The sequence below is a fragment of the Opisthorchis viverrini genome (assembly GCF_000715545.1).
Source record: "Opisthorchis viverrini unplaced genomic scaffold opera_v5_142, whole genome shotgun sequence".
Taxonomy (NCBI): Eukaryota; Metazoa; Platyhelminthes; class Trematoda; order Opisthorchiida; family Opisthorchiidae; genus Opisthorchis; species Opisthorchis viverrini.
The window spans coordinates 1019141-1091229 of NW_008751797.1; the positions used below are offsets into that span (position 1 = coordinate 1019141).

Consider the following 72089-nt stretch of genomic DNA (forward strand, 5'->3'; position numbering starts at 1 on the left):
GACCAAATTAAAAAGTCGACTAACAAGTTAAAAAGAACTATCAGGGGAACGGGCCATGAATCCACCGCCATTTTCTACAGAATACTAATTGCGAATACGGGTTTAATAGCTTGCACCACTTGCAAATTTTGGCACCTCTCTTAATGCCTTCAACCAGTAGGATGTCGACTGAACCAGAGATTCTCTACTATTGAGCTCAAGACTGCGAGAGTGAAAGTGTGGGAGGATAACTACAAGAGATACCGGTAGGATAACAACATTGCATCTGAAACACATCAAAACATCCGCTGAGTCCGTAGGATCCCTAACCTGTATTTCTTATTGGAAATTTATCCTCAACACAGAATAAAACTAATTTTGTGTACCGAATAAATCAACAGGCTGGGTATGTTGGAAATTCTGCGATCTCGGGCGGTTGGGATAAACGACTGGCACACAGAAAGAGCCTTGAAGTACGGTTAGTGTGGCTAAGACACACGCACTGAATCCAATAATCCAGTGCCTCAAAATAGCTACAAACGTTGATGAAAAAACGATGATGAAAAATTCGTCTGTTTGACCGTTGAAACTTAAGGCCTCAGGTTCAGCACTAACTGTACTGGTGGTGAGTCATTTTGTGCCTCTAAATGACCATTCTCTGAAATTTCAAGAAGCTCTCCGGTAAATAAAACATGACTAATTCACCATTTGAGAGCGCAGCTCATTCGAACAGGAAATTTATCTCTATCAGTGTTTGAAATGTACACAGAAATAGATTTTCGACATTGTGTAGGACTGCAGTTCTTGGTAGAAGTTGAAACGATGGTTTATGGAAGCAATGCCATTTTGAAGGGATGATCATACGGAACATCGAAAATGCTTTCACTTTTCGGAATTTGGATTTAATTTCGAATAGTATGATAAGGCTTCTAGAACAAAGCGTTGTTTTGTTGTTTTGGTTAGGAGGGCCTAGCTGCTAGAGGTGAAAATATAGGAGGATAAGGAGAAGACCCTACCTATTCTACAGAGCAAACCGGGCACGAAAACGGAAAAATCTGAAAGCTGTGTTAATTAAACTTAGCGGCAAAAGCTTACTTTAAAAATAATTGAAACAACTCAAGCAGTCAGACATAAATATAAAGGATCCCAGCATATTTCAAGTACCCTAAAAACTTGCTCAGTCATAGCGAATTTGGCAGCCTCCGAAAAACCTGCAGGGAGCAAACCAGGTTTAGCTGAAGAGAAACTCTACTGGGACAACTGGAAAGGAATAGTAATGATGGCTAATAATCAATGAGTGTAATTCTTCACATCCTGCTTCCTTGAGCCAATTATTTCATTTCATTCATTGGGACCCTAGGGGGTTCTGAGATTTTGGTTTTGAGATTAGTCTTCGCTGGTGCCCAAATTGAAAATACGGACCGTTTGGATGGCTAATTCATATATCATTTGGAGTTACAAGTAACCAGTATCATTTATTTGTTCACTCATCGCTATTTATTCACTTATTCATAACCCTATTCACAGTCTCATGTTCTGGCTGTTCTCAACTATGTCTGAAGATAGAACAGGTGGGTGTGACTAAGCAAATATAAATGGTGCCGGTGGTCGCTCCTCCTACTTCATTTTCGTGGCGGACATCAATGCATGTTCGTTTGATGAGAGCACTAAGACGCCAAGACTGTATTTGGCTGTTGCTCAGTAGTCATTCTATACAGGTGTGAACATGTAGTAGGCTTGACCGCATAGACAACGAATTGCTTTAGCACAAGCAGGCTCGAACTAACCATTGCAAACGTATTATACCAGCGAATTACGATCCATTTAAACTGGCTTGTTAAAATGCCGACCACTCTGGTCAATTGAGTACACTAAACAACGGGTGCGGTTGAATTTTTGACTGTTGTCGAAGTGACTGAAGGCTGGTGAGTGATACTTTAGAAAAGTAAGTAGCGAAAAATAGATGCAAAGAGATATCAATTGGGCTATAATTGGTTGTTTTAAAAAGGCTTCTAAAAGAGGATATATCCGCAGTTTGTTAGTGAAGCAGTCAACATGCTGAGCAGAATCTATTTATTAAGTTTAGATGTTGGACAATGAAATGACTATTGAATATCCTACTGCAGCCATTAAATTAATATTCAGAAAGCATTGTTGATATTCCCAAGGACACTTACAAGTAAAATTCATTAGGGAGGCGATAATACAATTATTTCCGCCTAGCACGTGATTAAGTTTGACTAGAATTTCCTGAGGTAATAGAGCAGTCTTGTATGTCACTCTGTGTGCATGTCATAGGTGATTTTTCCGCCAATGTACGTCACATCGTCAAACGGTAGACAACTCGGCTACAAATAATCTAGTGGTAGGCTGTACACTCACATATCCGTTTCATCACCTGCTGAAATATTTTGTTGTGTTACTTTTAGGAATGGAATTCATTACATTCAGTTTCAAGCGCCTTACTAAGCACCACAGCTTCAAGAAGTGTGTCTTAGCAACGACTGACCGATAAAATTTACAAACCTGCTTTTACAAGGTGCAGCTACGGTAACACCAGCGACTGAATCAGCTGATAAATTATCAAGGATCCTGCAGCTCACCCCTGTAAAGTGATAGTTTTTCGCTGAAAGGCGATGATGGGAGAAAATAGCAATACTGTAGTTTCAAGATTTGGTAAGTTGTCATATGGAACACGTCGAACAGCTGTAAGTATTCAAAGCAAAATATGTGTGGGCATTCTTATTGAAAATTTCAGATAAATTAATCACTCGAAATGAACGGTCTTTGGACGCGGTCATCACGACACAGTTGAAAGACCGGGTCGGCTAAAGCGTTCTGTATCCCCAAATTAGTCCTGAAGGCGCGTACTCAGATTGTGGGTGTTGTGCAAAATGAATATGTTCGAACCAGCGTATGTTTATTCAGCTCCTCCAATCATTTTACGTTTACCTCGTTGTTTACTATCCTCGAAGTATCAAGTAAGCCAAGACAGTGACGACAACCATGTTCTAGCACAATCTATCGCATTGCGGAGGGAAAGAATGTGAAGTACCGTTTAGAACACCCACCTTTTTTGCATCAGCTGCCTTGAGATGTGAAATTTTGATTTATTGGTCTAACTGGAATTACAGGCGCTGTTGGCAGAGTCGGTGATACTGCAACTTCATGCGCATTTCGGTCGAATTACTGGATACATTGCGGAAAATAACGTCTTACTTTATTTGAAACAGCCGTCTCATTTGTAGCTAATGGTACTGAAATCTATAAACGAAAATCTTGGGCTATTTGCACCGTCGGTGTATATATTTGAGCTCGTAATTCCTACATATTATTCGAGCATAACAATGGAAACAGAATACGCATCTTTTGTTCGCTACTTTCTTTATACTACTGAGAGACCATATATGTATGAAGGCCTCATTATATTGTTTTGAGTTCTCACCATATGCATATTCTTTCGAAAGTTCTGCCGGCTACTACTGGCCAGATGAAACTCTACTCAAGTAGTTGATAGAGCTAGTTCTTAGTAGCTGAACGTTGTCAAGACGGGACATATTCTAGTGCAGACGAAGCAGCAGAATTATCTTTTCTGGATGTAAATCCCCAATTTAAACAGAGGTCACTGCATACCTAACCTTATAAGGATTAACATATTGTCTTGAAAGTGTGCACTAGGTAGGCGACTAAAATCGATGTCTTCGTCATTTTCGGAGGCAAGAAAACTAGCGTTGTTAGAATGCAAAACCTCTGTCATGCCTAACGGTTACCGACAATACTGACAGCTAAGATAAATGGTCGTTCAGTGTGTGCCTAGTGGTCAGCGCGTTCAGTTTTGCAGAGGCGTGTAACACGTATTAGGTAAAGGTCATAATTTTATTTGTTACCGTACTATATAGTAATTTTGCCTTCCAGTTTCGACTGGCTAGTGGTCAATTATGGAGAACAGTAGAACCAAAATCGCTGGGAGGGCCTGAGCACATGTGTTTGATATCGCTACATTGTCTCCAAAAATAAGATTCGATAAGGTGCTTTTCATCACCTCTAATAAAGTTCCACAAACATTTCTTTAATATCTGTTGGTCGGACTGAAGGCATCTCAAGCTGTCATATGCCTACCACGCAACAAGGAAAACGGTTAAATAAATGGATTTTAACTGACAATGCAGTTACCAACCAGTATTTTATCAGAAACTCACTTGCTCTCAAATCAACCTCATGCTAACCAGTGGGTTGCTGGGCGTTGGTAAGGTTGGGTTTCTAGATGATAAAAAACTTCACGCAGAGAATTCGGTACCTAGTAGTTAAGTACATATTTTAATGTTTTATGTTTTTCCCGTAAGTTTACAGTTGTGCATGACAGAGACAAGGTACATGACCGAGCAAGACAGGGTTGAAAGAAACCTGTCTTTAACTTGAAGCTATATACATGGTGGGTGTGTTTGAACTTGTTCGCAGAATATCGAAATTTGAGTTGTTCCGTTTGATGAATCAGCCAGTTGACGGGATTGTCAAGGTTTTTCGCAAGGTTAGTTGCCAGTACACAAATCCAGAAAATCCATTACTGTACGGCGTGCTTCATTGACCATTTGACGTTGGATCCAATCGGTCCGCAGACGGCATGGTGCAGATTCAAAAGCATCGAGGTAAAACATTCGGCATAATTCCGTTTACTTAGAATCAGTGACCAGGAAACAAGTCAAACGAACCATCAAGACACCATTTATCGAGTGAATTGCATCATAATTTTTTATTTTTCACTGTAGTATTATACCATATATTATTTACAATATATATCGTGACGGAAAATTACTTTGCCATATTACTGACCTAGCTGTGATAAACGACACTGGCCTAATCCAGTTCCTTATATTTAACACCAAACGGAGGCAATGGTAACAGCAATCAAACCTTACTGGCCGTTACAGCCGTCATTCCCTGGATTTGAAGTAATTATACTCTATGCATATTGTGCTGTTTATGATCTTCGGAACTATATGAAGGCTTTATCTGATGCATATTCGATTGGCCGCTGCTGCTTTTATTGTTACGGATCTTTTAACACTGACACTCCAGTTGATCTCGTCAGTGATTCCGAACTGCTATGCAACGTGTTCCATAGAGTAGGCTGAAGCTACTGGGGCAATTTCCACTCGGGCAGGTCACAAAACATAGGGTGTCACGAGAACTCGCCAAGTAACATTTGAAAACTTCACACAAACTTGAGCCAAACGACAAATATTGGTGCGGTTTGATGCCAATATAAATATGCAATATTTGCGGGATTTGCTACGAGGAAGAAAAAAAGGTCATTTCGGGATGCATCTGTGTTGGAATCGAGTTTCCTATCAACGTTTACCATGCACAAAAAGTTTGTTAGCTGCGCTTCATTCAAAGCTATCGTTCATCGTTCAGATTGTTACAGAAGTGACAGTCAGACATATGTCATGAAGGTGGACTGTTTAATTTCTTTCTGTGCAAACATTAAAAACAACATGCATGCACTTGATTATTCTGAAGGGGGCGTTGTCACTAGTCTTGCAAGAGTCGTTTTGGATAATACTCTGCTACACTTTCTGAGCGATTCTGTCTCGTTGCACCGAAGAATTTTCTAGAAATACTTCAAGATGAGTGATAAATGACATGGTTCAGGTCAGCTAAAGGAACGTGGGGTGTACCAGCATTGGGTTTAGTCAACTGGGCGCAATCATTCATAATAGGTTTGCTGACGTATGAACGACAAACATTTGGACATAGATTTTGGCGGACATTGTTAATATGTCGAAACACAAGAAGATTAATTTAAAACAAACAGTCAACTTATTGATTAGAGAGCACTATCGTGGCACCGTCCAACCGATTAGAACAGATTAAACACACGTGGTGAGTCAGCCCCATGAAGAACATAATCACTAATTTAACTGAGTTCGAGATTAGATGTCTTCATACGATTACTTTATTGGATTGTGTGGTTCCAATGGCTCCAGCTTGATTGATGGCCTTTAACTTTGTCAGTGTTCTTATGCTGTGGTAGTTATTTCGTCATATACATATACACAAAAGAAAATTCATTCGGTAGAAAAAGTTCACCTTCGAGTTGCATCAGGACGTCAAACTTTGCCATGAAATGAACAAACTAATTTTCGCTGAACTTGACAGGACAGATAATTTGGAACGTGTTTCACAGGGAGTACTGAAATGACTCAACCTAGTAGGTAAGGACTGGGCTTGTGTTAGGCAGAATATGAATTTGGACCCCTCCCACGCACAAATTTGCGTCAGTCGAAGGCTTATCAATAAAGAATTTTCTCTAGTCAGACAAGGTTGGTATGCCGGGTCGGTATGCCAGAACAAGTTTCATTAAGTCTTTATATTCCTATAAAGCAAGGTTCTGCCAATCTCAGAATCGTATTGACTAGAGCCAACATTAACAATTAGAAATTTATGCCCCTGTTAAATATATACAATCCAATACCGTGTCTATGAACAGGCTAGCTGGGTCATAATTCGATAATTATACGCTTTGCATCTTAATCCAAATCTATTGTAACTAACTGTTATGTCGGGAAACTGTCGTAATATCAAAACCCGTATCGATCAGCAATCGAATTGTGCTTGTGTTTGATTTGATTGCGATATAATTGCGACGAGCATTGACCCGGTAATTATGGTGGCAAGTATTCCGTTAAACCGGCGTTCTGACCAACTCCGTATGTCTAATGACCCAGGTTTGACTGAGTATTCGACTAGCTTCCGGTGTCCGGCATGGGCTTTTCTTTTGTCGATGTCGAACACACACTAACAGTTCTTAAGGACACAAGTGAACAAAATCTCATTCGCCGCATGATCAGTATGTCGATGGGGTCTTCGCTCCGTTCGAATTCGCCCTTATGAGAGGTTGCCTCGAAGTCGTCTTGGCAATACTTAAAGCAGGACTGGGTGATTGTTGCTCTGAAATGGCCATGCTCTGCTTGAGCGTCAAGAAGCGCTGGTACCCATCAGTAATGAACTGCAGCGTTGTTTCTGGAGATGTTTCGGTTTTGTTCCACATCAACTGACTGGAGGCCACATATGACAATGAAACACTCGATCTGGTCCCCCCTCGTAGATAACTTGAATTGTTCGCATTCATGATTGACTCTTAAGGCATAAGTGATGCAGTCTTTGGATCCCTTTTTTTGCCACTTTCATATAGTGATAGCGATTTGTAAACAAAAACGACCGCCCATCGAAAAGTGTCATCAAAAGGGCGTTCATTGCAGGCGAGGGGTGGTTGGTACTCTCTACTCAAGAAAGTCTTCCAAAATCGCCAATACTGTCAATTCGTTGAAATTAATATTATTATTAGTATTATCGAAGCATTGCACTCATTTTGTGCGTAACATGCTGTTTTTCTTACTGCTCAGAATGGGGTAACCCTCTTCCTATATTTCTTTTCAATGAAAACGAAATTTTGATGGGTTCCCGCTGATTAAGCATATTTTGGTAGTGTTAAAATAGGCAGACCATGTGCTCCTGATTTGAGATTTCAAGCTTGAATACCAGAAAACAGTTGAGAAACTGACGGGTTATATCCCTGAGTTTGGCTCGAGCTGCTATCCATAGGGATTGGAAATTATGCTTTTCGGCTGGGTATTTCTCACGCTATGTGGAGCAGCTGTACTCAAGTTTGGTAGAAACGGTAATATATTTAGGAAAGTATTTTTGCACCAGCGACAATTCTCACGGAATAAGTACTTACTCCGGTAGAGCCAGGTATAAACACATAAAGACTTGAGGCCTTGAATACGTCACATTAGGGATGATGAAAAAGTCGTTTGCATGTGATATGCTTCTATTTAGGTGCAACCATTAGGCCGTCAGGATAGAAGATAACAATGGAGTAACCACCTTTATTGTGTTCCTTAAATCCTATAGAGGTTCCCCATGTACGACGAGCGAATTAGTGTGCAAGTGGTTATTTGGGAAAAAAGTCTACAACTGGTGTTCTCAGTGACCATTTAGGGCCATCGACGGTAGCTCTGGCAGTATATCGAAATAATGGTGCTTTTACTGTTGGTTTATCAGATGATAGCTGAGTTGTACGCCAACCAGCTTGAAAAAGTTGTCTCCAGTCGAGGAGACAACATCGGTGCGTATTACCAGCTGAGCAGAAACTGAGAAAGAAACATTTCCAAGCCGACTGTGTGTCACCCAATGCAATGCACAAGTGTGTCAGTACTAAAGTTACCGCGGTCAACACGAGTGTTGTGGGCCTGGAGGGCTTAGTAGCTCCGCCTGTACAAGGTAAGTCAACTAGCTTTTCTGGAGCGAACGTAGTTGGCGAGTGTGCAAAGTGTGCGTGGGAGCCATGACTCGATAAAGGCTCTTGAACCACGTCGGTTGCAAGCAGCCGATCCATTATGCGTTGAACATACGAGAGAGGATTCTGTTTAGGCCAACCCCTTTGTATGCTTCCTAATTTTTGGAAATATATTTCGTCGCACATACTGAAACAAAATCGTCCTGAAAATTCACGTGGTTATTATATCTGCTCGGTTGTTGCGCGAGTTTTTGAATGGTTCTATGCGCCAACTAATCAATCACTCTTATCGCAATTCAGACAGTCTACATTGTTGATTTTCGAAGTACTTTACGAGTAAATTTCGTAAAGATACTTGAAAAATGTAATAACACTTGATGTTGGCTCCCGAAGGTTAAGAAAAAGCCTGGCACATTTTACAGCAGTTGAGGTAAACGCAGGTGTTAGATTAAATGGTTAAAACGTGTAAACTACGCTATTCTGTCTCCTTTTTCACTTCTGGTTCACATTTGGACTTCATACAGAACTGAGAGAATATATAATTGCACTATTGACATCCAGTTTTCAAACCATAAACTCGAATGAATTTAATTACAGAAGAATATAAGTGAACAACTTATTGCGTCGCTGATCTTATTTAACTTGTATGCAGTCGTCACTAGGTGAGCAAAATTGGACGAATGTGTCGCCATCGTACATACATCTTGGACTAAACAACTGACACATGGTTTCAACGATGGAGGAATTTTGAACTTGCTTTGAAAAACCAGAGGGGAGAAAATACCAAATTGCTTGTTAGAGTATCGTTTTTAGCAATCTTCGAATAGCTGTATCTGAACTCATCGGCTCGCTGTAAGTTCATATTTAGGTTCGCCGAGCTTTCTTGAATTTTTTTCTGACCAGCGTTCACATCAGTCTTATACTTGGTCACTTAGCTCGACTGTGTGGCACGAAGTTAAACGCTTTCAGTACCCGGTGGGGGTGGAATGCCTGTAAAAACATCTTGTTACTTCAGGTTGGCCTAAAGGACTGCACGGGTTCCAACACAAGGAAGCATGTCAGAGACTCACAAATCTCTACAGCACCAAAAGTTCAAGAATGGTGAAATATACTCAATTACATACCAGTTTGGTTTTGACGGGAGGCCCACATTGAATCCAGGTGAATTTCCCACTTATGATAGGAGAATAATTTTTAGGGATTCTGATTAAGCCGTTTCCGAAAGTCACTGACGATCTAGAACACCGTCTGATTAACGTGAAACAAAATGTATGTAATAAAATGATGCGTCATGTAGGAAACAGTAACCATGGTTTTTATACGGCTTTGACGTATTCAGGACAAATTCGTAAGAACCCATATTGTGTCATCCAGAAACCCCGAACACATACGTGGCCCCATTGTTAGACAGTGTATCTAACCTAACACTATTTACCACTTACGTTTTCACGCATTTCTTTATCTGAGCATCTTCCGTCCACCAGTTATCATCGTCTTCAAGACTTCATTTCTGACACATAGATTTACTACATCTCTATAGTTTGGTTTCCTGCAATTAAATCTTCCACTCTATACGCACTTTGCTATCCTATTTCATACTTATATTTAAGGCAACAGGCGCCGTAATCTTCATCTGCTTTGGTATCCAGTGTCAAACAACACTGTACCTGATGCACCGAAGTAGCCGTAGTATTTAGGAGGTCTGGACTGTGTACTGCGAAATCACCACCCAATATAACTGAATATTTATCCGAAATTTGGTTCGGCGGCGTCGCACTAAAATAACACCACGCATTCTTAATGTGTATTGATAGCCACAAATATCACAATCAGCCATGTTGACAAAGCATCAAGAGGTAATTGTTAGAACACGGGCATTTGGAGCACGTATATTCAGAATAATATGTCTGCAGTCATATACATTCAGTTCAGTGATAAATCGGGTGCTGATTTCCACCGACCCGGTTGACCTTGATTCCGAATAAGTTCGTCGCAGTAGGGATTGTTCTGTGGATCACAAGGTTGCCCTGTTGCATGCTTTGACAGCTCCAGTAGACTTTTCCTGGTAGTCGTACTCTTGCGAACTGGAATCGCCACTGATACTTCGACGGTGACAAGCAGAACCAAGAGCAGATGAGATGATAACATTGTTACGAATGGCAATCGAAAACGGCCTGCACCTTCGCCGAGGTTCGTTTATAAGTGCTCTGATGCGCTGAATGATGATTGGATTAGATTTAGGCCAAGTTGGTATCGAAACATGGATCCAATATACGTAGTGCTGATTGGCCATTATACTGTCCACCAATAAGCGCAGGGTCAGCAGACTTGCTGTGTACCGCCTCACATTTCCGTAGGAACAGTCACATCGTTATCATATTTCATTTTACCATCTGGATAGTACCTTATTTTGCATCGCCGCATCAAGGCAGAGTTATGGCAAAAAAACGTTAGCCAGCGGGTTGTGCAACTACGAGTAAACCTCTTACGTCGTCTCCAAGATAACCCCAGTAACCATTCTGTGCAAATGAATCTGAAATAAACTGAACATACATCAGTTATAAGCAGAATATTCGGAGAGAAATAGGACTTGAATATAATAAACTCAGGAGTGACCATTCAAACTACCAGACGCAATTCCGAAAAAGGCCGGAAGTGGTTCGACAAACTTCGAAGTAGATGAAAATTGGAGTTAATGAAAACTTAAATAGTAAAAGAGATGCATTCAGTTATCATAAAAGTGACGGCTTGATGTTCAAAGTAATACTTTAATCTTTTGCATGGTTTGGTTTAATAGGCATGGCCTAATCCTCACTGCGCAAGCAGAAGGTGTGCTTTCCCGCGAAAATATTGATTTTTTCGATTTTTTTCAAACTACCATCTAGTATGCTTGTTTGCTGTCAGAAAAAATGCCTAGTTTTGCATTTCTGCCAGCAATTCATATACTTGTTTGGATTGGTGACAGCCTATCTGTCACCAAAAGACAACATAATCTACAGCAAGGTAGACGGGCAAATTAAATGGTGCTCGAATCAAGTGAAAACTGTTTGTATGCCCGAAATACAGGAAAGTGTAAACTGTACAGTCAAGCAGTTTGAAGAAACTTACGGAGAACCACAAAGCAAAGTTCGTTACTTTGGTCGAACGTTTGACACGCAGAAACTGGAAGCTGGCCTTTACCATATTTCATGTGTTGATGTCACCAATGTAGTGGAACAAATGAAACTGATTTTGCATGACCTTCAGTTTTATCTCGACTGTGCGTCAGCACCTCGAGCTCTTACCCGGTTCGAACGGAAGCAAGCAGTGAAATTTTGTGTCAAACACATTCCGCTTCGCGCCTCTTGGATAAGGTATGTACCGCAGCTCAGAACGCTAGGATTCTTGCACACCAAATGCGGTGATACATCCGGTTTGCTTCCCTTCCTAAACGGTACATTGTTGCCAACACAAACATGGGATTTGATCTCGGTAACTTTCACTGTTCTTTGTGAGGACAAAACATTCAATTCAACTGTACATTTTTCTGGTAAGTTTGCTTGTTGTTCCCACAGAAGCAGATGATTGATGACCTTTTATGTTTTTCGGCGGGAAAACAATCATTATCATCATCATTGTCAGCTGTAATAACCGCGTACTTGTCCTACAGTGGTTGCAGCTGCCGTAGTTTCGTTCACCGATGATTTTGGGGGGGGGGTAGGTAGCTGCACATTGGGGGCGGGAGCTGATAAATTGGTACATAAATCCAGCACTGTCAGTGGGCCGTCAAGTGGGCGGGGGTTTGGAAAAGGAGCTATGCATTGAAGGCAATAGCTTGGATGCACGAGCGCCATTGAGGGCGCGACTGGACCGTACCTGACAATGTATCTAGCCACTGATGTGGCCCGTCCCGGGGTCCCCAACAAGGAAGACGGCAGTGACCAGCACAGCTGAGTTTGCTGGTAATGGTTTTCATACTTCGCTGCCAAGTGATTGTTTGATCGCCTCTGGCTCTCTGCAACCCTTCACGTGGTTGTGCGAAGAGATCCCTTCGAGGAAGTCGGTCGACTGGCATACGCAGCACGTGGCCAAACCAACCCAACCTGTGCAGTGTGATCAGTTCATCTATCGAGGGTGAGTTATTTCTCCCGAATACCCTTCGACGTACTTCTGCATTGCTGAAGTACCTATTTACCTTATGTATTCGATCCAAGAGAGGCATAACAAACGGTGAGGATAAAGTAAGTATGCACGTCTTGGAACAAGAATTAAACCCTATGGGTTCTGGATTTGGCCAGATGTTTCCGAAATAATCCTGAATATCCTCGTTATTGGATACTCTTATTGGATACTGCTGTACACCATCTTTAGTTGCGTTCTGCATCCTAGTTGACACCAAGAGTCAACCGATAGTATAAGGCTCAAGAAATATGTCGAGTTTCAAAAGCGACAGAAGTGGCTCATGTAAAACCAGAGGTTGGAAAAATGCACGTTCAGTACGAATTCTTTTGTGACCTCTGAATGAGAAAATGTTTTCCAGGATGGTCCGTTATATGTATTTTGTAAATCCTCATTTCACGCTGTGCAATCAATCCACTGGGCGGGAGGTATGAACTACCGAAGTGAAAAAAGTGCCTGGTCCACCAGTGTTGATAAGCACATCTTATATTCTCAGAAAACTGTTTCAAGGCAGTGACAAAATCACACACACTGCACTTAGTATGACTCAGTATGACCTGTCTGATGATCTAAGGGTAGAAACCCTAGTATATAACAAACCGTTTCACGTGGTGCTGCATAATCTTCATCAGCTAGAGGAAACACATGAGCAGCTACATAAGCAGCGTACTTCACTTATCATTATTCTCATTCTACAATTCGTCGTCCGGTACATTTATGACATGCTCATGAGCATAATCAAACCATCACATTATCAATACATTGAGCTTTTCACAACAGCCCAGTCGTCAGACATCTACACCTAAGTACCGGTCATAATCATCATTGACACTATTATGCCAGTAATACATGACGGCACCTAGCTGCCTGAAGGAAGAAAGTCCTAGTACAGATTGTGAATAAAAGGGAAGGGTGGAGACTTATTACCGGAAAATAAAGAATGTAAGGTGGCAGCTTCCACTCAACATTAACAGGAATAATATCACTAAAATACCCAGCTCATTCGATGAGTGTACCGATGACTTGTACCGACAGCTGACCTGGAGATTAGAGTGAACTCAAGACTTCAGAGGATAGGCATAAGCTACGCTGCGTCGCGTTTCCCAGTGAAGTCACCAGAAGAAGCAGATAAATCAATAAATGGTTTGCTATAGTTTGACCTCACAAAAATTTCTCGAAAGAATTCGGCCGTCTGCTTCATGCTTCAAATTCATGACAAGGAACTGTCTTGTGTGTTTTCTGCATTTAACTTATGAATGACACGAATTTTCACCGGCGCACTGATTCTGATAGGTTCAATTCAAACCACGATGTTGGTATATAACTGCATCCGCTTTCCTACGTTTTAACTGTACACTGATTAATTCCTCCTCTCTGTGCTTGGATGTCTAAGTATTGGCTCGTCCCAGAAGCTGTGAAACCACAGCTCGTCGTAAATAAAAGAAATTTATTCTCACATGTTTGTGTGGTCTTTCTCCCATTGGAAACTAAACAGTAAATCTACACAAAAATTAGGGTGCACCCTGACATGACAAAATTCACACGCGCTTAATTTAAGCTGGCCATGAACTCTAGGTGATTATCTCTCTAATCCGTCCGTTATCCTAAGTTAGGTGTGGTTGCTGAGCCTATGGGAGGCCAAATTGTGCAAACAAATTTTGTCTGTCGTGTGTCCACAGAAACATACCGCCCATAAGATCTTCAGTTGCTAGCTGACAGGATAGGGTGTAGTCGCCAAATTTTTTAGATAAATTATAGTGATTTCCGGGACTCGATGGGCTGACGGTTAGCGTTGCGTATTTATTCATGATTAGCTCTCGAACTACAAACTGTCTCTAGAACTGCGCATTGCCCCCCAGACAGTGGTGTCCTTGATGCATGGTTCTATCTTGGGCTTGTGACAGTTTATACCTCTTTCTACCATTCCATTTTAACAAGAAGACTCATTTTCAGCCAACTTGAAATCATTTTACTTCATTAGAGCATGGGGTTGATTAAAACAGCGTCACTTATTTTTTCGTTGTTCTGTGCAGCTAGGTTCGGTCGATAGATTTAAGAACTGCCGCGTGGACGTAACTGACTACAAAGTATCTAGGCAGGACGTAAATACGCAAAACAAAATCTCACCCCATAAATAACACATTTATTGTGAACCTAAATGGAAAATTTTACTAGTTGAAATCCACTAATCTGAGTTTTACAGGTCACCGTACACGCTGTAAAAGTGATAAAACGTGAACTACAACACGTTTGTCCTCGCCGATCGTAAACGCTACCCTGTGATTCATCAGCCAGACAGTGCAGCAGTCGGGTAAGGAGGAAGGCGCTTCTTCTATGAACCGAAAAAATTCTACCTGACGTCGGATTAACCATAATTTGAGAAGAAACTGGGTAAATGAGAAAGGGAGCTTCAAATAAGGACCACAAATTTGTATAGCAATGGTCCTTAGCCAGTCATATTAATTAACTTTACGCTTTTTGAGGTGGTTTTCCTGTGGTAAATTCTTATCTTGGAATGGATTTTTGGAGGAGTAGATAGTTCTTTTTTTGCTCCTGAGCCCTGCAGATGGATAAACTGATTCACGGACTACGCGTAATGATGCTGTTTCCGCCAGTCGATAAGTAAGAATAAAAATCCATCCCCACGTCTAGCGTTCGACCACCACTAGCGTTCACCACTGTCTGGTTTAAGGGTAGACAACGGAGTACTTAAATGTCACCCTTGGCGACAGCATCGTCTGTAACTGGAATCTAGGTTGAGATTTTTCTCCAGAAATTTGTCAGTCACTGCAATCATTGTATTTGGGCGGTCAGTTTAGTTCAGACAATACAATGTAATTAAATATCTAGTTGGCGTACCTTGTTTTAGATGTGAGTTACAGGTGGTATCGCTTAAATGTGTTCAGTTTCTACACATCTGTGCATTACATTGATCGGGTCTCGCATTCAAAAAGTAACACAGAATAAACAGTGTCTATATTGATCCAGATTGTAGTTGTGAGGGTAACTCCCAACCCACACCATAAGTCTTCATTTATTTATCATAGGCTATTTTAGGTTTACATCGGATTATTAAGTATTCTATAGTTCAGTTTACGAATGGGAATGCAAACTAAGATTACTGAGAACGACCACAAACTTTTCTCACGGCGAAGTCAAACGAAATCACATATTTGTATACAGAAAACATTCATTTGATGCCAGACTGACATTTCGTTCTTCAAGTAGGAGCATGGCGCATTTAACTTTCGCATGTTCTATATGAGTCATTTGGATTACAAACCACGCGCTGATTTTTGCACAAGTTAAACCGTTTATCAGTTTAATAAAGTTGTGCAGTCGACTCACCAGTATTTTAAATAAAAGTTTTCCACAGGCATCCAGTCATGTTTCAGTTCACACTAATTAGTCTGTACACTCTTCCATGAATGGGAGAACAGAACCGTTACTACCAGTTGTGAAATGATCTGAACGTGAATTTAAAGTTATTTCTTTCGTGTAATGCTGAATGTTATTTACCGGAAAGCGTAACGAATGCCCTGGTCTGGAAATAAAATGTAAAAAAAACTTTCAGTTGTTGCAATCCTCTGGTGGCTAGCTGCCATGCCACCCGAAAGAAGCACGAGGGCTGGGATACTGCCAGGCTGCCCAAGTCTAGACAGGGAAGGTCGAGAGTCGCGTTCAAACCACAATCCTTTTTAATAGTAAATTAGCGCTCGAACCACTTGAGCCATCTCGCCCAGTGTTGAGAAATAGGCCTTTTTTCATTCCATTCAATTGGAAGGACAAAATAAAGTGACGTTAGTGACATATACCCAACAGCACTGCAAATATTTTTGCAGGCGTGCTGAAACGATCGCCAATTGTCAGTACATTCAAACGAAAAAACGTGAATCTTTAATACAAGTAAATGAAGAAGAACAAAAATGATTAGAAAATACCGTGTTAAATGCAATTAGGGAATACACCGGGAACTGGATTTGATTCTATTCATACGATGCTCATGGGATACGAAGGCGGACACTTTAAAATTCGAAATGAATCAATAGCAGGGTAATCATTCTAGGTGAACTCACTTTTTGAAATTAATTAAATGCTACAGGTCTAGGTACTTATTTTTTCATTCATCTTTGTTAACCATTTCCCTCAGCAACACAATAAAGTACGTGGAAACTCCAAATACCCACTGCTGAAAGTTCTTTATGTGTAAAAATTCCCACCTGGTAGTTTTTAAATTATTGTGATTCCAGCTGGTCTTTGATACAGTTGCCTTTTTCACTCATTCATTGAACAGGAAGCCTCTATTAATGGTTAGAAAATTGCTTCACCAATTTAGTAACCCTCCATCATGATGTCATAATTTGGCAATGATATGAATATTTTCCGACGCACCCTGCATCTGTTTTGAGGAGCTCCGTTCGCTGATGTCATTCGTAACGGTTCATGTGGGGATCTTTTACATTTTAACATTTCAATCAGTGTTAGCACTTGAGAACCAAAAACCCAGATGCTCGACAAATCTACATAATGTCTGCTAAGCCGCATCTCATGGTTCACTGTCTGTTCTGGGTTGCACGTTTCCAGTAGCCAGAAGCCCATGGAAGCATTTGAGGTTATTTAAGGGTGTGAATATAAGCTGAAAATAAATAATTATATTGGACTGTTTGGCATCATTTGATGTCTTCATTTCATTTGATGCAAATGGTTTGAACTGTCCTGGGGCTTAATTTTCGATGCAGCTGGGTCAGCTCAAGATGATAGCGCTGGTGACATAAGTCACCTCTTTAGGACCGTCCAAGTATAAATCCATGCAGATAAATAGGGTGGTCGTCGTTACATAGTTAAACCACGCGCTTGAGTACGGGAATGTGTTTTGTTTGATTCCAAGTGGTACGTCTCCGTAAGATGGGTTGAACTATGGATCTACCCTTGCTGAAGAAAACTTCTAGTACAGAGGAGCTTTCTTCGGTAAGTCTCATTTTGTAGCAGTTGTTTCACCGCACAATGCACTTTGGAGTCAAGTTGTCTTATGGTCTGTGCCACTGCTTCGGACTATATTCTCGGAATTAACGTTCACCTATGATCGACCGCTGCTTATTATTTTTAGAAGTGGGCACTAAATGAAATTTCTTCTTTTCGTTTACAAAATAGAGCCGGTCGTTTCCAGAATCTCACAAGAAATAAGTAATCCTACCGCAGTGAATGATCGAATGGGATTAGACCTATTTTTCTCCGGGCCACGAACACTGAGCTACCTGCTAGATACGCAAATCCCTAGTGTTGAGTGTTCCTGGAACGATCTACAGGATAATCAAAGTACGACGGAGCTAAATTGGATGCAACTGAATGGGGAAATTGGTTATGAAGTTAGCAAACATGATTCAGGCAGCAGCTTGCTAACGGTACACAACTTTTCTGAGGCCATTTCGACAAACACTTTTCGCTGCACCTCGTGGGCGGAAGAACGATGTTTCTCGAAACTGTGGATATTCAGTCAAGTGCGTAAGTGTCGTTAACATCTATTTATACAGGTGCTGCAATTTGCATTTTATCTACTACCTCGTTGGTGACCAACATGGAAACGATTAATCACAGATGCTGTGGTATAAGAATTTCGACCAGATTTTACCGCGAGCGTATTGTGAATCCCCGGCCTGATAAGAAGGTAAAAATCCACCGAGAAAACGCAGATTAAACAGTTATTTCTATTTAGAGGTTTGGATAACATAGTACGAAAAAGGATGCTGGTAGATATCAGCATTGCATATTGGCTCGTCGGTTACAGACAGACGGGATTCATCGCGAATTAAAATGGTTGACCACACGACCATAGATTGTATTAGCTGGTGAAGTAGGAAAGACGGTGCTCTTTTGCATCATCAAGTATGAGTCATCCTGAGGAAATTAAAAAAGCTGCTACCCTTCCCGCAGAGGACGTCTTGTTGGATCTACTCCAACAACCTTAGCGAGCCTTAAGGTAGCTGATCCTCGAAGGCTTAGACGAAATTCATTTGACGGCCTGTGACAAGTCTGCTAAAGCATAACCTGTAGGTGGTGAAAACGCCGGGCACAAATGAATTTGGGTCTCTCAAAGTAGATTGGATTTACTCACACAAACAGTTGGAACAAAGCTAATATCCCATGAGTTTGTGCAAAACACGCTTATAGAAGCGAGCTTAGCAGGCATGAAATTTTTTTCTGATAGAGCGTTCAACGGATATTGACGCAACAATCAGCCTACACACCAGAGCAGACATTAAGTGCGTTCCAATTAAGCGCCCTCAACTCAACTCAACTCAACTTAACTCAACTCAACTCAACTCAACTCAGGGGTGACTGTTTCTTTCAGTCAAGGAGGATTATCTCTGCAGCCGAGCCATTTTGTGCATATTGGTTCAAGGGTAACCGTGCTGAAAGTTACGTTGGCTGTAATTGTAGGTTCTTCGCCAGCGGGATAGTGGGTACACTTGATGTTTTTAGGATATTGCGTATAATAGAGGGAAAAAATACTGCAGTTTTCTTCAAGCAGGTTTCTCTTTGTCACAAGTAGTCGAACTGATCTCACATCGACATCTACTGGCATTCTTTGGTACCAAAGTAAGGTAGTTTTTCAAGAAACGGCTTTAGTCGGTTCATATAAACCAAATTAACATCGCATTTTTGCGTCCCGTCTAGAGGCAGTTCCTTCATGCTGCATGCTGCGAAATGCACTGTAATAGTGACTTCAACATTGGGGAGGTAATGTAGATTTGTGGGTGAGTAAAGTACCAAGCTTTATGTGGTTTTATGTTCAACCCGTTGTTTTCAAACTGGCGACCATAGGTCTTTGTGCTGCTGGCCATCACAAGCAAGCGGACGCTATGCTCAAGGGTGATTTTAAGGGATGATATTCCCAGTGTTCGTCACAAACACAGGATGCGTTTGTTTCTACTTTACTAGGGTTTATTAATCCCGAAACGATTTCTACTTGAGCACATCACAGATCCATTTTCACTACAATGCAAGTCACTCATTCATTAAGCTAAGCACAGAGAGGTGGCTTGTCTACGAACAATGCTAATGATTCCGGTCAGGTTGAAACGAATGTCTGGTGCAATTCTTGTTATTGCTGGATAGGTTTCTCGAAGAAAGCCTCCATAGTTTGCTCATGCAAGCGCTGGACGAAAACCGACAGGAAGGCTGATTGGAGCATTTATCTCTCCTAGAATTGGTCGGCCTCTTCTGCTCTGTTGATGCTATGATTTGATTCTTTTGGTTTGTCTCTTTCACATCCACGTAGGACCCGGAAGGGGTGGATATACTTGGAACCCGGTGACAATGTTCATCATATCTTTAACTGGTGGAACGACGTATCCATCAATTTTTATATAGAATATGTGGATTACGAAACTCGTGTTTCGCTCTGTCGCTCCGTCGTAGTAGTATTACTAGGCTTGTTGTTATTTTTATGGGTCGATAATTCGCAACCCGCCTTTTTATATCCCACATGGCGCATGTTTCGTACATATTCATACACCAATGGTCCTACAAGAAAACGGGATTGGCTTCGTTAATCTCTATGAAATGAACTATTCTAGAGTGCCATATGCTTCTAAATGACAGTTTATCGGTCAGTTTCAATCAGAATTGTCTCGAGCAAAAAGCCTTACTTTTGCCTATGTCTGCGTGTTCGAGTGAAATAGTGTCCATCGTTCATGGTTTGTGGTCAGAAGAAGAACATAGAACAGCCAACTTGCACCGCACCACTTATTGCAGACGATAACGAGTGTAACGGCGTTATCTGCACCGGAGAATCATGATCGATAACGGGGAGAGTAATTATAGAAGCCATCCTACATAATTGTGTGATGACATCCAGACAGTAATTAGCCCCCATTAGATCGGAGACGATTTACTACTGAAACTCTGACAGATAGTGCAAGACTAAATTGAGTGTCACCACTCACTGGTGTTCTGTAATGTTAATACAGATAATAAGTTAACCACAAAGTTTAGAGTGACTGAACAGAGCTCGAATACTTCAGATCAATCGTTTTTGACTTGTCAGACTTAAAGTAATTCTGTTCGACACTTGCTTCCTCGGAGCTTAGTGGTTGCGCTGCAGTTACGTAGGCAGTAGTTTGATGCGCTAATTGAATGTGTGCCATGAAACAAACACCATAACTTTGCGTGGTTCTTATGTAAATTTCATTCGCTTCTCATATGAAGTATATAAGTGTGTGTACAGACTTTGTCTGATGGTCAGGCCTGTGTGTTGGGATGAACTTTGGGGGCTACTATAACTGTTCCTTCATGTTCACCTCGTCAAAGCTGCCAATGGCGAGTAAAATGACAAACGGCAGTAAGCACTGCTGGTGACGGGGGAAGCATGCGAGTAGCACGTTTTCTCGTAAATCTGCATTGCGTCTCTTGAAAAGTGAGATCTATTACGGATTTTGTGGAGTCGCTTTGTAGCAACTGCTTGGATTTGAGCAACAGTCAATGAATATCCAAAAAAGTTCAGGAAGACGCGTTCAAATAGAGGATGGATATTCCGTTTTTGTAGATAAGATGCACGTGGGAGTTTTGTTTCCCTGTCCAATAGTCTGTAACTGTTTAGTTGGCATTTCCTAATAAATAACTCCGCAGCGAAGGCCTTCTTCCTCTCACTGGTATGAGTAGTAATTTGTGTGACTTTATTCGGTCACTTGCGACACCAATAAGGATTGGCGAAGGTGGGTAGCCCTGCTGTTAGCCAGCGTTTACACCAGACGCCTCAGTCTCTTCCCACATTCTTATATTCGGACTTTTGTGCCTGAGTGGTAGGCTCCAATCGGATTCGGCAGCTTGTATGGGACACCATCAGTGTTTCATACTAGACCAGGTGCATACCATTTTGACTAAGCCGACAACGGCTCAGAAGTCAATGAAACAATGAGTGACTGGTCCTAGAATGGCAGTATTGTCTCGAAAAGCAGTTTAGGGTTGATATATGGCAAATACACTCTTTTGCACGAAAATCTCTGACGCGGTTTTTGTGGTCCACCAGTTTCTCTAAGGTGGCACAATCTTAAAATGGTAAAGATTATGACTACGAAATCCATCTACCGGCAAATGTTACAAACCGTTCTGCCACCAATTGTAGTATCGTGTCAAGTATTAGGCAAGATGCTTTTGAAAGGGTTCTAAGACTCCGGTTATACAGGCCTGGCAGAATTCTGCTGGGATACCATCTTCTCTTAAAGACGCTTTGTTCTTCAGCAATTCAATTATCTTAGCAGTGGTTAAAAATATATTCTTAGCTGGATCGGTATTTCAGTATTTATTTGACGTGCTAGGTCCATCTTCCCAAGTTTTTTCCACAGTCAGTCGAAGAGTATTTTTATTACGTTGCCGCTGGCCTGAATCGTGGTGGATTAGCCCTCAGTACATCGTTCAAGCGTTCAGACATGAAAATAAAGATGAGTTCAACGTGTGCCGATGGAACAGTGGTAACGCGCTTGACTCACATGTCAGAAATTCACTGATGATAAGCTTTAATTAGGGTGAAGCTCGAGTCCAGTGCCTCCACTCCTTTAGTGTTAACTCACCAGAATAATTACGCCAGAGCAGAAGGACAACTGTCCAAACGAGGGTTCCGTTAACATAAACAATACGTATCTTGCATCCTCCACATGAAAATCGTTACTGAGTGTTGGGTGGCTCATTTGGAGATCCAGTCCTTGTGGCAGTGAGATGTAACTCCAAGATCTGATTCAGTGGTTTACTGTATGAACCCGTCTAGAAGGAACCAGACTCGCCAACAAAGATGGTTTGAACTTGGAAAGTGGCGGTTTTGGGTCAAACTGGCTGGTGGCTGCATCCAGGATAAGGGAATTTCGAGGTCGTTCATCTTGATCCACTTTGTAAATCTTGGTATATTTTAATGGTGAGTGAGGGTCAAACCCTACATCTGCGAGTATATGGTTCAAACGGAATTTATTCTCCGCTTGTACTCCACGATAGGGCCTACAGCGATGCCGACCATGCTGGTACCAAGATGTACTCTATTCGGGAAATAGTGAGACCGTCAGTACAATATCAAGAGGATAGATTCATCGTTGTACACTGGAAACGTGTGGTGAATACTTTTGGTCGGCTGAATGCGGTAAAGCTGACCAATCGATCGTCGGTTCTGATACGTTGTTCTGAGCCGAATGTTCCGCGGATGTGATGGATGGTCCGTGTTGGAGTACCATTTCTTGTATTTCGCACACACACAAACATCGGGTGTGTGCACTGTTGATCACTCTTGTCGTGGCCATCGTGACTGAAGTGGAGCCTGACGAAGAGGTAACAGCGTCGCCGGTTATGTCGGTTAAGTAAACTGGAGAGCCTTTGAAACTGACTGTCGCCACCCTGGACAATAATGGTACCCAAAATACGTTTGTTAAAAGCAACAGCTAGGCTGTGAAGGCCCGAAATATTAGTTCAGCTGCTAAAGGAGAACCAGTATGAGACTTCCATGAATGATATTTTGGTGCAATGTGAATCCGTGTCTCTAAAAAACATGCAATGTCAACGTCATGGTCAAGGTGGGTTCTTACGATGAGATGCTGACTTACAACGACAAGCACGCAGAATGTACATTCCAAGGGCCTATATGCCCCTGATTTTCAGGGATATGAGGAAGATCACTTTTGAACATCTGCCATCACAAAGGCTGAGGTGGCTCCGGAAGCGTCGTGGTATGAACGGAGCTACATAACACAAGGAAGGTGTGGACAACAAAATTTCTTAAGAAACCATTCTGAAACTGTTTCAAGCCCATCCGCCTATTCCGTCACATGGCATTTTTCAAGTTTGCTTCTCCAGGCTTTCCACATTGGTTACACAATTTGTACACCTGTTATTTATCAGGCGTCCATGGTTTCAAGGTTTCCTCACCACATCTCTTTATGACGGGGTAATGCCCGCCATGAAGTAGTTTCTTTTAAGGGCCCGTGGGGTGCTCTGTGAGAAACCCGATTGCCAACCGAGAGTCCACCACGCTCTGACGGTACATCAGACAGAGCCCCGTTAGCCCATATGTAACGAACGTTCCAACATCATCAGCAACAACACGGAACGATGAGGCGCAAACTAATTGTGTTGGCATTATTATGCACAAGCTTTCGGCGGCCCAACAACTGTTGACAGGGAAATTGACATGGATGTCAACCAGTGTCAGTCATAGTGTTCAGACTCTGTCTGCACAGTCAGCTTAGATGGAGGCAGTTCTTGTGTTCTTTTCTGTACTTGGTTGGAACAGTTCTCAAATATGGTGCCTCACCAATGTTACTAGCGTCAAGTCAGTGCCTGCGTGTGAACAAGCGAACAGCTCACAATGAGTGTAACAATTTACTACATGGTATCTCCGCTATCTGTTTTTTTCCGACTACGGGGATTTCAAAATAAAAACACAGCACTCATCTTGATAGATACCTTCCTGTCAGTAGAAATCATGTCAAGCAAATAATCTGTGTTGAATGACAGCATGGGTGGGCATTTTTCGCACCTTCATAGCGATTCGCGTGAATACCAAAATAACGAGTATAAACGTTCAGTTTTCAGTTTCTGATCCTGAGCATGGCATTTGTATGCTAGCATGAGAATGGATCGGTGGACTGTGGGAAGTTCAGCTAGCGTGAGGTGATGGAGTTTATCTGATGCAATGCCACTTCACTAAAAGCGTGTAAAATTATGACTGCAAAATAGTTTGTGAAGCAATCAGCAATGGTGCCATGTTAATTCACAACATTTTACTTTGCAGTGAGTAATTAAGCGTCACCATGAAGCATTTCGTAACAGCCCTAAATGATCATGGTCACTCTGCCTAACATTTTAGATATAATCGCTTTTACCATTAAAAGAGGATAAAGAATTTGATGCTATGCCACAACAAAACAATGAAAGAACAAATAAGTTTAAAGTGGAACGGATGCAGCCTTGATGTTGCCAGGTAGCATTTCAGGATTCCAGAAAATCTTACCTTTGAACTCAGTGTGCAATGAAACCAGATTAAAATGCGTGCTGTGATGTTTTGGTGTTTAACTGAGGTGCGTTTTAATGTGCCGTATTATTTTCTGCCTTTTGGAGCCAATCTTAGTTTATATTTCTTGAATTTTAGCCCGAACAGATTTCCATAGGGAAATTTAAACCGATCCGTGTAAGTATCCCATGTCTTTTGCAGGAAGCCCCCTATCTTGAGGCACTTAGAAGCAAAATATATTAGCGGAATATTTAGCAACCAGTCACAAATGCTTAACCTTTCTACCTTTTATAGACCCCTCGCCGGAAATTCAATTTTCTCCACTGGATCGTGTTCAAGCGTTTCACGACATTCTTTACTGCAACGCCACCCATGCACCAAGGGAACATACCCGAGCACGCATGCGAGTTCTGTGGGGAAACGGGACATTCGTCACAGATGATAATACAGCCACGTGGCCAAAATTGAGACCGCTAACGCAAAGTGTTCTTTTGGAATGTGAGGCAGAATTGCAATATATGAATATTACTTACTCCCGAAAGTCTGAGAGCTTTCTGGCCCATATTACCTGTAAGTAATTACATTTCCCTTGTAGTTTTAGGCGGTTACTCTAAAATATGGTCTTACAAATAACATACTTGGTCATGAAAAAAGTTAATTCACCATGAGCCTATGATCTGATTCATTCCAAAATTCCTTTGATGGTTAGACCACACAGAAATCTCTGGGCTTGTTGGTAGTGTGAGAAGATTTGGGATTTTTGTGGAGATTCCGTCCTGTAAGTGAAGCCAAGCTATGCCGAAAAGCCGAGAAGCACTGTACAGCTGTTTTATCTCTATTGGGAATCATCAGCAGTGCGCATCTCACGAAACTCCGAAGAGTCTCGAACCCACGACCTCCTGGCTAGTAGGTTGAACACTTAACAGCTCGGCCACGAGTGGCTGATCAGCAGTGTGATTAAATCGCACTTAGAGAGGATATAGCGCCGCTCATCGTTCAGTGTTCAAACTACAAGCCCGGAGGTCGCGGGTTTGAAACTCTTCGGAGTTTCGTGAGATGCGCACTGCTGATGATTCCCAATAGGGATGAAACAGCTGTACAGTGCTTCTCGGCTTTTCAGCATGGTCCGGCTTCACTTACAGGACGAAACCTCCACAAAAATCCCGGGGCTTTTTCTGTGGGTGATATGTCTGTATGATCCCTGAATTTTTCAGAATGGTTCAACCTTGAATGAGCTGTTTGACCCCCGGAAGGTGATTATTGTTATTCATGCATGTGAGGTACGCAAAGATAGGTGACGCTTGACCGACGACATCGTTGCAAGCGTCAAACTAGCTTTCACTTTCAAGCACCTCACACCTTAAGGAATTCAAATCGACTAATCACCTCTTAGCTGGCTTCTCGAATGATGAGTTCGAAGATGGAAAGTCCACTCTTTAGGTTATTTGACGTTCGTTCTGAGCCACTGAAAGTCTTTTCGTAGAATAATAAAATTTAGAGGCCTTTGATCTGAGCTTCTGTCCTGTCAGTGAAAACAACCTTTTTCGAAAAGCCAACGATCACGGTTTAGCCACTACGCCCTTATTGGGAACCATCACTGTTGCGCGTCTCACGAAATTTTGGGGCACGACATCTCTTTTGGCATTTGAAGACTCGGTCATTCGGTCACAGCGGATAAACAGCTGTGTGCCTAACTTGCATTTGGACAAGATATAGAGCCACTCCTTCAGTCGCGGGTCCGAGAAGACTTTACGCTCTTGTTACACGGCTTCATTTCCAAATAACGTTAAACCCAGTTCAAACTTACTGGAACTGAAACGACACGCCTACTAGCAGAACGCAAAAAATACCCAAAGATGGGTCTACCTGGAGACCTATACAAGCTCTATCTACGACAATTTACTGAGACATTTGGCTGAAATTTCGAATACAGTCCGTCAGGCTCTCGCACATTATTTACAGAATTGTTTTGAGCACGCGTACAGTTCTGGACGTATTGTCCGTGAGGTCACATGATATTTTTTCCATAGGTGTTCGCCCAACGTCACATTCATGCTACATTAAATTTAGAAGCATCCATCCCAAATCTGAAAGTCAGGCCTATAAAAAATAGATGACATGTCAATGGATAGCCAGCAAAATGTTTAGTGGCAGATACTTTTTATATGTTTTAAGGACAGCTTTTCGATCGTGCTTCCAACACGATACTCTACAAACGATATGGGAACTATATTTCTCTTTCTGCCAGCCGTATCTAGTTGGAGGACCTATACGTAAAACTCATTCCAAGGTTTTTCAGTGTACTAAGACAAAAGCTTGCAGCATGGATATTCTTATTAACAAATGTTCAGGTGGCAAGTTCAATGGTCACGTGTGCCGCAATCTCACAAATAGTGGACAATTATACACTTACGCTTATAAACGAATCCATGTGGCACCTCGTTTGATCGCGCTTGTCGTGTCCATATTCCTGAGTCTCTCCAAAGAAAAGAGCAGCTCTTAGAATAGACACTGATTTCCAACGACCATTCTGCTAACCGACAAATTTTACCTGCTGTATTTTGTCTTATTTACCCGGCCGCTACCTAATTCCGTTTTACACAAGCAGAAAAGTCAATCTCCGATGAGTACCGCGTATGATATTGAACCTCCTCGTTTTGAGCCTTGTGTATCTACCTATCAGCCTGCAGGTAAAATATACATTAGTATAGTAGATAGGATTTCATACCAGTGTGTCAGAAAATTGCCCCAATATTTGAGTAAGTTGACTAACAAATGAACCGACTTATTTGCACAAAAGAGATTGCTAAGCTATTCATTCTCATTTAACTTGAAACTGGAGGCCTTTGCGGGTTGCGGCTGGTAAGATAAAATCAATTTGTCGATATTGCGCACCCTTCAAGTGGATCGAAGTGACTCAGTATTAAAAAAACCGAATTTCGACTAAAAATTCACACATCTCTTCACACTATCAGCAAACAACAAGTAGCACAAAAGAAAAAATAAGTCATTTGGGAAGTCTTAGGAATGCCAGATTGGAAACCACGAACTACGAGACTAACTGAATATTTGGTGTTCATAGCGAATCCAAACCAAAAGGAAAGAAAGAAAATGGATTCCAAGCGAATACGAGTTACAGTGTAAATACCGTAATAACTTTCGATACGTTGAAGATTTTTGTTATTAGGGGACGGCCATTTTTTTGCAAATAGGATGCAGTTGTCCTCCTCCGGTTAGATTACACTCAGTGGAGATCAGTGTGTAGAAGAGAGTGGCTCCTTAAAGGTTATGTTAGTTTAAGGGGACCACAGCTATGGCGCAAGGTTACAGAGCGGGTTTCGAGATATAATCCTGCGGACGGGCTGGCACGACCGACAAAAACGATTACCTATTCCGCCTGTTTGCCTGCAAATGGCTTCATACTGGTTTCTGCACTTTATTTCTGCTTAGGTCTACGATGGGGTGTACGATACGTATTCGCGTCAAAGAAGACTTATTTATTTTTGGATGCGTCCCAAAATCTTGGTTTGTGCCTTGGGGATATACCTGTAATACCTCACGTTCTGTAGGACAAGCTGTAGATTTTTTTCTTCGAAAAATATTTCGGAATTCCCAGTCTTATATGTCGAGTACCACATAGACTGATGACATCCGCGGATTTGTACCATTGAGACTCCTTCACAGACGTTGCCAGACGAACCGCACAGAGGCGACTATCAACAGGTATCCAGTCAAATAAGGATACTTCCGCCCGGTGACTTAGCACAATACCCGTAAAATACCTTGTTTTGAAAAGAAGCAAATTAGAACGGTAAGTGACCCTTTGGTAGTTCTCCATACGAAAGAATAATCAAGCATACCGTACCTCTGACCACAGTTAGGCAAATCACGAAAGTCTGAATTAGCTAAATGAGACCATTTACTTCTAATAAGGCTTATCAATAGGATGCTGTTGGATTCCGGCCAACGTGCGACCTGGGTTTAAAAATATCGAAAACGAAGACACCGAAAATTCTTAAGCGAGTTCCCCGACGAAAGCACCAAACATAAGCTACCTAGCGGAGAGAACCAATTTTGCACAACAAAATTATTGGCTGTCAATTTGTCGAAATATGGGTAGGTTGGGCGCGTTTCATCATGATCATCAAAGACAGCAACATCAGTGTTGGTACTGATGCTTCACTGCCGTATGGTTGTACGAGGGCTGGGATACTGTCAGGGCGCCCACACCTAGACAGAAGGACGATTAGTGTCCTCAACCAAAGCCTTTGGCTCAAAAGCCTAACCGCAAGGTAGCGGTGTTTGGCGGGAAATGCAAATGCATTACCATTTCTACGGAACAAGTCGCCACATGTTCCAACCCCCAACCTGGAGGGCCAGGAGACTGTGTTCGTCAGACCTCTAACCATTGACCAACCTGGTATGAGAGACTCTGTGAGTGTCGCGGGACACTCTCCAGTATAGCTCAATGGATCGCTGAGGTACGCAAACCGTCACACCACGGTAAGGTCCAGTCTCTTCGTGACGGTTAGGCCTAGTTACTTCAGATTGAAGAACTTTTAGAAAACACATCAATGGAGAGAAAAGTTGGTTCCTGCGTTATCTAGACTGTCCAAACGCGTATTAGTAACGTTTTTTTACATCAAACGAACGTCAAGAGGTAGTTGTCAAACAGATTCACTTCAGTTTTCCAATTCAAGTAACTGACGTCTTGATGAACAAAAGCGATGGAAGTGAGCATTGATATCGCGTTGTTGTTCAGTTAACCTCCGTGGCGAAGTGCTTGCACTTTTATTGTTTCAGCTTACGCGAACATTTCCTTCGAACCAGAACGAAGTGTGTTTTGGGCCACAGACACATTGCGATGCACAGTGAACAACGATGACCCTCGAATTCATCCCTACATCATACTGGCGGAATACCCTACTGAATTCCATCCACGTTTGTTCTACGAAACAATTGATTTCGCCGAATTTATCCCCGGTGATTACGTAATCAAATGCTATTACTTTGGCCCCAATACTGAAAAAAGAGTGCTAACAAAAAATATTTATGTTGCATGTGAGTTGTCTGTAGCCAGACGTTCATAGAAGTCATGAAACGCCTAAGTCACTAGGCAGACTATTTTAGATTACGACAGAAGACATTTTCTACTGCTGACTCCTTCGAAAGGCTTTGCATCGTGTAGCGAAAAGCAGTTTGCTATAAGGGAAAAAATAAGAAATATTCTGGGCTTATCTAGCTTACTGTAAAAAAACGACGGCAAGGCACTGGCGAGAAGAAGAGTAAAAATCACGTCCAGTCTAACTTATCCGTATCTAGAAGGTGGAATTTAATGATTTATCATCAAGCCGTGATAGATGGAGAGTTACGCACCTAGATTGCTTACCAAAAATAGCCACTTACGAGGGTTAAAGAGAATAACATCTGCCTGCTTATCTATGCCATGCCATTCTTGTGTGACAAACGGCTTGACTGGAGCAGTCTGTTAGCTGACCGAATAACCGAGAAAAGCAAAGAAACACTGGGTCATTCCAAGCGGAAGTCCAAAAGCTGAAAAAGTTTGTCAAGCTTGTATGGATAGGGAATCCTGGAGAACACGGTTTAAAACTTATTCAATTCTTCAGGCATTATCGAAAACACAGTATGAAGTTGGCTCGGCTGAAGTTTTCACCACCAAATAATTCAGAGATATTTGATTTTTATGTTGGATGCGTCAAACAATTAGTAAATGAACAGAGGAAGGTATCTTGCATAATGAAAAAGCCTTCTTTAAAATATCGTCGATTTTTGTGTGCCTAACTTAGATAGCCTAGGTCTTTTTGGATGTGCCCCTTAGAACAGGGGCCTTACAAAAATAAGCATCAAGCTTTGATAAAGGAACAAGTGACAAGTGCGAGAATTATGTTCACGCCAGAAACTCCACGACCGGAATGACTGCATCATTCAATGTCAAGTTCATTTTCCCCAAGGGTTTTTCAAATTGGTCCAGTCACATCATAACAATTGAGTGGTTTTATCGATCTTCACTTCCAGAATCGCCGTATTTCTATATTTGAGAAAACTAACTTGCTCAGGATCTATGCTTGTCGATAGTTTGTTATAATAGGTCATCAGGAATTACTGCCGTTTAAAATGATTTTGCTGAACAGCTGGATTGCACGAAGCAGCCATCCTAAATTTGCCTTTGTAACTGCACCAACGAATGCCTACCACTAAGAAAAATACACAAAGGTTAAAGTTCTTGAGGTGACATTAATTTGAAAGTGACACTAAGTTGAATGCACGGGCTACCTCTTAATCGATTTATGTAGCAGCTGTTGAACCTCATTGTCATCCCACTACCCACGTTTCCCAAAATACCACGAGACAACTTCATTTATTGTTGAGAAGGAGGACACGGTTTCGCTTTGTTACCTTGTGCACATTTTGCAAGAGACAGCTTTGAAATGTCTTCATTATTTGTATATCAATCGAATTCACTTGAAAGTTAAATTCCTCCCCATAAGTGAGCGTCATGTGCACTGCAACATGCGGCTTAATCTCAAAGTTTTCCATTGCCAACAGCTTCCTCAGTAAGAAGGAATAAAGTAACGTAGGTCTGAGATGGGATAATTTCAAATAGATAAGTTTACTTAAATTTTAGTAACCCCGTGATGTGGGGACAAACCTTCAATTAGGTTAGCCTATATTTTTTCCCGTTTTCTGTTTATCCGTTTAGTACCCCCAACTAGTATTGAGGCCGAGCAGTATGTCAATTTATTGGGCCGGCCGTCGATGCGCTGCGTCGACAACGGATATCCTCAGTCACATGTGAGTGTTCAGTGGACCGGGCCAGATTTGACCGCCTGTTGCGATGTCGTGGATCATCAGTTAGTCCTTTCCCAAGTGGCCACACATGGTGTATACAGGGTAAAATGTGACGCGGTCGTGACACACTCCCTACTAACGCTCCAGCTTTCTACAGACGCCAGCTTTGTGGTACTCGGTAAGTGGTTTGCGTAAATTATTTATATAACATCAGAAATAAGCCGTGTTATCTGAATTGAATGTACCAATAAACAAACCAGAGACCATGAGGTAGACACTCGTCTGTTATACATGTGATACATGATCTTCAAACACAGTACGTGAGACGAAGCAGCAAACACGTGAAAACTGCCGTGCAAAAATCTGCCACTGATGAAGTTCAATATTTCAGTTTTGCGGAGGCCACATCATTGCTACTTACACGGAGAGTTCGGAACAAGGCATTTCTGATCTGCAAGTGATCATGGTTGTGACACAATAAGTGATGTTTTCGACGCTGGATCTGGCAGGCAAATAACCAAAAAAGGCCTTTGCGACTTGAGTGAGCGAGATAATGGAGATATGTTGCTTGCAGGCCCTCCGACGTCAGAGCACCAAATAACTTGATACTGCTGGGTCGGTTCCTGCTTATTGATATTGTATCATGATAGAAGCATTTGGGGGGATCTTGATTGGAATGGCTCGGACGGGCCCTAGAGGCTCTGTCACACAAGACCGACCTGTCCCTCGAAGAAAATACTACAATTCACAGCCCAGGTAATCCCATGAACAAAGGCTAATTCTGTAGATAAAGCTTAAACACTAACACAATTCTCTCCACTTGACTTCGTAAATACAAGTTTTAGCCTGCAGCTAAGATTAACCCGTTATTGGTTGAACGGACAAAATGGTACATAAACAAACTATCATTTGCACACACGGTAAAGGTCCCTTGCCGATCATAGAGACAAAACTGGAAGTCTATTTTTGGCCCGAAGTCCACGTTGGTATACGATCAAATGAAACGACTGATGGTTTATTGCATTACTTCTTAGCTTGGCTGAATACGGTAACATGACACTGTTGTGCTCCCAAGTGAACATAGAGGCTGGCTTGCAATTATCATGGATTTATTGAGATGGTCACGCTACGCACCATTTAGTTTGGATCTAATCCAGCTGACTATAAAGGCTTCGATTAGGCCTTCGTCTGGTTCACATGATTTGCGGCAACAAATTACATCCATTCAACTTCGTCGTGCAGGCAGCATTAAAGGGAATCGTATGACCTGCATTAACTGACCTATCCGAGGCGGTGGTCAGTGACTAGTTCAAACATACCTGAAGTATTTGTTTTTGATGCCTTCAGAAATCCAGACATTCATGGCATATTTTCTGACACTTATTCAGAGTAATCCGTAGGTGATTCATTTTAGTGTACGGAAGAACTAATTTACCGTGAAATCTGGGAAGCGATAAAGTGGTCGAAAATTACACTGTGATGATCTGAACAGTTCACTTAATAACGAAGAACGACGAAGAAGACTAGATGCGCCACTATAGGTTTGGTCACATCCATGGACATTTTGCTCTAATAGGGAGTATTAAAAAAGCTTCATAATAAGAATTTGATACGGAATGTTCATCCAGTTTCCCTAACACGAGGGTTGTGCTTTTTGTTCCTTTTTAGTGAACTAAAGTCAACGTTTATGTGACAAAAGATGTACTGACAGGTCTTAGTTACATCTCATGCTTGCAAATAATTGCAGATATTTTAAACATGTTAAAATACACCTTCAATGGTGGTGGCTCTTGGTGTAGGAGATAGTATACAGGATGACACATTGTAACCACTGACGTACAATGACCGTGTCCATGTGGCGAAAATTAAGGTGTGTTTCGTTCTACAAGGGAATGCATCGGTCACGTTTTCACGCTCCTACAGGTTCTGAGAGAGTGACACTAATCTCAGTAACCAACACTGATTGTCCTTCTAGAACGGAAAACTGCCTTTCATTCTGTGGAATGTCAGGTACTATGACAGTGTGTGTGAAGGAGATGTCTCTTCAAGTTCCTCACTTTACTTAGGGCATTGCACCCTAAGTCTCACGGATGCGTGAAAATCTGTGGAAAGCTCTAGCTTGAGTTCACTAAATCAAATGATGTCGGGCAAGGCTTTCCCGTTCATGCTTCTTTTCTCAATTCCGTCAATGGTATGATTAGTGAAGACTTCCCCCCAGTCTCAAATACCCGTGGGTTTTTGCTCGAAGATATCGAGTAGTTAGACGACATAGGTTTTCCTGAATCAGACGCAATTGTAAAGCAGGGTGAATAATTTTAATAACACTGCATCATGGTTTGGCATATGCTGCACACCCATAAAGTGTAAAGTGCCACTGCAAAAAGACTGGGTCTGAACCCTAATCTCATGCTAACTGGACAGCTGTATCAATCTATGGTATTTCCATTCGGATTAGAGAGCTGAGTTTGTCCGTGGCGTTGTGAGGTGCATAGTAATCTCCAATTTGACCTTCTGAATCAGAAGTCTGGGGCACAAAGCAGTGGGATTATGTAGGGTTTAGTTCGGAGACCATACCGGGGCCGTCGGCTCAACTGTCTGACCTGCTCTGTTGCAGAGTGTTTGCCTTCGCCGCCGATTTCGTCCCATCATTTGATTCACCCTTCGTGTCGCCTGCTGTTACTATGTAGATAATGGGTTTGGGTTCATGCTTGTTTGCCCTGATCAACTGGACAATGAGCGGTGCTTACTGATCGGTAAGTTCTAGCCTTAAGTGCGTCCGTTGAACATACGAATATCCAAACTCTGAAGAATAAGGAGATACAAAAAGTGCGAACGGATAGCACCTGACGTTGTGCGCACTCGGCCATCCTAAGTCCTTACGGAGACATCTTGGTATGGTCGCGAATCACTTTACAGTTGCACCTAGCTACCTTTTACTTCTATAGGGACATTTTATATTCAACACAAACACGGGTTCGTTAGGTGGAGGCACTATACTTTGAAAAATATAGCGCCTTGCTTACGTCGCTGTTCACATGTATAAGACGAACTAAATGCTCGGTATAGAATACTTTCAGTGTAATGATCTTCTTTGTCATCATGTTTCACTTGCCTATCCAGGAATGAACTTCCGCCCACAAGAAATTCTCACAAAATATATGGACAATACAGTAAACAAGATCATCATCATTCTTTTTTCGGCCGTCGGCTATGGACTGCTGGTGTTGTCCATATCAGCTACTTGGTTCCTTGCTATGAAGTTGAACAAAATACGTTCCAAAAAACGCAGGGAACAGAAGGTAAAGTCAATCCCATTACAATGATACAAAAGGTATTGTCGACTGTGGCCTCCATTAGGGTGGCAGTTTAGTGATGATTGGCGAATGTAGTTTGTTCATAGCATGTTTTAAGTGAATTATTATGTGCAGCCTACTTGCATTATACCTAGCTGATTGTTTTTTCTTGCATTCAGACAAAGCACACGAATTTCGCCATAACATATGCACATTTCACTGGAAAGACCATAGTTGATGTTTTAGAAGTTCACCGGTTTAACCAGGTGACGTCGATTAGGAACACCCTACCATCTACTTTTGTCGCGATATATTTTATGGGCAGAAGCTTTAAGGAATTTTGTAAGAAATTAGTGCGTATATCCAAACCACGGCAAATGAATAGAAGCTTCACCGGTATCAGAAGAAGCTGGGTGAACTTGAGAGGTATATCTGTTTTGCCGTGGGTAGTGGATATCTGTTGCTGTCATCCGATGGACCGCAGTCCCTCACACTTGTGTTTCGTCATTTAATTTTCTGGTTTGGTATGTCAATCGTCACCTTGCGTGCACTGGCAATCAATATTTACAATTCACGCGTTATATGGATTTGTATTTTGATTAACAATATTCCGGAGCATTTAACTTTACCGTATTTTACGTGTTTGATGTACTCCTCTATAACCTGTCCACGTTAACGGTTTCGATTCTCCGGATCGATGTGCATACAGTTGTATTGAAAGTGACCCTGTGCGGAATAAAATGAATGGTGGTTGGTATCGACTCGCCATATGTGCGTACATTGAAAGCGTCTTGGGGGTTCTGTAAGTTTTCAGGCTATATTCTATTCACCCTGAGTGTTTCAGCTGCACAGTTTTCTTCGCATTATTCCGCCAACATTAAAGCATACTGATGAATCTGAAATTTATTTTCATCCTCTATCCTGGGTAATAAGTCAGGGGACAGGAAGCACAAGCAGTTGCCTGCCAATCGCATATGCCATCATCTGCTATGAGATGTGGTCTATCACGTACCGTAGCCTGACAGACAACCGAAAACCAGTACCAGCTCACTATTCCCGTTGTCTCGAAAATATGAAGCTTCTTATTCAAAGCAAACTCAATCAGAAGTGGCTTGACTGCGGAAGGGCATCACTAGGGGTACTTCAAATAAGATAAATAGGAGTTTTATGTACAACAGGCATATTGTCATTTTGAGGGTTAGGACGGTATCGCGCGGAATTCGGTGAACAATTAGAAGTAGTATGAAGTGGAATACCACTCCAATGTACAGTCTGAAAGGGAGGATCAAAAAGTACTCTGAGTGCAACTTCTAATGAGCCCTATTTCTGTGCTTGAAACGAGCCGGTTCTGTAGACAACGGCGGGGAATATAAACAGTGTTAGAAGTTGGAATGCACTTGAAACAGTTCTTGGCTAGGCTACTCCCTTCCAAGTCGAACACAGCGTATTCTACTGTTAATGGAGATGGGTAAAGCTGTGGAGTATCACTGTTCTTCGCTGGTGTTACCATCAGTGATGCTTGTGAAGGCATGTTTCGAAAACCTAAGTATTAGCTGACAGTGCTACTAGATTGGGACCATGCAGAGATTGAGGGACTGACGACGTTCCAGATTAGACAATGAACAGATGGAAGAGTGCTGTACGTGGAACAGACAAAATAACTAACAGGTGACTAAACAGGGTTCATTAAAACACTACAATCACAATATCAAGAAACTAGGTGTTCAACAATACTGAGCAGTATAATTTTAGTGCGGCTGAAAAAACTGGATCATATTTTGGGATTTCGAAACACTTGGGGAAGGGCATTTACCTGACCAGCTAAAGCATTTACGGTTGTCCCCGGACTACGCTTCTCAACTCTTTCTCGTATGGTTGGGAGTGAAGCAGAGTTTGATACGCATTTTCTTACCCTCGGTGGCGGAACGGCTAGGTGATTTAACAACGTATGAACCACCACTAAAAAACTGTTCACTTGTAACAGGTGCCTATGTCACATGCCACCCGAGGGAAGCACAAGGGCTAAGATACTGCCAGGTTGCCCAAGCCTAGACAGGAGAAGTCGAGAGGTAGAGGTCGAGTTCGAACCGCGGACCTTTCGGTCAGTAAATCTGTGCTCCAACCACTGGAGCCATCTTGCCCCCACTAGTCATCGACACTAAGCTGTTGTGCAGCTGGCATGCTGACAAATAACCGCTGATTCCCTCACATAACTTGCGGATTATACAACGCGCCTCAGTCGTACATGTTCTCATTTCGTATACACATTATCACTTTAACGCACAGCTTTATTCTTTGAGGATAAGTTTCATTTCCATATTTTGTTGGTTTCAGCTCATTATGGTGGAACTATAACCACTCAGATCGACTAATGCTGCATACATTACTAGGTATCGGCCTGCCTCAAGATTTTTTTGTGTTTCTCCATTAACAGGTAGCCTAATCCTCCGAATGCTATCCCGAGTTCAAGGTGAACTTTCTGGAAAAACAAACAGAGTCCATAAAGTTCACTAGTTAATGGTCCTATGAAGTAGAATACGGAAAGATAGACTTTTCGAGGTAAAAGTCTGAAACAAAGGGCCGGAATTAATTTTGAAAGCAAGATTGCTCTACAGGATTGAAAATTTTATTTGCTAAAACATTCACTAAACTTGTTGTTTAGCAAACTTTGCATGTTCACTGATAACTTTTGTCATTTGTTCATAGAACGCCTAAGAAATGTTCAGAAATACCAAGAATCTGCATCACATGTTAGATTGGCCTCAAGTACAGTAAGGTCTATTTCATAGCAGGGTCGGTTCGAGAATGCTGCCCCACAGAAGATTGCGCGTGCATATTCCTCTTTTGAAAGTGAGTTTTACCCAAGCATTACGCCAGGGAGACATGAGAGCATCCGAGAAATCCAGTTCTCTTTGTAGACTTGGTGAAGGCGCCAGCCTACTGACCGGAATATCCGTGGCTCGAACTCCATTTCAGCATCTCAATTTCTCCCGTATAGACCTGAACAACCTGGCAGTAGCCAAGCCCTCATGACTTTATCGATTGGCGTTACACGTAGGCAGCAAAACATGCCACATTTAAACGGCATATTTCTCAGGAGGATGACACTGATTTGGAGTCTTGAACTGGACATATTTAAGACTAGAGGAGAAAGCTGATTAGAGGTCCCCACTAGGCTCGAGACAATCCACTTATTCTTCAACTGAATGTTCCGTAATACAGGTTGTGGGAGAAACGTATCAATTCAGTTCAAATTATCAGCTATAAACCGTGTGCCATAGGCGCATTCGTTCCGGCTACTACAGTTTCGATCACCGGAAAACGGGATAGTGGAATACAAAACCAAGGCTTGAAGGTGAAGACATGATCAGTTTGTTCAGAAATTGGGTAGCTACGCATTGAAGGCGATAGCTTTGATGCACGAGCGCCGCTGACTGCGCGATTGAGCCGTTTCCGTTAATGTCAATAGCCACTGGTGATTTTGTTACGGTTCGGTCACGCAGCGAGCAAACAATATGATAATGCGGATTGTGGCAATACTCTATCCCCAGCTATGTTGCTTGATACAGACTCCTAGCACGGCGAATAGTAAGAAGACGAGAACCTCGGACACAAACTTTAATAATCCAACAACACACGATCAACAGGCGATGCCCGGAGCTTCCGAACCCAAGTCAGTGGAAAGAATGGTATCCTGTACGTGGTCGGATTTAAATTTTCTTGGAGTATCAATAGGCCATTGATTTTTCATAGTTTGACCTTGAAGATGCCAGGAGTTCGCTAGCACACATAAAAACAGCGTTTTCTGGGGGATATTGATATCCCCAACAGATTTCACTCCCGGCATACCCATCCAGGAATAAATGTATGGGTTATTATATAATGCAGGAGTGGCGTAGAAGGGATTGACTATTATGAGACTATGACAATAGTTGTTTCGTGGATTATAGAACAGTTTACGTAATCATACGAATCCGGCTTGGGAGTTTGACTGACTAATTCAACACTCAAAATAGCCTTGCTTTTCTGTATTTTCAAAGATATAGATAGGGTTGTCTTATTCCAAAATAAAAAAAAGGCTAAGAATTTCCAATAGTTCATTAAAATTATAAGTGATGCTCTGAAATATATAAATTTATTATATACCCTCCTCAATTCCCGAACATTAGTTTGCTAAGGGTTGAAGACAGTGCGTCCCTTCAATCAGCCTGAGCAAATTTCGGATACCGACCTTACATTTATTCGCGTCAGACGGAAACCCAAAACAGGCGTTTGCTGTAAAGTGATGTACGTAGAATATATAGTTCACAAATATTTTTTTGTCCGCACATGACATTTGCGGTGCAGTAAGGTCCAAGAGCTACAGGGTCTGCTTGAACTGTTCGTGTGCGCATAAGCTGTGTGAATATACCAAAATGATGAAAAAAATATTGAAACGACTACGTTTATTCACTTTATGCCCGCGGAAGCATTTGAACCATAATTTCGGCCTACTCCGTAGGTGACCAATTTCATCAAACCACAAGCTCTATGCACAGATATTTTGCTGTCTTTGAATTATTACTTCTGCGCACCTGTTTCTATATAAAGATAAACTTCGAGATTATACTCAGAAGTTCAGTGGGTCGGTATAAATCTTTGACTAAATTTCTGCCTAAAATTGGGTATTTTTATTTCAAGGCGTCAGCACGCATTCTAACTCTAAGGTAAGCAATTTAAGTTCCACCTCAGTCGGTTGAATGCCTTTTATTGAATGCAGCATTTTCATTGTTGTATCATTCAGTTCCAAACTGAACCCTGAGAAACGTGCTGTGAAGGCCTCCCAAGCAACGTAAGCAATTTTTGCTGACCGGCATTGCGTTATTAACCGAATATATCCCATCGATTGACCGATGGACTGTTTATATAATAGCCAGTGGTTCGTCATTGAGACTGGGCTTAAGAAAGCCGCTGCGTGGAATGTGTTTGAAAGGATGGTACTTTTACGTACGCACGGCATACGCTTGGATACCAATAAGGGACGCAAAGTCAGCGGAGGTTTGTGTGCTTAGTTATCTGCAGCTGCTGGGAAGGAAAACGGTACGATACAACTATATCGGTTGTTGTGCTTGAGTTTACGAGAATCAACAGTCCACGGGATACCCGAGAAGAGCGTCATATTAAAAATGTGCCACTTGATTACACACACCGTTAAACGCATTCGAAGTTTTGATCGATTACAGCATTTTACGCATTTTATTGTGATGCAATTTTGGCTTCACGACTGCTAGTAGGCAGATAGATTGGAATCATTGGACGGTGATTTTGCACCTGGTACTTGTGGAATTCGCTATTCTGTTCACTTTTAGTACAGTGAATATTCTGGTGCAAAAGTGTCCCACATGCTGACGTCAGTGGACTGATTTTCCCAAGTTAGGCAAAATTTTTGGTTTGAATGTACGAATACACGTTTCTTCACAAATCAGTGGATCCATTGACTCCAATGTGTGGTATTCGGATTTTTGGAGCTTAAATTTTATTAGTCTGATTTCCGTTTGTCTACAGCCACAACTGGTACCTTTGGAGTCACCCAAACTGTTTATCACCGTTATGTGCATGTTGCTTTAATCCTTCGCTGTAATCTTCCGATGTTCAACATATCAAAAGCTGTTTGCATTCCTATGACATCTGGCCACCATTGGACAAGTTTATAAGAGAAACCAACTGAGAACTGTCGAGGGGTCTTCATATGTTTCAAGGTCTTGTGTCTGCTAACATCATTAAGTTTACTTCCGCCTGTTCGAAATTATTTTAGAATTTGGCCACAGGTCAGAAAGTTTTGAAACTTGTTGACGTTCCGCTTACTGGCTGTTATATCATGGAACGTGTGATAAAGTAAGAATGCCCAAATGTATTATGGCATTCCCATTGGAAGCTCAAAGCTTGGTTTTAACAGAATACCTGAAGGAATAATAGTGCCGTCGATTGATATGATTTTGATGTTTATTTCCTTAGCATTTCCGACTGTAAACCGGATTCCATTCGGCAAAGGTACTCATACAATCTATTTTAGTCTATCGCGTGCTTTCACACCGAGTTGATTTTGGCCGATATATTTCTGTGTCAGAGAGCCATTCTCATTATAATGGAACTAATAAGATAGGTCCAGTTTGCTCACATTGTCCTCAGAGTTCGAGTGTAAATTGCTTGTTTTACGCTTCCGGTGGACGAAGGTGAGTGCTCTTTCTGTATCCCGAGAATCATGCCCCATACAGAAAACGTTAGAACTGTTGTCTCTGAAGGCTTTTTAAAGATCATATATGAAATGAGTAAATGCATCTCAATAGCTGTACTTAATGAGTGCTGGAATTTTCACATTCAGTAGTTATTGGACGAAAAATAGAGGGTGGGAGGGTATCTTATTTACATTCGGATGTCAATCATCCCTGAGGGCTTTGCATCAAATTCAAAAATTTGATTTTGTCCTCTTTCTTAGTGATAAACGTCTGCTTGCTTCAGAGCAAGTGATTGGCATTAAAAATTTGTTTTTGTCGGAGAAGTTGGAGGGAGTTTCAAAAACAGTGAATCCGTTAGCTGGGGTTTCCGGGGAAGAGAGATTGTCTTACTGAACGAAAACACAGCACAGACTGTGGTAAAAACCATCATCCGTATGGTAACTGAAAAGTGCATGTCATTTGTTCATCTGTTCGTTTGGCCGTGACGACACATTATTTTTCTCATTTATGCCTACGCTACTAAAATTCCATAAGTAGGACCTGAGCATACGTTCACTAAACATTTTAAACCAATAGTCCAGACGGAAGCGGCTAAGGATTCTTATTTCAGGAAAGTCTACCTCAGGGAAAATTGTTCCGGTGGATAGTAATGAATGAACTTCAAATTTTGATTTCACTACACTGTCGCACTGAAGCTTGTGCATTAATATTACGGTTCTCCTTTACCACCCTGCAGTAGAATAAATACCTTCCACAAATAGCCACTATCGTCCTTCAAGAGATCCCTCACACAAACAAAAGGTAGGAGCACACTATTTTTGACTAACTGATACCTCAGTATAGACTTGTGGGCCATCTCGCTGCAAACATTCTAACGCAGTTTTGAGCTGTCTGTTCAGTTAAGAACAAATCTAGTATCCGGACAGTTTGGGGTTTGTTCAATTTACATAAAAATGATAGTTGGTGGGCGATGGTATGGCCTCATCAGGCGACCTTTTAGCCTGGTTCCTCTGCCAGTGTAAACTTCCAAGCAAGACTTACAAGAAATTGCTTCTGGTTGAATAGTTCACTCAAGGAGCGATGAGTGTGTAGGTGTTCAGATTTGAACAGATTAGTTTTCACAAGAGCTCTATTCTGTTCTATCCTGTCAAACCACCTAGTCAGATCAACTTGGTTTCTCCTTAAACAGCAAAGACCCGAACTGTTTCTTTGAACAGATTGAATGTGCCACGCGGCTGACATTTGGTTATTAATGCGCTTCTTAGATTTTCTTAACTTTTTGCTAGTCCGTGTGTTATTGGGTTTCCACACCACATTGGGCCACATAAACGACATTTTCTCTGATTTCAATTTCGACCCACTGCAGTGTGGCCGGGAATTCTGTTGTGACTTTATCAGGGCGACAAAATTTATTCGGACCTGTCTTCATAAGCATCCATTGCTGATGTGGCCGAGAATCATGATTTAGAAGAATCAAACAACATAGGGGCAAACATTTAATCGTACTGCGGTTATTTAGCGCTTTAATGCGGGGAAACCCAAATCACGAATTTGACACCTTGGTCTTTATTTGGAAGGTTACTGACCTTCGTGGCCTTTCTTGAGTGCTGGAATGCAGAACTAGAAATCCAGTTTCAACATTGAGTCATCAATGAAGATGCATACTGAAGTGTTATGGTGGTATCCCGTCATAAATACATTGAGGGGGCCAATTGTTTTTGTGCATTACGCAAGCACACCGACCTCGCTCTCCCACAGTAAAGCAAGGACGAGATGTTGCTGGGTTTCAAAAGTGGACTCTGTGATCCCCCAACGATTAAACATGCTCATTGTCGCTTTACCTATTATAATCACAGTATATCATCCAGGATTCAGCTGCCACTCAAGACGAACTTGCGCGAGGCAGCATTCAGAGTCAGTTATTCCCCAAAATATCGGGTTTGCCCCCGGTCCTCTTGAGGCTAGAACGTTAGGATGCAGCACCCTTAAATGAGCCCCTGTTTGAGCCACGGAAGTATAAAAATTCTCACATTCCTGTCATAACAAGGTGTGGTGAAAATAAGCAAAGACGCTTCTCCCAAAAATTAAGAGAGTAAACATAACGCCTGTCCTGGATAACGATGAGAGAAACGGAAATATTCCACCCCTGGAAAGGAATTTAGACGCCATGGAATTCAGTTCACTCAACGCATCTAGGCCAAGTTAACAAGGGGAGCAGCGAGAAGCTGACTATCGTTATATCTTCAGGCGGATTATTAACCAAAAAGATACCCATGCTAATCCCGGTCTTCACTTTGCGGTTACAACTAACGCAAGCTAAAGGAACTTGACCTTTACCGAGATTATCATGCGCAAAAAAATATGTGGCTTGTTTGCAACGCATCTAAGATCCGTTAGTTAATCTGCCCGTGATAAAGGCGAATTAGAACGTGTTCTTTCATCTAATATCACCAGAATAACTGTTAGTAGAAGCCGTAATTCAATGTTCCCCGTTCTTGACGTTCAGTAATCCGCCATGGTGTTTGTCATCGTTTCGTCCTTGACTAGCCAAACGCTTGTATTCGCCGCCTGGTGTCATGAAATGTTCTCGATGAGGGATATCTCTAAACAAATTAACAGTAATTGCACGGCTTTGACAGAATCCACATCAATCGCTTTCGGACTCATTTCTTAGGATATATAAAATATTCAGGATTGTTGGTTTATGGCTACGTTACCGATAATTACAATGTGTTTTGAGTGTTTTTATGAGAGAAAGTCGCCCTTTACTGTCAAAACATTGAGCTGCCTTACTTCATAGTTTCTTATATTGTTACCATAATAAGCTTCTTGAGACACTCAGCTTCCGTTAATAATTTGTTTCCATTTTGAAATTCTACAACAGCTTCCACCTGGTGAATACGTCAGAGTTCCGCAAAATATTTTGTCAAAAGAGGAGCAAGTTATTTTGATTGAACTCCTGTCAAAATTCGATATGGTGGCACAGCTCGTGGCATCGCTTGTAAAGGAATCACGAAGTAACAAGAGGACATTCATTCTAAGGGGATTCGATTGGCGGGAACGACGTGGTCCCAGGTTTCCGGATTTTAAGGATAAAGAACGGATTCCAGACAATACATATTCCTGGAAGACCGCTTTGTTCTCATTTCGCCCTACCTGTTTAAAGGAACTGCACAGAATACATAACCATAAATGGTCTGGGAGTGTTGGAACGACCTCGGTGGAACGCTTCACGATTGATGACCACTCCGATGAATTTGCAACTGATAGAGCACCACAAAAAAGAAAAAGAAGAGGCAAAAGTTCGTTCTTACGACGATCACCCGGAACTAAAACTCTACCCTTTAAAAGGCGTAGACGCGTTTTACGATCCAAAAAAAAGTAACAAAGAAACCCATCCGCAGATTTTAACTCACTGTGGGACGAAATGGTGAAAAATGAATGATTCGATTCCTGCAGTTGGTTTTGGTCCATCAGCCAAATACTTATTCGTTTGCGATGAGATACATTTATTTGGTTTCACAAAAACTCAGAATTCATAGCTTCATATGGCATGAGACTGAGCAAGCAGTCATCTAAAGAGAAAACATAATAGGATAACTTGAAACTATAAAAATACCGCGAAAGAAACCAGATGACTAACAGCTAATAGTGCATATTAGGAAAGCCGTACACTATCAGTTGAGCCAGACGTCCGTGGAACGAAGGAATTAATGCTGAAGACATAAGTTGCTTGGTGTTTAGAGATAACCAGCGATCATTCTGTTTGTTTCAAATGATTCTTTAACTGGATAGGACACTTCCTTGCTGTTTGACACGACGATGAAGTGGACTCGTACACTGGACCAATAAGTGGCTATAAGTTGCTGGCACCTGGTACGTTGTTCTTTATATAACCGATCAATATATATGTATATATATATAACCGATAAAAATGCCGATCATCTGTCAGTTTTGACTAAAGCTACATTGCGCACAGCATGTAAAATGTAAATAACGGTTCACATTCCAGGCATCGGAACACAAGATTCACTAGATGTTTTCGTGCAGCGGAGATTTCAGACGCTCTTATGATTGCATGCTGAATGACAGCAGAATAGTTCAGGTGATTTGTTGACACGGGAATCTACTAAGAAAACTGTTTCTTATATTGGTGCCGTAATGTATGAATAAAAGCTTGCGAAACGTAGCGCATATTTATATATATACCGATAAAAATGCCGATCATCTGTCAGTTTTGACTAAAGCTACATTGCGCACAGCATGTAAAATGTAAATAACGGTTCACATTCCAGGCATCGGAACACAAGATTCACTAGATGTTTTCGTGCAGCGGAGATTTCAGACGCTCTTATGATTGCATGCTGAATGACAGCAGAATAGTTCAGGTGATTTGTTGACACGGGAATCTACTAAGAAAACTGTTTCTTATATTGGTGCCGTAATGTATGAATAAAAGCTTGCGAAACGTAGCGCATATTATTTCTACCTCGCAGGTCCCTTATCCCGCTCCGGAGTTAAATTGGTGAACAACACATACTTTTAAAATAAGCAAGAATGATATAAAATGGACTGTTAATAGCTGTTCTGGAGATGGTTCACTAGTGTGATTGGTATATTTAAACCCTTTTTCTGTTCACGCCTGAACAGGCAATATAACAAACACACAGTAACGTGTCAACCATAAAGCATGCCACTGCAGCCAATTAGGATTATTCGATGTGCATCTTGATTGTAAGAATTTCATTTGTTGGTCCCCCAAAAAATACTCAGCGTCCAAAATCAATCAAGAACAGGAGCAAGGAGGTCAGGTGAAATGTGTCCGCTTTTAGAAGAAAATGACATCGATTTTTAAGGTAGTGCGCGGCACCCTAATTTCCACACCCTGTTTTCCATTAGCAAGCGGATTCCTCTAAAATGCCAGCACTTTAATTTTGGAATTCAGATGAATAATCGCTTAATACTAAGAGATTTGATACTGTGACAAAAAGCGAGGAGCCTAGCTTACAGTCTATCGGACAGGCTGGATATGCGAAGTGGTTGTCGAGGCAATCTTTACTAGTGTACAAACGCTTTCACAAATTAACGATTAATTCTTCATGTGGACCAAGTGCAAGCGTTCATTATTCAGTTGAGTAGGGCACCTTGCTACTGGCAGTAATGTCTTAAGAAGAGGGTGGGTTGAAACCTCGTATCTTCTAATGGATATTTGAGTGCATATGGTAAGTGACATGCACTTTTTTCTCTGGCAAATGCTTCTGTGAAGAGTCAGTTAATCTTCATGGTATTCACGCACTGCCTGCTTAAAGAGAACTTCACCGGTGGTTATACAATATTATAACTGAGCACTAACAGCCATTTCCTTATAGAATTATGACGGGATTTGCTGTCAACTAAATGGACATCTTTTTACACGACTGTAACGGTCCCGTCGCAACTAACGTTCTGACGGGTTGAGCAGAAAAATATACATGAGCCCTGTATTACATTTCTCTGTTCTTGTCTTTATCCGACAATATATTTAGGGATTCGATACTCGGCGTCATTTAAAGAGGAGGTGGATCCACAGCTTCTTCAGTGGTTTCTGTGTAAAAATCTTCGAGACCTAACCTATGCTAACTAGCATTCGAAACCATACAGAAATGTGACTGGAAGTTCTTTTGAAATTTATGGAGTTCACCATACCTAGTACAAAGTAATGTTTCCTTAGCTATCCTATATCTCATGGAAGTGCAATGGACCTAATCGAATTCTAGGCGCTCTGAATTCCGAACCTCTTACAAACGACAAAATCTGAGTTCCCGATTAGAATAGAAGTTTTGTGCCCCTCTGTTTTTCAGTGTTTGTGATTTGGGGTGACATCAAGAACAGCATCATCGCTGGTTTTTAAAATGAATAAAAACGTGTGGACAATTACATCAAAATTAACCCTTCAAAATATCCGTCTAGTCAAGTGATAGCATTTCAGACAAATACTGACGTTTTAGGACGCATGTTGTTCTACAGATCAACAGTCATTTGTCATTTGTAGCACATGGTCGATCAGAACACAATCTGGCGGGCTGTCCCGTTATAACTATCGACCAGCCTTCAGCTGAGACTGGACTGGTCGACATCACCCTGACTGGTGGTGAAACGTTTGCAGCCAAACTGTCCAGCTCAGTTAAACAAATCAACGACCATTACGTAAACATTTGACGAGCTTATAGCAGCATGAAGTCCGCTGCTTTTAGGTGGTAACTCTTCTAAAAGAGACAGAGGAACAAGTGACATGTGTGAAATCACCAGTTCAGCTTTGTGCCGTGGACATCCGGGCCGCCGGTTGGTCGCTGCCTTTCGATGTTAACCTAAACAACGTATGTCTGACAAACATCATTATTGCTTACGAGACAACGTTCACCGTTTGGTCCACAGAAAATCGTTGATGGTTGCGGTCTTTGTTAGTTCGGAGCTGTTAGTCTTTACAAATTTACTACCACTTGTTTATCAATCCTTTGACTCCAAATTTAGTCGTACATTCATGAGACTTATTATCAGTGTGGTGGAATATTTGTAGGTCGGATGCATTCATTGGTAATTGATTAGGTGATTGTTGATCGCTTGGCAATAGATACAGAAACTACAACGTCCTCTGTTGGAGCCGGTAACATAACACAATAAGTTGTGATACGGCACGAGTTAATCAATATGTTTGTCAAGTGCGCCAGCTTTGGGGACAGTTACACGAAAACATTGGTCGGCTATTCTAATGGTGTATGTCTATGTGCGTACGTTGAACTCGATAAAAGCGTGAATTCGCACCTGCTGTTTCAGCTTTTTATGTATATATATATACATATATGTATATATAGATATATACATATATGCATATACAATCCGACCGGTGGGATCCCGTTTTAGCTGGTCCAGTGGAAGCTTCCATAAATCCGACCTTACAACTCACCTTAGACAATGAACCTGGTGGAAAACACCACCTTGATAAAGACTGATTACCGTGTGAAAACATAGTCCTTTTTCCTCAGTTATTTCTAAATTCTTCGAAAGTGGTGATTTGCTGCGATAAGCTGAGTTAGGGTCAAATTAGGGTATAGAATCATTCACACTGAATTTAGCAACCAAGACCACATTGAGAGCTGAATGATAACGAGTAAGTTTAGTTTTTGCTGAAGACTAAGTGCAGGTCGTTGCAAGACTCACACGATCCTCTTGGACGTGTCCGTCTAGGCTAAAATTATCTAAAATCATGTCGAACAAAATACAGGTTAGTGGACATGAGACGCCGGATTGACAAAACAATAAATTCGTTTTATCCAAAGAATCGAATTCAGTGGCATACAGTTACTACCTGAGCGCAGGAAGAGGAGTTGGCAATTTAGTGACACCAAAGATGACGCAATGTGCATTACATGGACAGGCCAAAATGTCATATGACAACGGCAACCAAAGATGTTGCACGGTTGGTTTTGTGCATGCAAGCCGGCTTCTGAACGTAAACCGACAATGAATATTTGATAGACAGAAAGTTCCTGTTTGGATTGCTTGATATCACTCGAACCGAAGCCCTCAGGTTTATCTAGGAACCGATTTGCAGCAGGTGTTTAGAACATGGTGTGCAGGTTCACAGTTTTGATTTCAACATTTCGGAGTTACCTGACCCTGTTGATGTGTACCCTGTCTTGCTTTCTGATGGAAATACAACCATGCTGCTGATGTAAAAATGTGGCAAGCAAGAAGGGAAGAAGGAATGTGATAAGTTACGCCTAAAATATTGCAAAATCGTATCAGTCTTCGTCTGATGTGAATGTGTCGCATTTTAGAGTCAGGATGCTACCTAAATATAAAGAGCCGAAAAAGTTAGTTGATCGGCACAACTAGGCTGGATAATGGGTCTCCGTACTCTATTTTGATTAAAAGCCATATCTTCTGATTTTGAAAGCGCATTCGTCTTCAAACTTGGTACTTCAGGTGCGCCCAGTGTGCTCTAGTGTAGCAGCTGTAACATCCTTGTCTCTCTTGCCAGATGTCCTGGGTTCATGTGTTTGCATGTTCAAGAACTGTACTGTCGACGAGCTTAAGTCGGAGCGGAACTTGTCTCCAGTGCTCTTTGATGTAGAACAACCAGACCAGTTGTGCCAGGGCGAGATTGAAGCTTCCACCATTAGGGTTGTGAATACGACTTTGAAAAACCGGCATTCTTTAACTGGTAGCTTTTCAAGCGCTTTCACATGCTGAAGACGATTTGGTGTAAAGATGAATGCTTCAGAAAGCTCAGTTGGTATACTGTATGCGTATGCAGGCCTCCGTGTGCACGAATAAACTTGATTTGTGTACATAAGAACTAACGGGAATCAGAAGGTACAGACTGGTTTTCAGAGCAACACCTATGCGCGGTAATGCGCCTGACCATACTTTGCAATTTATCGTTTTCAAACCCCCTTCCTATCTTTTATTATTACCGCGTATTCTCTCCGGCAGAAGCCACATTTCATGAATCAGATATATGCTGGATTTTTCTAAACTTACTGAAAGCAAACCAATACCGGAAACCCAATTTGAAATTAATGCATGAGTACTCGGATTAAACTGCAGCGCTGGTCTACGTCATTTATCTGAATATGGTGCTTTGTACCATACCACATGAAAACCTTTCCAAAACCATAATTATTCAAGATGCACCAAAATAGCTTACTTGTAGTCTTCAGAATTACTCAGAAAAGACTTCCTCTCCTTCCAATGTTGTCTTTTTTTGCATGCTTCGTTGATCGTATGGAAAATACTGCGCAAGAAGACTTCAGCTTCTGCCTGTGAATCTTATTACAGCGCAGTTATTTCGGCTAGGGTTGAGTTAAGTCATTTGAAGCTGCGTGCAACAGTGAAGGAAGTGCACAAATCTTGCCCCTCTTTGAATCTAATAACGTGTGTATAAAGTAATCAATGGTTTGTCAAGGGAGATCTGACATGATTCGCAGAATAAGGGAAAGGTGTATGCTCCTAAATAATTTCGTGATTTTCCTCCTTTGATATGTTTCTCTCAGAACACTTCAAATACGCAAAACCGGTCACAGATAGTACAATTGATGACTGAATTTGAAAGTTTTGTGCTTTTGGGTGACGTTAGTTGTGAAGTGACGGAAGCCCCTCCCAGAAGTCTTCATGGATCAAAACTGGACGAATGTTCACAGTCTTGTTTCCCTGAATATTACAAGAAACGTTCTGCTGCGACCTTAGGGCACACGGTCGAGGGTTTTCATGCAAGGCGATTTCGACAGGTTGGCTGATTGAATTAACATATCGTGACGAAACCAACCATTTGGTAAACTCGAGGAAACAAAATGAGACGAAGTATCTGGTGGTGCAACTACATCTTGAACAGTCCGCAACTGACCTTCGAGTTCTGAAGCAGTTGGACCTGCTGGCCCAGAGGACAATTTCAACACGTGTTCGTTGTGGCTGTTCTGGTTTTTACTAGGATTCACGCGTAAAGCTAAACGCTGAACGGTCAAATTCCACATTTGATCAGCCCCATGTTTATATGCCTGCTAAGTACTCTACCTAGTCAGAACGTAAAGGCTTTCATTTAAGCAGATGTCCGGGAATAAGCAGGGTTGTACGAGGGATTTTGAGATCAAAACGGCAGGATCTGGAAAGATATGTGATCAAATTTGAGGTGATTAATTGCTAACTGTGAATGACGCAACTGTGATCCGTTTAGGTAGCTGGATCCAGGTACTCAAGGTCAAACTTTGTTACTTGCTTTGAACTGATGGTTTTGTCCCGTAAATTCGCTTTTGTGACTGATACTTGTTTGTTTAGGATGTAGCTAAAAAATGTTTCTCTCAGTGAATTTTCTGAAGAAATACATTTTAAAAGGCGCACACAAAAGCAACTAAACAAATCACAGTTTCTAATTACGGTTTTCGAAGATTTCAAGTATACAGTAGTGAAGCTCCATTCAGAAAACTCCAAATCTTACAAAAATAAAGCCAAGCATTTATACATGTATACGGCGCTGTGATTGTACAATCAGAAAATCGGTTTTATTTGCAGACGGAAAGAAAAAAAGGTTGTTTGAAGCAAAGAAGATTAGGATTTATGTACAAACCAGGAATTTAACCTCCACATTTCTAAAGAATCCAATTAACTTTTATCAAGGCCCACGAGGCAGCCATTCGCATTTTATCACTGTATAACTACAAACGTTGCAAGTGCGGCTTATCCATGTTGATTAAATCAAAACCGAAATAGTTTTGTCAGTTATTAGCATGCCTTCACAACCAGGCGACACTGTCACCCTGGAGGTGCGTTACAGGACGTGTATCATGAGTGTAACATTCTGTAGACGCGATCAGAGACGGAGTTTGGCAGACAGCAACCGAAAAAATTTTAATAATCAACGGGACTGGAGCACAAGGTACTTGGGTATGTGAATAACAGATCCTGTGAGACCACACCTAGGGAGAAAACATGATCATTGAGGCTGTATCCTTTTTAAATGGAAGAGCTAGACTGAAACGTTTTCGCATTTACAATATGCTCTTCCCCTATTTTGTGTGTTGTTCACAACATCATACATCTCACCCTGTTGAGTGGGTTTTGGTTTACATGATTCATATATTATTCAATAGTTTTCAAACATATTGACTGATACAAGGAAGAAAGTGAAACTGAACACTACCAATTGAGTCATTCCTTCACGTTTGTGTATAACCATTTTGATTCAAACACTCCATATCTTCCCTCGACTTACCAGATAGAACATGATCAATGTTTCTCAGTCCTGTCCGAGAGTATCCGGTGAATCGGTTACGAAGTCCCAGAGGTTCACTTTCGGGCTATAATTCCAACTTCAAGGTGGCATCTCAATACATAGGCAGAGGCGAGTTACTTGTGTACGACCGAGTTGCCTGTTACCTCATCTTGCCTCTCCATGGAAGTTAGATGCAACAGAACCTATACGACCTATTAGTCTACCCACGTGACAAATGAACGTCACGGAGCCTTCGCATAGAATAGAAAAGTGTGCCAGTGCGCATGTCGTCATTTCTTTCACTGACACCGACTTCGTCTCTTGTGTGTTGTGGATCTAATAATGACATGCATTCGGTACACTTCAAAGTGTTCTGATCACATAATAAAACACGACAGCTTCCTAGATGATTTTTGATTACATGAGTCCCCACCCAAGATAAGCTTTTTTTAATCTCAGGCCCAACATGACATTACACTGATCTAGTTAGGTATCCTTCAGATGTGGTGCAGTTGTGAGCACTTTCTGGCCTGGCACGGTAAACAAAGTTAGCCTCAGTCCTCGTGCACCTGCAGTTGCATTTGAGGCAGATTGAATCATCCGCCATTTGTCCGGTTTCTTAAGAACTGTCAGTCTTCCTGAAGGAAACTACTCACAAGGTTGCTGAAAATTGTTCGACAGCCCACGACCGATGTCGCCTTTCTTGGGGCTCATCAGGTAGGCACAGTCCCCGAGTTTCCGTCAATCTTATGATCCTTTATGAAAATATACTGCGACATCTCGAAAATCGTGCCAAATGAAACATGATGCGATCTGTGTGCAGCACTTTCAGTTTTAGAATATCATAAACGCGAAACTCAGTTGAGTCTCTCATGAAAACCAAATTGATTTACAAATGAGTGTATTTCTCGAATTGTAGGTTTTCTTTTTTCTGTTCAAAACATTAATACCTGATCATCGGAAACTCTAAAATCACCTAGGGCGCATGCAAGTGAAGACCGAAATAGCTTTCTCTGTTTCAGAAAGGTGAGTTGTTTGTGGCACGTTGCATCTTCAACCCTATTAGAGGCCGCATAATTTTGTTGAGAATGATGTCTTATGCAGACTTGTGGTTCTGGATAAGTTGGAATTAGAATGGAAAACATTTGCTTATATCGTGAGGAAGCTTAGACCGCATTGATAGTAAGAATTACTTGGCTACGAATGCAAAAACTAATCATTGTATTGTACGGATTAATAATAGAATAAGCGTAATCGACGGGACAGACGGCGTTCTATTATAAATGTCAACGGTTAGACCAAATGCAATCATGAAAAGTGTGAAAATTTACGGTCTGAAAGCCATTCACTTCAGTTGATCTGCTGATTTTCCTGAACAACAAATCTATTTCGAATTTTCTACTATACTGATTAGGCTGAACGAATATTGAACGGTTGAGTGTTGACCTCTTGGAGGAGCGACGTGCTGCTGTAATTTGCCGCGACATGTTGAAAGTTTTTATGCATGTATTCGGTTTTTAAGTTTTCAAGGTTGGAACTGATAACAAAGTCAACACAGATGTTCACATCGACAAAAAGGAAGTGCCTATAATTTTGGCATATTGTGTGCATCGTCTTGAAAGAAGTTGCATGGCTGAGTGAAACCTAAGAGAAAGGCGCAATCCATCTTACATAAAACATTCAACGACATGCTGATGGTAGTAGGATTAGAAACAGGATGTGGGGTTCATATGGGAAGATGAGCATGAAGATCAAGGTGCCCATTTTAATCCGCGTTGTTCATTAGCTGGATAAGGATTCCTTTACACTGAGGTTCTGGAGACATATCTCAGCTAATAAACTTCTGAATTCTGCTTGGCAGAGTTCACAAGTAAGAGTGTAAACGCTGTGAGGGACATCCAGGGATGATTGCGCAAAAATACGATATATGTAAGGAGCGTCAGAAAACAGACGTTTCCGACTGATTTGATAGACAAGTTATTACAGGCAAGATCACATCAACAGAATGCATAACCGATACCTTGCCTATAACCATGAATCACCAGAGCAGACTTGAAGCTGAACGAGATCCAACATGGTGCCGCCTTCAGGCGGAAGCGGTAGTACTACGCCTTTATCAAGATGCAGGAGAATTTGTCCTGTCTTGGGAACGCAATCCAATCATACTACGGTGTCACAAACAAAGCGGCAGTGTGCCATCCAAAACGAAAAGAAATGAGCCGATTCTTCAATAACTGCGGCCAATTTTGCCCCCATTTTAGAAACATAATTCTTTCACCAGAAACAATTTGGTTGAGCACTACAACTTGCTGTTCAATGGGAATGTCTGCGCAGAGTATTAGCAACGAGGGTAGAACGAGTTGGGTTACATTTGATTTTCCAACTCGAGATCGATGAAAACCTTGTACGAAACATCATCAATAGTGCTGACAATGCTGTCAGACCAGTCTAAATAGGGTAAGGCAATGAACTGCTCAGGTATATCACCGAATTAGAAGTTTAATTCGTGCACCTGACAATCAGAAGGTGCTTATGATTGTTGCTGTAAAGCATTTCACACCCAGGGACAGTTCTTGTTACGAAGTTGCGTTTGTGAACATATTACTTTAAGAGCGGGTTGGTCCTCATGCTCGTTTATTTCCTTAGCTCAACGGCATCCCATGGGCTATTCTTCTGATATGAGCTACTCTTCGTCCTCCGGAAGTGAATGAGAAGCTCCGAAGAGAACCCATTAGTTAAATCAACTTTTGGAGCAAATGCTTCTCCGTAACCTCCTTCGTTTCTCAGGAATTTTTGCAATTGGTTTCTTGGGAAGCGGATGTAGGATAAAGCATCATGGAGCAGAGATTATAAATGCGTATCGCAATCCGCAGATAGCCGGTCAGATTAAGACATTTAGGGCTATCAAACCCTAGCAAAGAAATAGTATTGCTGTTTTGTATTATTACAGAGTGGCTACACATATGGGCACATTCCACACAACATCTCACGACCACGAATTTTTATGAGCCTAAATCCTAAAATGTAAGGTTTTAATACTGAAAAACTACGGTAACTTAAACAGATGCAAAAAGTGGTTGTTGGTTGAATTTTTGGGCGACACGTCTTAGGAGGATATCGGAAGATCAGCCTGTTATAGTCATTTGATTACCCGATTCATCAGTTGCCCGTCATCTCTTTGAACGATCGATATCTATTGGCAATCTGCCGTGACTGATTGAAGAACCACTTATAGGCTTCTGTTAGATCGGATGATGCTCTCCAGTGCGACACAGTAGGAGGTCGAGAATTCATGTGAATTCCTTTGAAAATTTTAATTTTTATGATTAAGTGACCCAATCTGTTTACTTTAAGGCCGCGGTTCTTGTCTGGATGTTCAGCTAACTGCGAGACCTCGCATCCCCCTCGAATTACCCGAAATTCGGTCTCTTCCTAGATAGACATCAAGTGCTAAACGCATAGCTGTCTAAATTTTGAAACGAATCCCTCTGATGGACAAAAGCACATCAAATGAAGAAACAGATCTTTGAACCACAAACACAATTTTGTTACGTATCGGCTGACATTACTGGTCATACGAAGCCCAAAAACAGCACAAAAAAAGCGCGGCGTTTAAACTAGTGCAAGGTCTTTCGTCCGCGTTTATGTGCATACTAATACCGGACGCACCCCAAAAGACGTTTGATTATTCCAATTTGAACTGACTATAAGTAGAACAGATAAGTAATCGATAAGTGGCCATTTCCGGTTATTCACTTACCAGCATTTGGTCCGAGGTAAGTTTACATGGTTAATAGTGTTCCGGGTTGGATTTTTGTTATATCTTGAATGATTTTGATGCCGGACGCCAAAAAATGGGTTATATTTTTATATCGTTTAGTTAGTTGCAAAAAATCAGTTGTTTTAGGATGAAAACCATGAACTGTTTCCAGGAAGCTGTCTCCATAACTTGAAAACAGCTGGACTGATCAAGAACAACTTCACTATTGGAATGTGATAGTTTGTTCTAAACTGGGTGTAAGAATGTAGGCTACCTATGTAAACAGGTCGATGAAATCATTCATTCGAAACGGTGAATCTGATACCGACGTGTGGATGATCAAAATTTGAGTACACTCTATTATTTCTCACATTCAAAATATTTTTGACCGGGTGGCTTGAGGCCTTAGTTCGAATAATAGCAAATATATGTGTCAGACTTTGGGCAATGGGCTTGGCTGACACTTCAAAATGAATGGAACACTTCTGAAATTGTTACGGAGCAATGTCGTACAGTAGTTTTTGGTCAGTTTGTCTCACTGTCCCTTATCCTAAAACTAGTTAGAGATACACCTATTTGCAGACAAAAAGAAAGGCAGGACGTTCAGATTAAGAGCTTCAACTCACGCAAAGCATATGCACGGTATGGTTCATTTCAAAAAAGCGTGTGGTGTAGAGAATATCTTGTAGTACACTAACGGACTTTTGAAATAATTTACTTCCCGTCGGCTGACTTTGCAAAATTAAGCAGACTACCCTGCTCGCTTGGAAGCTAGCATTAAATACTCACGAACAGCTGTGTATTCCCAGCTACGTAAGCTACAAAATCAAAGAAGACGTTCCAGCTAGTGATTGTGTATTGGGTGGTTCCTGCTCTTGGTGGCTGAACGGGTTTCTCGATCAAAGGCGTTGTTATATAATCTTTGGGCAAACTTTTCTTGCGTATGCACATCGGTCTAAGTCCGATACTAAACGTTCGCTGTTCACAATTTGACTTTCCCCTCCAGACTCGCAAACGGTCAGGACGGTGTCTTTTCAAGTTATGGTATTTTCTTAATTTGGTTGCAACCGTCAGCCATCTTGGTATGTTCATTTTTCATTGGTACTGCTGTGAAGCCGAGGTAAAAGGTACCGGCTGCAAAATCAGTAGTGTCCAGCTAAAAAGTAACAAACAAGATGACAACACTGATCCAAAGTTTGTCCTGTAGCTGAATCGGTCTATGCTGAAAAACCAGTGACAACTACACAGCTGTTGCCTCCATATTTGGAATCATCGGCAGTGCTCATCACATAAATGTTCATGGAAATTCGAACTGGCCTGCTTGGCTAGTGGTTGAAGGGTAGACCATCGGGTCACCAGCGGCTGGTTAGCAGTTAGACAAAATATAGCTGCAATCATCCTTCTGTCTTGGTCCCGTGGTCAAATTTTGACTGACTCAGCGAGTTACGACCCATCGTATGGAAGTTTTACACGCCGTGTAAATTATCCTTCCTTCTAAATAACCTGTAGCCCACTGATTGCATCAGGGAATTCAGAAATTTTGCTTTTGTATCCTAAATACTAAAGCCTGTATAACGGAAGTAAGCCTGTATAACGGAAGTAAACGTTCGGTTAGTATAACAATTAGGCCAATCAGATGGTCAAACCGCACTGTCTAAAAAGGGTGATAATTGATCGAATCCAAAATGGTGAATCTAGACTGCTAGTATTGAAATTCCCCAAACAGATTTGCTAACTGGTGATTACAAAGAGAGCATTTGTTTATTCCGTGCGAAGGAAGAACATGTCATTCAATTTTCAAACAGATGGTACTGATGGAAGGCGGGTAATTCACATTACTGAAACCACTTTTGAAGACAGTAATAACTTTTCCGGGGATCTAGGCAAAGAAAATTCCACCCAAGTGAAGGCACTCAATGTCAACTCAAAACATGCTTTTTGACTCGGCCTGTCGCATCCTTCGGCTCAAAGAAAGCGTGGCGCTCAGTTGTATTTATTACACAAGACAGATAAGGCTGAATTATGAATGAAACTTATGCCATTTGCGGTCAGCATTACATAGCCAAATAGGTTTTGAATGCAGCTGAGTCTATTCGACAACACTACTCCCCGCTTAGCAATTAAATTTCTGAATGCCCCAAAACAGACGTAGACGACTATTGAATTCGTACAAGATGGAAAATGTTTATACAGAATTTTTTCTCAAAAGTTCTTGACTAAGTGGAACCGGGTCAGGGATTTCGACCTTTTGGACAGGGCAAAATTAAGCTCGAAACTACGACTTACAAACTTTCTTCGCCGGTCAAAGAACGCGTGTTTCTTCATAGTGAGGACCATACTGTAATCTACGCAATCATATTACTGAAAACCAAATGCATATGGCACCAACAATACAATCATAGTGTAAGGAACGAAACTGATGAGCTCAAGTCTTATTTAGTTCCCTTTGTGAATACTCTCATGTGTATGTCCATTTTGGCTCCGGAGACACACGTCAATTGATTTCATAATGTGAGTTCAGCCAAAAAAGTCTCAAAGGCAAATAAAAGACACCATCTGTCACCGGATGTCAGCGCTGTCCGGTAAAAATTATCGGATGGAATAACTGTAAGGATTTTTGATTTATTTGCATTAAAAGTGTCGCCAGATTCTGTCGGAGCTTTAGTTCGGCTAGTATTTTTATCCGAGAAAATTAGTGAAATGGAAGAGAATGAACAAGTCAGTCGTCGCAAATAATGTCAAGACTCCTAGAATCGGCTGTGGCGTTATGTCCAGTGTCGCTCCTGATTCCTCCTCTGATGCTGCCCACTTAATCTGGATCCACGCTGTCAACTTAACAAAATACATTACCGGTTAGACAGTCGGATCAACCGTAAGTTATCTTGGATATTTTTTATTCAACCGTGTTCTGAGCCAATGGGCTGTTTCATTCCTGTGGGTCTAAGTACTCAAGTGGCTGTATGGATTGTTTTTACATTACCACCTCAGACATTTGACGCCCCAGGAGTAAGATAGATATAAGACAATTTTAGTGAAGAGCTTCACAGACTCTTCGATTAACAGGTGTCTAATTTTTGCACACGTTGGATCTCCAGGGATCTATAGGAGGCCGATTTAGGAGTGAATAATTCACGGGATTCGTTCAGTTCCAGCAACTATCAAAAGGTTTAAGATGCCTAAAAATTGTCCAGAAACCTCAACTCTTACAATGAAAATGTTAGGCTTAGGGCTCATGCTAGCGGCTCCGTCAAATATTTCAACTGTCCTCGGAGCTTCTATTAGTTTAAGTTAAATTAGTAGCCACGAATGGCGTTGCTGTCATCCACAGTCGATGAACTCGCTGGTGACTGGTTACTCATTCAGTATAGATAGTTTGGTTCGCTTGCTGAACTTGGCAAGTTTGTTGCAAACTTTACATCAGAAATCGAATAAACACCATCTGGTTTCTTTTGTGAAGCAGAACTCAGAGGTGCACTGGCTGTTGGGCGCTGAATGGTGGGGTGCGTGTGGTGATATAAGTGTTGCTGGAAGAAAATGAACCCCAAATATGACAAGTTGTTCGCTTTGATAGTCGTGCTGATCGACCTTACAATTGATCTGTTTAGTCGACGCCCACTTGACCCTGGGGCTCAGTCTGTCTTCTCTCATCCCGTAGTTGTAGCTTCAGTGAGTTCGAATTTTAATCCCTCTTGGTTCCACTCTGCGGCCTTCACTGATCCGCATCTAGGGGGATTCCTGTCTCTCAGTTGTTTCGTCCGTTTGTTGCCTTCATTTTGCGAGTATGGTCGATCCACGGGGTTCGGCACGTGGTGCGTCCACTTCAACTTTCCGTCATACGGAATTACTTTTGGAATCCCATGATTCTAAAAATTCCCCTCTTTGTCTTTTATTCACGAGTGTCAAGCTTCGAACGTTTCTTGAAAACAACTTCTTGGCCGTCATTCATGGGTAACAAACATAGAGGTCACTCCCTGTGATTTCCGTATCCGATCACCGAAACGTCCATGATTGGTAGTCTGGTGTTGCCTTCCTGTTTGACTGTAAACTTGATGCCTTCGAATGAAATGTTGAGCAATTTGAGTGCACTCTGAAGTGAATCTCGTTTCATGACGACGAAAGTGTCATCTACATGGCGAATTAATAGTCTAGCATTCGTGATTGATGGAATAACACTTTCAAATTTCCGCATCACGCTTTAGCGATTAATATTGAAATGAGGAATCCCGTTGGATATTCATTTGTTGGCATCCGTTAAAGTATGTATATGTGCAGAAGTCCAGCAACTTGCAAAGACACTCCTGCTCTACTGTCCTCATTTTGTTCGAATTATTTCGTAGTATTAGTAGTAGCCGTTTAGGCCCAGCAATTAGGAAATCGTGCCAGGCATTCATAGTTAATGATGAATGACGAAATACACCCATTTGCAAACAGATCTGATTTTGCGAAAGACTCACCTAAAACCCAGATAAATCTCTCGTTTTTGTGATGTTTCTAGTTTACTGAAGAAGTTATTCTGAGCCTCCGTAAAATTCTGATACCAAAATCACTTGTATCACTGTTGAAATCAAGTCCCTTAGCTTTCTTTTATTCTCACATTAGAAGCTGGTAGTTCAATGCAACTCAAAACTGCTGCGAAGCTAAAGCATAGGTCTAAATACTGACCAATAATAGGCCTCGTCAAACAAAAATGCAGCTGTCTAGAATGCAACTGTCATTCGTCTAACTACTTCCGGTTTCCATGGCAATCAAAGTTTTTATTGGTAGTTCCATATTTCATATTCACGTTACTCTGGTTGCAACGGGCGTTCTCCTGTCCTGGTGAACTTATTCTGATGAGTCCACAGTAAAAAAGAAAGCGCTGGACTCTAGTTTCGCACTTATTGGATTTCATCATCTGTGCATACACTTGACCCTGCGGGGTTTGAACTCCGCACATATGGCTTACGAGGCGATGAATTTTTACGTCTGAACAGGCGAAGATGTTCGCGCTTGAGCGATACGATTGGCTTGCCCTACGGCTGAACGACAGCCCGGTAACTGTACTGGTTGTGTCGATCAATGCGCCCGCCTGTCAAGACCTCTCAGTCGGGTAGCAAAAAATGCGCTCTCTTGTTCAGACGTGAAATTTTTACTGTGTCCAGCGTGAGCTAGTAAAATGCTGCTCCGAAAATCAGGTGATGTGAACGTTGGTTACCTGTGACCACGGTTATAGGGTCTTGCACCCGTAGTATGCACGCTGTGAAAACACCAGGGGCAGTGATTCTCCGAAGATTAGTTGTTCACGACAATTTCTATGGACGGACAACAGAAAGAAACCTTATGGGTCGAGGCCCAACAAGCAAAGTTGTGCACCACTAGTACTTGCATATAAATCAACCAAATTGGCAGGCACTGTGTTGTACCCGCCTTTCTCTACAACCATGAGACTGTCCTATTATTAACGGGTCGCACCTGACTTCGATAAATAAAACGTCACTAGTTGAGGTTTCTTCCAACGGTTACGCTCCTCATTTGTGCGTTGCTAAATGCAAATAAGGCAGATCGACAGTCAGTCATCGAGTACTGATCATCACGTACCTTAAAATGACTCAAACTCAGAATTACTTACCCCAAAACCACCACAAAATAAGCAAACTTAGCTGTTAACTCGAAGACTTAGGGAGTAATAAATGAATGTCTCTGGGGTAGCTGGAGAAAATCTTCGACATGCACCAAGCTGTCGATTCAGCGGTGGGAAGATGGCTACCATTCTCTCGAAAACTACCATTTTGGATGGTTAGTGAAGCTTTTTTAAAAATTCAAAGACACTACAAATGAATGAGACTACTTTTTCAAAAGCAGGAGACGGCAAAGAGACTCAGGTACTGTAAAGTAATATGCTGGTTACATAAGCTAAACTCAATTCACGTCTGCTTGTTTAACCGATTTAAACTTTGGTGCCCAGTTTTGCGTGTAATCCCTCCACGAGCACTAAAATCATCCACAAGACCACCGAATTTGGGGAGAAAACAATGTTCTTCGGCGAACCGTATGGTTATATAAAGCTGACTTTAGTGATTGTACGTGCTGCTACCCCATGTACTATTTCCAGGTTTGTTAGGTTTGTCTACATCTATGTGATTTTCCTGTGCTTGTTTTCCACCGGTATGTATGTCGCGCACCTCAGCTGTTTGCCGTATTTAGTGCACCCCACATCTCTATCTTTAGGTTGCTTAAGTCATTTGGTCCTCTTTGTGTATGAATCGAATACACTGCTTCCAGTACTACCTTTAGGTGTCATATTCGCAGATGTAAACATCGACTTTTTCATTCCACTTATTATGTGCTACGAAAACACGTGTGTGCCGTTGTTTGGTGGGAAGGTATCCTGTTTTCTGCCCGATACCCTGCTTGATATTCTCGACCTGAGGGATAGATAGCCGGCTGTTTTGGCGAGCCTGAAATGGTGTTTCCATCCAGCTGATGCCTCATGCAGAGTTCTATGGTAGGAACAATAACATCCAGGAAAGCATACGAATTTCCTGTCTCTTAAATGTTCGGTTGAGAGATTAATGTACATCTTACGTGAGTCTTTAGGTAGTAGACACCAAAGGCAGGGGCGAGACGGACCAAGAGATTGGGGCGCGAATTTACTGACCGGAAGGTGGTTCGAACCTGACTTCTGACTCTCGACTTCCCTTGTCTAGACTTGGGTGACGTGGCCGTATCTCAGCCCTCGTGCCTCATTCGTGTGGTGTGGCAGCTAGGTACCGTAAGAGTACTACAGCTGAACGAGACACTAGACGCTATCTATCTATCTATCTATCTATCTATCTATCTATCTATCTATCTATCTATCTATCTATCTATCTATCTATCTATCTATCTATCTATCTATCTATCTATCTATCTATCTATCTATCTATCTATCTATCTATCTATCTATCTATCTATCTATCTATCTATCTATCTATCTATCTATCTATCTATCTATCTATCTATCTATCTATCTATCTATCTATCTATCTATCTATCTATCTATCTATCTATCTATCTATCTATCTATCTATCTATCTATCTATCTATCTATCTATCTATCTATCTATCTATCTATCTATCTATCTATCTATCTATCTATCTATCTATCTATCTATCTATCTATCTATCTATCTATCTATCTATCTATCTATCTATCTATCTATCTATCTATCTATCTATCTATCTATCTATCTATCTATCTATCTATCTATCTATCTATCTATCTATCTATCTATCTATCTATCTATCTATCTATCTATCTATCTATCTATCTATCTATCTATCTATCTATCTATCTATCTATCTATCTATCTATCTATCTATCTATCTATCTATCTATCTATCTATCTATCTATCTATCTATCTATCTATCTATCTATCTATCTATCTATCTATCTATCTATCTATCTATCTATCTATCTATCTATCTATCTATCTATCTATCTATCTATCTATCTATCTGTCAACCCTGACAGGGTGATTGACAGGGATCGAAGGCTAACACGTAATGTCACGTAATCGAGCTTAATTTAAAATACTGTTGGTCGCATGCGAGATGCAGGGTGATCAAATCATAGATCGTAGACGATGAATAGAAACACGATGTATGCTGTCGGGAGAATGGACTTCTTGAAAAGGGAACATAAGCCAGCTAATCAGAATGTCAGATGCAAAAACTTGACAACCTGGGAGGATCCAGGTGTTCGAGCAGGAAAATCAGAAAACCTTTTTGCTACAGAGTGGATGCGAGTACTACAGAACGCGTATAATGAAGAGACTCTGATTCGGCTGCTTAAAGACAAGCATAACTGGATCACTCGCAAACAGTGGTAGCACGGTGAAAATATTTTGGAGGAGGAAAAATGGGAAATTACTGAAGCCTTGAGTTGAATGACGGAATAATGGGTGGCATTCTCATAAAGTCATCCCGGTTTCTACCACGTACGCATATCCTCCTATAGGTGCTGTGTCGCAGACCAGTAACTGGCCTTGCGAACTGGTTTGCGATGGCTGGGTGTAAGGATTGCGTTGATCAAAGGTTACTGAATGCCGCATCGCAACCAACAACAAGTATTGGTTCAGTGTTGCAAAGGACTGGATTTCTTGGCAATGGGAAAAAGGTTTAGTCTGATGTCTGCCTCTGTACTGGCACAACTATTCTGCTTAGTGCAGTCAACAAGGCAGAAGTTGCTCTTCGCCTCTGATTCCATTGGACCTCATTAACTTTGCACATCGGTGACCGTGTCAGGAGTTGAAACCTAGACGGTCGACCTATGAAGCTAACGCGCTGCCATCACTGCAGCAACACACACTGAAGACGTCTTAATCATCACGTCAGAACGGGTAAAGATCTTCAAGCCAGAGGGATGCTGTTGATTTGCTAACTTAGTAAGAACCCTATATGTATCGATCAAGATGAAGGATTGCTTCTTCCATGCGTTTATCTGTTCAGCCATTGTATTTCAGGTGCCTAGCGTGCGATGATTAGGCGGTAGCCAGTCTGAGCAAGGGATATACTGAAAGAACCCTTTACGTGGACACACTATAAAAAATGAAGTATGTCAAAAATACACCATAAACATAGGTCAGTTATCCTCAAGATTCTCAATAAAATGCAGATTATTCCTCTAGAAGACACAGTGTGCATTATTCGTGAAAACGACCGACCCTTGCTTGGGTATACTCTCACAATTCTAGAAGACCAATTTGTCTTCATTCCTAATCCGGGGCAAATAGTGTGAGGAAAGCACAAATGTTTAGCAAAAATTAGGCGAATTTACGGTAAATCGTCACAATGGAATGCATGGACAGACCATTTGAATTGTGCCATCCTGTGTATTTACATATGCTGGTAATGAGGAAAAACGTTTCAAGTCATATGCTACTATGATCTTGGGTCTTGCATTGCGCCAAAACGCAGAACGTTGTCTGCCCAGACCAAATTTAAGTTAACTGGATGGGACACCCCAACTGAATGCTAATCTCGATCATTTAGTGATAGACCCGCCAAGCTCATGTAATGGCTGGTGTTCTGACCCCGTTAAACTTGGCTTTAAATGGATTTGTTTTGAGAGGTCACCCTTTAATTCCCCAAGAGACAGTACTAGATATCCCATCAGCGCAAAATCCCCCGAAGTAAGGTGAATTTGCGCAACGGGTCTTCAAATATCTTAACTCTACTAGTTACAACAAGGCAAAATTATTTGCTAATTATAACGGGCCAGCAAACAATTCTCAGCTGTATGGCTTACCCAGCCATTCGCAGTATACCCATGGGGGGCTGCTCCCGCCTGGCCATGTTAAGCACCGTTCGGTGGTTGTATTCTTTTCAGACGAAATCAGGTTTTATCTGTTCCTATATGTGCTTTGACCATACCTATGATTGTAGTGCACTTTTCTACCATGGGTTATACATAGGCCTGTAGTATCTGTAATCCGTTGTCACATATTTGCCATTTTTCCTGAAATTAAACTACACTTTGTATCTGTCATACTTATTTTATCATGACGTTTGTTTTAATGTTACCAATACATAATTTTCCGGCTTGACTTGCTGACTTCTTTCTGAACGAGTGTATTTATGTTCCGTTGGACTGTTTGCTGACTGCTGAACCAGTGGGACTAGATCTGTGTTTGCGTCAACTGTTGAACGTCACAATAAATTCCCGTGACATTTTTCAGCCGTGAATAACTTTCTTATCGTGGAATATATCACTCACACGTGAATCATCCGTGGGAAATTTCTACGAGTAAATATTTCTTTCACAGCCGGTTACTGCATTTGGATCGGTGTAGTGGACTATTGGATCTACACATTCGTGAGTCCTTATTTGACTACTCATTCTTGTGATTTTGTATTGGCTACTTTGCTTGTTAATTTGTTCGAACAGGCTGATAAGGTCCTAGTTCGATACAGGCCACCTCGCTTTTCATGCGAAAATGTCTTATTATTGTTTGATAACCTCGACCATTAAAACCTACGGAAACGGATAGGACTACCAATGCGTTTCATAATTACTTAAAATCTTACAGGTGGGGGTCACTGTCAAATCAGAACAGTACCCTTCACTGGAAATAATTTTTACTGGGCTATGGTCCTTCAGTACGTTTCTAGGTAATTTCGATGTTATTGGTTAAATGGGTGAGATCTTGTCTTAAACCCCATTCCCTCTTCAGAGTAGCTGTAAACCCTGTCTTCGAGTCAACAACGCCTGCAGGTCCATTTAGTCAGTGTGCCACTTTGGTTGACGAAAATAAGCAAGGGGTGTAATAAAGCAATGATAGAGCAGAAAGAAGAATAATATCAATAATTAGATGTGGAAAGTTCAGATGCCATGTTCAAATATCCCATATCCTGTCCATCCGCATTAAGCAGCAGCTCCCTATTAATTAGCTCGCACAGTTTTAATTTATTTTATGCTCGGAAAGACTTCAGATTCAACTGAGTATTCACTGAGACTTACGGAAATTGTTGTTTTTGATTTGGTCATTTGATGCTTAATACATCACTTGGGCACTAGAAGAAAATGAAGATCATGGTGCCATATCTTCAATGCTGCTTAACCCTGAGCGAGCCCAGTATCCTCTAAGTCGATGAGAAGAACGTCCTCCTAAATGGAACAGATATGCGAAAATACTTATTCTTTTTGGCCGTGAAAACATGTACAGGACTTGCCCCTTATCCGTTTATCATCTAATACCGTAATGTCTCGGACAGGACATGCACCCCCAGGGTAGTTCAGTGGTACGTGCTACAAAAAGCATATCAGTAAAACCGTTCCTTGGGATGTAAGCAATGTGTTACATGATAGGAATCAGGCTGTCAGCTCCCTTAACCACATAAGGGTTGACACAGCCTGTTTGTAGGAAGCCCGGAAACATTGAAAGGTTGTAGCCACTTTCAGGCATTCATGATAAACGGCTGTTCCTTCTCGCTCCCATATCAGTCCACAGATGACTACTGATCCACGTGTTGTGTTTTCGCTCTTATAATTGTGCTCACAATATCGTTTTTGTCATTTAAGGAAGCAAGTTGGAAGATATTCTTGGAAAGACTCAAAAAATCGCCACTCAATGACACCAAAGTGATGGCATAACTATCAGTGATAGGTTCAAAGCAGCTGGTAACACAGTATCGTGACTTGACCGAAATACCCAGACAGGGTTACACAAAACGTCGATGCATCATATTCAAAATAAGCCTGGTGACTTTGAAAACTCTTTTCAAACTGTGTTCAAATCACCAATACGTGCCTTTGAGACGATGAGCACAAGAGTACAGAAGGCCGTGCGGCAACTATAGACTGGAGCTGCTTGAAGAGGTGCATAGTTATAGACAGTCAGGAGTCCGCATGAGATGAGCGTGTTTGATTGCAACTTAAGTACAAGCAAAGTGGTGTATGGAGCAGATGTAGAATAAGAAGTAGTACGGGCACACAATTAAACAGCTAACGGTGAGATTAAACTTTATGGAGTATCGACTAAAAGCGGCCGACAGACGTTCATCACACTCAAAGTGATAGTAAAATTGTGCTCCACACCGGTTTTCTTCAATTCACATTGCGCAAACTGATCTGCGTTCACGCACACAGGAACGCAGACATCAAGTTCAAATCTTGAGTAGAACTAAAATGGCCAAGTTTAGATTGGAAATGCCTTCGTCACTTGGATCTGGATTATTTAAACCGCCTCCCAGAGTTCTCCGCTGACCGCCGGGTTCGATCCCTTGATCGACCAGGCAGTTTACTGCAGGATTACTCGGATAAAACACCAATAAGCATGAGGATTGAGAGGCCAACACACCGAAGAGGTACGGCAACCTGTATTCAAAGGTCTATTTTGCAGAGTAGCAAGAGGAGGTCATGTGGAAAAAATAGGGAAAACAGGAATAGCCACAGGTTGAATAGCATGGAAAATCTAACTACTCATTAGTAGCCTGAGTTAACAAAACTAATATGTCTCGATAGTACTTTGGGTATCGATAGATGATTCATCTTTTAGCAGATCAGAAATTTGGAATACACGAAGTACTTGGGGTGCGTACAAAGCTTGGTTGAAAACTAGCAGCTCTTAGGAGGTTTAGATTTTACAGATTTGTGACGAAGCACTTCTACATCACCGGGTTTAGCACCAACCACCAAATGAGATCGTTTGTACAGTATCTTGGGTGTTTTCTATTATTTGGGTGATTCTAACTAATAGACTCTTAGGAACAGTGCCATGAGTGGGGCCATATGTTAGCAAGCACCACGAAAATGCCGACCCAGGGTAAAAAGTTTGTCAGCGGCCTTAAACTACTGCACACACCAGCTCATGTAACACTTTTTACCGGGAACGACTGGAGCCACCACATGATCAAGATCGCGAAAAACGAACAGCCGTTTGACCTACCGCGACAAGTATACAAGGAACTAAAACATGGAAGTTGCTTTGTGGGTGCTAAATCCAACTAAATTACTCCTAACTGTAGTAGTTTTTTCTCCAGTTTGGCGCATTAGTTACTGCAACACATCATCGTAATACACATGGTCCACCGTCGAGCGCTACGCATTATTGTGGAATAAAACACTGGTCCTCTAATTGAAGATGTTTTGAATAAAAAATGCAAAACACCGGTCGAAAACGTCATCCATAAAGAGACCAGGTTGGCATGTAAAACCGCCATTTGATTAACATTCTATGGCACATCTCGTTCGCCCGGCATGGTGAAGTGTTTCCATCAGACCAGAGCATCACTATTTTTTAATCTCTTTTTAAAAAACGGTAAGAAAGCTGTGTGATAACTATGGCGGTGTACTTCAGTAAGGCGTGCCTTTTAAAATACCCGCCATCATTTTTATGGACCACTTTACCAATGAATGATTCTAAAGTGTTCAATCACACAAGCGCGGCTTCAGTCCAGTGACGTAGTTTGCTCTCCAATTCTCCACACCATGTCGTAATCCAGAATAAACGTAAAAATGCCAAAAAGCAAACTATACATGGGTAATCAACTTCCGATTGTTGTTCGACAGGAAAGCGCAGCGAATCATGACGAATTCGGACGCTACCCTAATGAAAATGATCAGACTAATCAATTAGTACATTGTGGCTATTAGAGGATGGATCAATATATATGGCAAATGTTCGTCACCCTTTGAACTGTCATCTTCTGGTTCCACAGGATCGCATGCTGTTCCCGCTTATATTGGAATTCGAGTTCAACTAACGCACAAGCGTGGCAGAGTGCAGCAAGTGCAGATGTTACATCACATTCATTGATTATTGATCTCGCGGAATATATCGTTGCCCTTACTGCAGATAACTGAAGGCTGCAAAACATCCTAAATATAGTCCCTCAATGTCTCTTTTGCTTGCCTATAGAGCCGATTTTTAGAAACTAAGTTAATTTTTCGTCTGCATTCAGCTGCGATGCGCTCACTTTGACAAAAAAATGGCGCTAAATTATGTCTACTAGTTCAAGTAACCCGGATGAAATAATCTTCCGAAACACCAGGCAAAGAACGAAGAGGCGGTCAGTTTGGTTTATTTTCTTACATGGAGCGTGGAACCTGTGACACCTGAAAAAAAGAAAGGATTCGGATCAGCCAGTTTGCTCTCCATTTTTGTTTTACTTTGCGCTCGGAAAGCCTGGTCGTTAGGCATATAATTTACTCCCAAGATGGCTGCTCGCGACCAGTGATCTGTGGTAGCTGTTCTCTTGTAAGGCTGTCAAAACAGTAAATTGATCGAGATCCTCCAGGGTGAATAGCCTGGTGCCACTGGACTCAAACAGTCAGAATAAAATAGTTCTGTACCATTTGTCAAATGCAATTACAATCCCCTAAATACGGATATAAATAACAGGTGCTCTTGTTACAGAACCGTGCCCGGACTGGTGTTTTGTGTCAAGATGGATTGACAAGTTGTTGGTGAGTGTTGAATGCCTGGCCCAATATAGCTAGAACCAACAACTGATGGATTTTCGAGAAAACATTTCTACAAGAAGACGCGTTAGGGTGTACCTCATACTCAAGTAATTCGTCGGACTAAGGAGACGTCTTCTACACATCTGTTAGCTTCCCTCTTAAATTAGTCCTGCCTCCGTATATATTTGATGTCTAATTTAGGTTACTGGAGGTCGAACTGAGCATGACCAACTGAGTTTGCCTGCAATCGGATATTTGGCGTGGTTCTCTTGCTTACCTCGGGTACAGCAATTATCTTGATATATTTCGTCATCGTGCGGAGGCGCATCGGGTACCGTGTAGACCCTCTATGATACCACAGCAATGTGCTTGGACCCAGTCGTGTGACGAATGTTGATGAGCACGACCGCCTCACTGTCCAACAAAGTATCCTATCCTGGGCATAAAAGTATCTGTTCCGTTTGAGTGATTTTGGAACGTGCGCAACTTGATAATTCAAGGGATATAAGTCCTAAACGTCGGATGATATTCTCCACCGCATCTTCAATAAATGCAAGACACGATGAATAAGCGCATCCTTTGTATAATTTGTCAAGCTTTTAACTTTGTTTTCATTTTATGTTCAATTACAAAATCTTATATTATTCTGAGGCAGTATACGACGATAAAGAAAATAATCACAATTCCATATCGAGGCGTTCACACAAATGTGTCCAGTAACTCCCGCTTGTTGAGTATAGCAAATACAAGGCTGCAGAGCGAGTCTTCACATGCCTGGAACAACTGTGTTCGATCAATGAATCTGAAGAAACATATTCCTCCGATGTAACTAAACTTATTCATTTCGCTCCACTCTCGTTTGAACGCCGACGCAGTTAATCCGGATAATCCAAGAGAGTGAGAATCACATAAGGTCGTGCGGAAGTGGGAATTGATATTGCAGCTCGGATGTAGTGTTGAGTTCATTTCCATATACAAACACAACTTACAAACTGGGAGGACAGTTTTTCGCCGCCATGTACTTCGAAGCAAATGATACTAGAACACAACAAATCCAAATTTAGTTGGTGGTAGCGGGAATTGTAGAAATCACGCTCACGCCACTCTCGTTAGAACAGTCCTGAAGCAATCTTTCTGGTAGACCCACACTAAAGGAAGGAAAGCAATAGGGTCGGTTTTTCACCTCATTAGTACTCATCCGCAGTGTATACCCAAGTTTGTAGTCTGAGCAGCTCTACGAAGAAAAGCCTGAAAGCAATGGTCTTTGCTCACTGCTTACTTGAATATGGTCATTATTTTGCCGGGTGATTCGCCCAAAGGAAGGGCTTTTATCCACCCTACTAAAAGACCGGAAAATCGGTCCCTTGTTTTCTTCTGAAATATTCATTCCAATAGATTGAATGTGCAAACCAACTGGGATAAAGTAAAATATGCTGAGTTTATCGCTTCAATGCAAATAAGCATTGTGCTTGTAGTTAAATCCCTGCAAGACTGGACTATAGTGAGCTTGGTATGTATCCGTGTGTACGTAGTTCTATAGTAGCTCTATAGAGAAACGGACGCCACCAACTTGTTCACACTCGGTTGACGATTTAGCCTTTGTTTCACTGGAAAATGCTCTTTCATCTGTTTACCATAGGTTTCATGTACTTATGATCAGTTTAAATGTCCGTTCCTCAGAGGTTTCTACCGATCCCCAGGTAAAATTAATGTCAGTTTAATTGCTTGTGATGTGTACCTTTCGACTGCCCTTACCTGACATCAGAATCCGTAGTACAGAAACTATCATAACATATAACCGAGATGCCCGATGAATAGGATCACGTCGAATACGCCATCATATTCAACACCAAAGACAACTACCTTGAAGTCCGCCGTCCAAACGGGGTGTCGCAAGTGGGCTGATTTTGCGCAGGTCCTATAATTCTGTTGATTTGTCTGTGCGACTGTGAAACAGGTATCCATATTTCTGTGCTGGAGATCCCTTCGTCCAGTTCCTTGAAGCCGTTCCGATATGCGTGGCAGCGTACTCGAACAATGGTTCTTCCTCGAACGGAATCAGCAATTAGCAACTAACATCAATGAAAGGTTCGTTGAAAAAATCACATTGCTTAGAACTAGGTGTGCTCAACTGGTTAAAGACGTTAGCTTACAGTTTTCAAGTGTACACTTTCACATCATTACTTGTTTAGCGCACACGTGATCCTTAATTACTAGGTAGGTCATGGTGACACATCTCTATCTTCTGGTCATCTCATCGACTCGCATTGGTCTGTTAGTATCGCATCAAACGGACTACACACGAAGGTAGGCAGACTGTAGAATGCTAGAGGATTGCTGTTGACAGCATTAGTCATACTGAGTGGCGCACTGCTACGCAGCACCGGCAGACTCGCTGTGACGCTAGCACTATTGGTCATGTAGCCTATCACACCAAGCTCTTCATGGAAATTGATGTGCTGCGAATGAATGTCAGTACAGGAAAATGTCCGAAACGTTTTGCGTCTTGGATTATGAGACAAACCCAGTTGAGGAGTAGGTATTGTTTTTAATCACTACGCTACTCCAAGTTAATGTTGTAGTGATCCTTATCACACGGAGTTATTCATCTATAGTGAGTGTTTGCTAGCAGAATTGTAAGACACCTGTACGATTCAGGAAATCGAAATTCTTCGTTTGAACGCATACTATAATCATAACTAAGTACCACATTTCATGCACTTATTCCCCTTGTAAACTCAATGAGAGCGAGAAACAGCATAGCAGGATAGACTAAATCCAGCTATTTCATCTATCTCCTCAGCTGTTTACATTCGTAAGCAAGGTTAGGGTAAGATGGTGGGCACATAATTAGGTGGACTAAAACACAAGTCAGTGAAAACATTAGAGCAGGTAAACGGCTGAGAGAAAC

General features: G+C 41.6%; 1 protein-coding gene across 1 annotated transcript; it reads left to right on the forward strand.

Annotated features, from left to right (window-relative positions):
• Positions 1-11167: 11167 nt before the first annotated feature.
• Positions 11168-44144, forward strand: T265_14091 (hypothetical protein; the record flags this gene model as incomplete). Its single annotated transcript, XM_009171986.1, has 7 exons — positions 11168-11810; positions 17591-17941; positions 24723-24998; positions 29232-29489; positions 31150-31416; positions 34359-34537; positions 43631-44144. 7 exons carry the CDS (start codon positions 11168-11170, stop codon positions 44129-44131), a joined length of 2475 nt encoding a protein of 824 aa, XP_009170250.1.
• Positions 44145-72089: the final 27945 nt, after the last annotated feature.